General features: G+C 39.2%; 4 protein-coding genes and 1 pseudogene across 4 annotated transcripts; all 5 read left to right on the forward strand.

Moving 5' to 3' along the window:
• Positions 1-2,085: 2,085 nt before the first annotated feature.
• LOC121394484 lies at positions 2,086-5,819 on the forward strand (annotated as a pseudogene).
• A 3,381-nt stretch (positions 5,820-9,200) lies between these two features.
• On the forward strand, positions 9,201-13,310 carry LOC121394485 (histamine H3 receptor-like). The gene is made up of 3 exons (XM_041565643.1): positions 9,201-9,441; positions 9,632-9,798; positions 12,603-13,310. The coding sequence occupies exons 1-3, from the start codon at positions 9,201-9,203 to the stop codon at positions 13,308-13,310; spliced, it is 1,116 nt and encodes a 371-aa protein (XP_041421577.1).
• Positions 13,311-23,645: 10,335 nt separating this feature from the next.
• On the forward strand, positions 23,646-29,427 carry hrh4.f2.L (histamine receptor H4 gene f2 L homeolog). The gene is made up of 4 exons (XM_018266895.2): positions 23,646-23,886; positions 24,095-24,261; positions 27,618-28,139; positions 29,350-29,427. Exons 1-4 carry the CDS (start codon positions 23,646-23,648, stop codon positions 29,425-29,427), a joined length of 1,008 nt encoding a protein of 335 aa, XP_018122384.2.
• Positions 29,428-32,615: 3,188 nt separating this feature from the next.
• On the forward strand, positions 32,616-38,707 carry hrh4.f3.L (histamine receptor H4 gene f3 L homeolog). The gene is made up of 4 exons (XM_018266897.1): positions 32,616-32,856; positions 33,034-33,200; positions 34,732-35,326; positions 38,610-38,707. The coding sequence occupies exons 1-4, from the start codon at positions 32,616-32,618 to the stop codon at positions 38,705-38,707; spliced, it is 1,101 nt and encodes a 366-aa protein (XP_018122386.1).
• An 11,079-nt stretch (positions 38,708-49,786) lies between these two features.
• LOC121394486 (histamine H3 receptor-like) lies at positions 49,787-68,169 on the forward strand. The gene is made up of 4 exons (XM_041565644.1): positions 49,787-50,027; positions 50,211-50,377; positions 67,358-67,947; positions 68,139-68,169. Exons 1-4 carry the CDS (start codon positions 49,787-49,789, stop codon positions 68,167-68,169), a joined length of 1,029 nt encoding a protein of 342 aa, XP_041421578.1.
• Positions 68,170-72,089: the final 3,920 nt, after the last annotated feature.

Raw genomic sequence — 72,089 nt, forward strand, 5'->3', positions numbered from 1 at the left:
AAATCACTCTGCAAAGTGGCAGCATCCTACATGGAACCTATAGTTCTGCACAATTTTGTATCATCAGCAAAAATAGAAACCATACTTTTCTTCATTTGTGTAGACAGACTAAAAATAACAGTTCAGAATCTCAGCTTTTTTTCTGTTCTCATCAGCCAGCTGACCCCACCTCTGATATTAAGGGTCCCATCCCATTAATTTTTTTACTACTTACATATTTAAAAAATTATTTTGGATTCTTTTTACTGCTTGCTGCAATACCCTTTCCATATCAATTTTAGCTTGTCTAGCTTTTTTTTTTTGCATTCATTTGGGGCTTGTAAGGAGAGGTGCATAAACTCTTTTATGTGTAAAGTGATGGATTTGGGGACTTGAAGTGCTTCTTCTTTCCGTAGTGGGTGGTGCACAAATTCTCTTGAAAGTATTTGACATTGTGTACTGGGGGAATGATACCTTTTTGTATAGTAGCCAAGTTAACCTTTTGGCTAATGCCCCATTACAGGATGGCTCTTTGGCTTGACACTTTATTGATGACACTCCTTTTTATCTCAGGGGTCCTCTTAACTCAGTGGATGCCTGGCCCAGGATAAGGCATACAGAAATGATGCCCTACAGACAACAGTTTACAAGGACCCAGACTCTGTCATTGTGACTCTCATAGGCAAATGCTGCCTGGGTACTAATCTCTTCCTGGTTGGAGCCTCAGATGACCTAATCCTGTTTTATACCAAGTATGATTAGCTCAACATAAGATGCCCTAACACTATCTGGCCTACCTATGGTATGTTAGATAACTAGATTCTCAACTAGCAATTATCAGAGGTACTGGTCCTCTGGCCCTTGGTATCATAGGTTCTCCCTATCATGGTTTACTCATGGTAATTCAGATAATGTCCAGCTGCTTTTGGGGACCTTTAACCCTATTTTTTACTGTGTAACTCAAATCATTGTAAGACCCCTGTTCGTTATAGTGTTGCGTAACTTGCTGGTGCTATATAAATAAATGATGATGAGTTTATATTAAAAAAATAGGGGTATTTTTTCTCTTTAAGGAAGACATCAACACACTAGCATTTAGTGTATAACTAGCATTTATGCATTTTTTTTTTGCCAAGTGCATAACCTTGCATTTACCAACATCTGATTTGCCAGTCTGCTGCCCAGTTCTACAAATTTTTAAAATCTGCAGAAATGAACTGTATATAACAAATAGTTTAGCAGTACTAACAATTCTAAGCTCAAGGTTGAACTAGCCAAGGAGAAAATGGTCAATTTTCCTTTTCCAATGTTTCTATTTTTTGTCAGTAAAATTTAGTTAAATAAATGAAAGTGCTAAGGATACATCTGAATTCTCCTAATTCAATCTATAATTAATTGGAACATTACTTTTACTTATCTATCATAGAATCCAAGATCTAAAATGGGGTCAAACATACATTTGGTAGGTGAATTAATTTACACCTTCTTAGCCTTCACACCTTATCTTCCATAGGTTCTACAGTGTTTTCTGAATGGTCATAGCTTGGTTTCATTATTTTTAGATATTTGAGATGTGTCCAGAATATCATATCTATATTTTTGTCAGCTATATCCTACAGCTCTTCTTCAGGAACCAAGAATAGACAGCAGCAGCAAATGCCAAAGGATATAATAGAATCGTTGAAGGTAAAACAACCGTAGGAGAGTAAACCTTATTTAAACGGTCTGGGATCAAGAAAAAATCAAAATCAACCAACGGTGGGATCAATTATGCATGGGTCTAGAAATATTAATTGATGCACTGTACTTACAATAAAATCTGTGCCATTGCAGTCTGCCCTTTGGGAAGCCAAAGATTTATTAGAGACATTGAAATGATTGCTTTCTGAAATTATATGTCCTGGGATTTAATGATTATTCTCTTAGCTTGTATACATATATAACCAACCCTCAAGGACTAAATACTGTATACAACTAACTATATATAGGGTGAAACAGTTCAGCTTCTTATGTTTCTTGGTTTAGGTGGAAAAATAGAATAATACATGCAAAATAACTTCATTATCCGAGTTTGATGCAGTTTGACTAAATCAGTTACAGTACAAAATGAAACTGTTCAGAGAAACTAAAGCCGCTGCAGGTAATTTTTCAACAATCTTTGAGACAAGCGGCCTGCAAAATCAGTTTCCAGAAAGTATAAATATATTGCTTATAATACTGATATCATTTCTTATTTCACTAATAGTTCTAGGCAATAGTATTGTTATGTTGGCTTTCTTTATGGACAAAGGACTAAGAAATCAATCTAACTTCTTTCTTCTCAATTTGGCTATTTGCGATTTTTTTGTAGGTAAGTGAATAATATCCATAACGTCAGTACTGATGTGGGACATTTAATCTGAATTATAATTTCATGAATATTTTCCATGGACAATTCTTTATGAATAATTCTTCTGACACAAGTATGGGGAGGGGGGTTACATTTCAGGGGTACGCGTAGCTGCAGAAAGGTTTAGAGGGGATAATTTCAGCACTTGGAACTCAGTGGCAACATTTCTATATAACAAATATTTGCTCTCCCACTTAGTGAGCTACATTGTTTGTGCACGTGTTTATTCCTGTACACTGACACTAGCAACCTGTTAACAAATCTTTCCCTCTTGTAAAGTGACAGAGATTTATCTGCTCAGTGGGGAAAGTCAATAGCCACAGTTCAATATTTCAGTATTAGCTGCATGGAATTAGCAATGATACAGTAGTTATAATGTTTATATAACCGTGCCTAAAATTGTGCAAGCCCCTAATAATATAAATTAAAATTACAGATCTTCTTTTCCTTCTGCATTTACATAATTTTCCATCCATACACTGTCAGGCAGGCAGTTGCACACAAAAATACACGCAGACAATATGCAGAGTTTGGTTTTGGAATTTTGGGTCTGTAAAATCTACATGTTGTTTACTAGGTGCAATTACAATTCCTGTGTATATGCCATATATGTTCACTGGGAAATGGATGCTTGGAGGATTTCTCTGCAAAATGTGGCTCACTGTTGATTATACAACATCAACTGCATCTGCCTATAGCGTTGCACTTATCAGCTATGATAGATTTCTTTCGGTGACCAAGGCGGTAAGTACTTTTTAGTCTCAGCTTTTCATTTGTACTGTGTGTATCAGTGTGCATTAATGCTACAACTGTGGCTATTTCTGCACTGCCCTTTATTTTGATAGAGTTGCACGGGGGAATGTAATTAAAGTCGCAAAGAGCAAAACAGTTCGCACCCAATAAAAATAAAAATCTCGCAATGTAATATTGTTCCTTAAACTGTTATTGCATTGCGTATTGTAATTGCGCACTCTTAAGAAGTGCTTGAAGGTATTGTAATCTTTTGGAGCAAACATAACGACTTTTTTAGTTAGATGTTTTATTACACTGACTGTGCATTGGCGCAAACTATAAAATTCGCAAACGGCCCTCCACTGTCGGAAGTGGAAGTTGCTAAACAGTTTCCGTGTTCGCAAAAGCAATATTAATTTCACGCAAAGCAAAATTTGTTCACGCAAAGGCATAACTTTTCGCATTGCGAATAGTTTTTTCCGTTACTGACTTTCATTACATTCCCCTGATAGTTGTATAAATAATAAAGACCACTGCTAAAGAATATAGGGCATTTTTACTAACATTCAAATCTTTCTTTTTTTCACAAATCAAATTTTTTTCTCTAAAAATTCCCGTTTTTCTACTTCTAACATTTTAAAAATTCAACATCTATAAAGTGTAAAAACCGTGAAAAACTCAAAATTTTTGTCAAGAAAAAGCAGTCCTATAGAGGTCAACGGGAGCTGTGCAAATGCTATTGGACCTTTTTATTAGCCATTCAGACTTTTAAAGGTTTTTCAGATTTCTTTTCCACTAGTAATTGTCTGAAAAAAAATTAATATTTTTTAGTAGATCGTTCATAATTTTTTTGTTCAAACTTTTTATATTCATATCTATTAAAAAATTACAAGGCATTCAGGATTTTATAGAAATAGAGTTTAATCGTAGTTTTAAGAAATAACTCCACAACCACTAAAATTCAAAGATTAATAAATGGCCCCCCCCCCGTGATAGAAAAATTCCTCACGAGCCTAGCGATATGTAAATTGTAGCACAAAATAAATGACAATTGCAGTTTTTCTTGATCTTGATCCCCTAGAAATCGGGGGAATAAAAACATTACCTTTCCCCCAAAAAAACATGAACGTGGAAAAAATAATGCAATTGAGAAAATGAGTGAATCAGTTCCAAAGTTTGCTATGGGGTGCTAACCCATAGCAACCAATTATAATGTAACATTTACTACATAATAAAATTTGTTGATTTCCTGACCCATTTTTGGGAGTGTTTTTACATTATTAAAGTGATAACAACACTAAAGAACTACTCTTTAAAATATTAATGAAAAGGCAGGCTGCCAGGCCAGTTATTTTTTTTCATTTACTAATACGGAAAGAAATCTGTTATATTTAATGTAATCTCTTCTGTAAAAATGTTTTCCTTATTAGGAAATAGCTGAAATTTTGTAGTCCCTGCATAAAATAAATATCATAATAAATAAATAGTAACTGGCCATCTGCATGAGTTTACAAGCAATTCATAAGGCTCATGTGTGCCCGTAAGTGCAGTTACAGTTCCCACAATTCGCCTGCAGTCAGTTGCTTGTAAGGTACTTGCATCAAAATGCGCTCCTTGGACTTCTTTATAGTTTCTCTTGGCAACCCTCAGTCCTTCCACCTGCTAAACACTGAAAATGACCAAATCAAACCCTGGGAATAATGACAGGCAGGCTGCAGAATTATTCAGCACAACTGTGCCTAATTTGCAATTAAGTGCACGTGCAGTTGCCTTAATTTTAGCAAATTAGGCGTAATTGCGGCAAGCACAAAACTGTTGTGCAAAAGCAATGATGCATGAATTCTGGGAAACAAACGCCGCATTATGACAAGAAAAACATCCCAATTGTACAATAAATTGCACTTTGCCCACTGCATTTGTGGACATACTGTACATGTGCCCTCATATCTTTACTAGCTATTATGTCGTTTTAATATTTTATTTTTCATAGTTAAACCAAAAAGATACAGATTTATTTTCCTCTTACAGGTTTTACATCGTTCTGTACAAAAAAGACACAGTCAAACTGTTTTTAAAATGGCATTTGTTTGGATAATTTCCTTCCTTCACTTGTTCAGCTGGGTTCCTTGGCACATGGTATTTTCTTATTGGAGCTTCCTCTATGGATTTTGTTTTTCCAATGATCAGTATTTCACTCCTAAATTTGAGAATCTACTGGAACATTCAGAAACGCAACAGAAAGAAATTGAAAAGCTCCTCATTTGAAATATCAGAGGCAACAGATGGAAGTCCTTATATTATAGCCACTAACAATGTTCTATCTTTACCCCAAGCAAGTAGGATAAAGGGAAGGAAGGTGCAAGAGGAATGTAAATCTGTGATAAAGAAGAGGGGTAATGTCTCTTTCACACAAAGTTCTAACATACCTACCAAAGGCAATGTCAGTGTGATGAAACTAAACCGTGACAAGAAAGTTGCTAAATCTCTTGCCATTTTGGTTTCAATTTTTGCTTTCTGCTGGGCTCCATATTCATTCCTTGTGAGTATTCGTGCTGCCTGCCAAGGGTATTGTGTTGGTTCCCTCTGGTATGAAATATGTATTTGGTTGTTATTCAGTAATTCTGCTATTAATCCAATTCTATATCCCATGTGCCACAAGAGTTTTAGAAAGGCTTTCAAACTGCTATTTCAAAAGTGTCTTAAATGTTTCTCAATTTAAATCATCAGTCTAATAATAATTTAATAATGTATAATGGACCTCACTGACTTATTTGTTAATATGATTAAAGAATTAAAAAACAGATGTCTGTGGTTTATTTTGAGGGTCTTTGATGGGAATTAATCACAGCTTTTTATTTTCATAATAACTGATAATTATACAGTACTAGTAAGTTTGGAACAACACTGTCTTTAATAACAACCCAAGAGGCCAGTGTAAGGATGCTTACCAGCCCTGTCTTTAGGTTGTTGTGCATGTGTTATGACATCAGGCCCGTATTTGGACACCAGACACCATTGTATTCTTTGTATTGTATTCATTGTATGACTATGTATCTCCTCAATTTCCCAGCTGCCCCAAGTCATGTTACTTGTGCTCTGATAAACTTCAATCACTCTTTACTGCTGTATTGCAAGTTGGAGTGATATCACCCCCCTCCCTTTTCCCCCCCAGCAGCCTAACAACAGAACAATGGGAAGGTAACCAGATAGCAGCTCCCTAACACAAGATAACAGCTGCCTGGTAGATCTAAGAACAGCACTAAATAGTAAAAACCCATGTCCCACTGAGACACATTCAGTTACATTGAGAAGGAAAAACAGCAGCCTGCCAGAAAGGATTTCTCTCCTAAAGTTCAGGCACAAGTCACATGACCAAGGGCAGCTGGGAAATTGACAAAATGTCTAGCCCCATGTCAGATTTCAAAATATTGAATATAAAAAAAATCTGTTTGCTCTTTTGAGAAATGGATTCCAGTGCAGAATTCTGCTGGAGTAGCACTATTAACTGATGCATTTTTAAAAAAACATGTTTTCCGATGACAGGATCCCTTTAAGTACTATATGACATCTGAGTGCAAGTGAATACTCTGCATGATGTGCTTGTCATCTGTAAGCCAGAGCAGTATAGGGAGGAATAGTGAATGAAAGTTACCTTCCAGGCAGCTCTACCTTCCAGGCAGACAACTGCCACACCCTCTTCCTAAGCTAAACATCCCCCAGCTGATTGGTCAGTACACTCTAGCATTGCTTTCAGTAAAGATGCCAGATGTGTGTGATGTCATCTACTCCTCGCTTTGATGATGTGTTGTGGGATGTCACCTGCTCCTCCCTTATCATGGCTCCTTATCATTTGGTCAATTCAGTTGTGTGTAATAAACGTACTCTGGTGGAATTTTCTTTGTTTTAGCTTTTGTTTATACAGGTTTATACCAAAAGTGAATTATATATTGTTATACTCACTATACTAGGACAAGGTAGGGGGGGATTTTTAAGTCCTACTGGTTTACCTCAAGTGTCTGTGTGCCTATAAAAATAGTATGTGTTTCCTTGCCTGCAATGTAAAAATTCACAAGACAATTAGACACCTTATTTCACTCTCCATATTTAGGAAGGAAGTTCATGCTACAGGGACATTATACTTGCTTAAAGGACAAGGCATCCCCCCAAAAATAAAAAAAAAGCCCTATAAAAGAAAACATAATTCTAAGCAAGTTTCCAATATACATTTATTAAAAATGTTCAGTGCTTTTAAAGTTATTTGTAAAAACAATTGCTATTAAAAGCAGCATTTATTTATTGTTAAACAATGTTGCAGTCTTAGACAGGTCTGTTAATCTTACTTTGTATAAACATTATAAGCCACCAGGGCAGAAAATAAAAAGGGACAAACACAGCTTTCAATAGCAATACATATACAAATTTACTGAAAAACCAAATCACAATTGCAATGAATATATATTGCAAAGTAGCTTAGAAATATGTTTTCTTTTATTATGCAAGAATTAGTTTTTGGGTAGACATTCTCTTTAAATTAACTTTAAGGGGCAGATTTATCAAGCGTCGAAGTGAATTCGAGGGAATTTTCAAAGTAAAAAAATTCTAAATTCAAAGTAATTTTTTGGATACTTCGACCATCGAATAGGATACTACAACTTTGAATTTACTTCAAATTCGATCCGAAGTAAAATAGTTTGAATATTGGAATATTAGAAAAGTACGGTCTCTTTAAAAAAAAACTTCAACTTCAATACTCCGCCAAATTAAACCTGCTGAAGTGCTATGTTAGCCTATGGGGACCTTCTACAGCATTTTTCTAAGTTTTTGAAGTCGAAGTAAAAATTGTTCGATTGTACGATAAAATCGTTTGAATCGTTCAATTCAAAGTAAAAATCGTTCGTTCATTCGATGGCCAAATTCGGTGAAAAATCCTTCGACTTCGATATTCAAAATCGAAGTATTTTAATTGGATGGTCGAATTTCGAAGTATTTTTTACTTCGAAATTCGACCCTTGATAAATCTGCCCCTAAGTATGATGAAGAGAGAGATATTCCATTATTAATTATTTGTGTTTTTAGTTATTTAGCTTTTTATTCAGCAGCTCTACAGTTTTGCCGTTTCAGCTTTGTGGTTGCTTGGATCCAAATGACCCTAGCAACCATGCATTGATCTGAATAAGGGACAGGGATATTAATAAGAGTGCCTGAATAGAAAGATGAATAATAAAAAGTAGCAATAACAATAAATTTGTAGCCTTACAGAGCATTTGTTTTTAGATGGGGTCAGTGACCCCCATTGGAAAGATGGAAAAAGTCAGAAGAAATCATTCAAAAACTATAAAAAAATAAATAATAAAGGCTAACTGAAAATTTGTATAGAATTAGCCATTCTGTAACATACTTAACTTAAAGTGATACTAACACTAAAAAACTATTTTTTAAAATATGAATGTACATTAAAAGAAGAAGAAGAAGAAGAAGTAGACAAATACTTCAAAAATTAAAAATAAGTAAAAATTAGAATTAGCCATTCTATAACATACTAAAAGTTAACTTAAAGGTGAACTAAACCTTTCAGGCAGTACAGATGTGGAAAGTATCGTGTTGGAAAACTTTGTAATATTGTATTTAGGGGTTATTTTGAATGAAGTAGAAAATACAATGCTTCTCCCATCTATTCTATTGCCCCGCTATTTTAAGGCAATTTAGAAAACTTTTTATACCACTCGTTAAAAAGGAATTTTACTATGAAGCTTGATATCCTTGACAAAAATTGCTCAATTATTTTGCTGTCGACATTGGGGAAACGGAATTAGTGTAAGCACCTGCAGTAGGAAAACCAGCACAGTTACATTTGTAATTATTGCCCTGGGGTTTTTGTGTGTATTTTTGACTTATCTGTAGTGGAAATTAAGATGTTTTCCTGTGAGAGTAGCAAATGTATACATAGAGCCAACCTCCTATACAAGGGCTGACTATATATTACAAGTGACTGGTTAATATCAAGTTTTCAGTCTGCTTTCTCACAGATCAGTAGGCCACACACTTACCTACTACCCAGCAGAGTACCAGTTTAATTTTATTTAGTGTATATACTGTAAGCATGAAAGCGCTCACACTATATGACCAGGCAGGAGGTAATGCATCTGCAGCTAATGAATATGCTGTGATAAAAAAGCAGTCAGAGGGAATAAGTATCTTGCTAACCGTACTTCTGTCTTTAATCGTCCTGCTCATAGTTTTAGGGAACAGTGTTGTGATATTGGCTTTCATTGTGGACAGGAGACTCCGAACTCGCAGTAACTTCTTTCTCCTAAATCTGTCCATTTGTGATTTTTTAGTAGGTAAGTGAAAAAATGACTTCGAAAAAACGTGTTTCACTGATAATGTTCAATGTTTTACTTTTAGAGTCAATAGTACTATTTGAACTCAATTATACATCTTAGTATAGTACCAGAGTAACAAAAATGCTTAGGCAACATATGTTCTTTTCTTTATTATGGCCACTTCAATAAGAAAATTACTTTTTACTAGGAGCCGCCTCCATCTCCATGTATATACCGTATAAGGTCACGGGCAAATGGATGATTGGAATGTATTTATGCAAACTATGGATAACGATTGACTACACAATAACAACTGCTTCTGCCTACAGTGTCGTTCTCATCAGTTATGACAGATTTCTTTCTGTCAACGAGGCTGTAAGTATTCTCGTATTTCCTCTGAACTGATCAGGGCTGTCATAGACAGCATACATTATTATTTATTTTACTGTGTACTAGCTAATGATATTAACTTTGTGTCAAATGTACAACTTTCCTGCTGTCAATGTACTGCAACATCCAACACTCCTTTTGGTTGACAAATCCCCAGCAGTACCGGGTACAAAATCCTTTGTGATGATGGCTTCTTTGATTAGCTCGGTTGTACCTCTTCTGACTGCCAGCAGCCTTGAGTAACAAATATGCCACTCAGTAGCCATAGCTTAACCTCAATTTTCCTTTAATATGGTCTTACTTCTACTCCTGAAGTTAGTGCACACACTAATGGATGGAAAAAAAAAATGGTCGTACAGGTGGAATCTGGAAGGCGATTGGATTGTTCACCTTTGAGATTTGGAAGTGCCTTTCATTTCTTTATATTTGTAGCTTTGGAGTTATTTAGCTTTTTATTCAGCTGCTCTCCAGTTTGCAGTTTCGAAAATCTGGCTTCTAGGGTCCAAATTACCCTACGCATACGACTATGCATTGATTTAAATAAGAGACTTGAATAGAAAGATGAGTAATAAAAAAGTAGCAATGAACAATACATTTGTAGCCTTACAGAGCATTTGAAAACTGGAAAGAGTCCGACGAAAAAGGCACATAATTAAAAACCTATAAAAAAAATGAATAATAAAGAGGAATTAAAAAGTTGCTTAGAATTGGCCATTCTAGCTTAACGTTATATTAAAGGTGAACCACCCCTTTTAAATTAAAAAAAAAAACTAGTTAAACCCAATGTGATATAATTAAACTGATGAAAAATTATAAAAAGAGGTTTCATTTAGGGCCCTATTTTGGCAAACCCAAATTTACCTTTAAGTTAACTTTAAGTTATAGAATGGCCAATTCTAAGCAACTTTCCGTTTTTTGTTTTTTTGCATTTTTCTTCTCTTTCCAGTTTTCAAATGGGGGTCACTATCTAATAACAAATGCTCTGTGAGGCTGCAAGTATTGCTAATTTTTATTACTCATATTTCTATTCAGGCCTCTCCTATTCATATTATTGAAATGGTTATACCGCACACCTGGAATTTTACTCACTTTATCTGCTTTAGTGGTGCTGGTTATCCTTCGGCCTGACGTGGCCTTCCAATGGCAACAGTTTCAATTATGGATCCGCACACACCTATTTTCTGCAGTTTTTCCTTTTATTTATATTCACCACCAATATCAACGTTTCGGGGGGTACAACCTCCCTTCGTCAGGATAACCTGACGAAGGGAGGTTGTACCCCCGAAACGTTGATATTGGTGGTGAATATAAATAAAAGGAAAAACTGCAGAAAATAGGTGTGTGCGGATCCATAATTGAAACTGTTCTCTCCTATTCATATCCCAGTCTCTTCAAATCAATGCATGGTTGCTAGGGTATTTTGGACCCCAGCAACCGGATTGCTGAAATGTCAAACTGAAGAGCCGCTAAATAAAAAGCTAAACAACTCAAAAACCACAAATAATAATAAATGAAAACCAATTGCAAATTGTCTCAGAATATCACTCTCTACATCATACTAACAGTTAACTCAAAGGTGGGCAACCCCTTTAGCACATTGAAGCATTTTCTCATGACATTGCAGTGTTCTATCACAATCAGAGCTAGATGTTAACAAATTAAATACAAATCTAAAACTGTATGTGACATGTTCCTTAGCTGAAAGCTTGATAATAAATCTCTTCTTCATGTTGTAATTTAACATCAGTACTTTAATGCCCCCTCCCCAAAATATATACTTACACACCTGGTGTTTGTTATTTAGTTCCTAAATACATTAGACATATTTTCCCCTGTTCAGTACTAGGTGTTGTAAGAGAGATTTCTGCACCCTATCAAACAACACTACTACTGTACATGAATGCTTTAGAACTAACCAAAGAACCCTGTTCTGTGTGAAGGTAATTGTGATTGTTGGCAGTTGATGTCAGAGCTAAACAGACCTTTCCTCTGTGCTGCAAATATTTTGGGGCCGATTTGGTTTTCAATTTTTTTCACAAATTAAATTTTTTCTAAATTTGTCCTTTTTTATTACTCCAAAATGGAAAAATGCTAAATTTATTGTGTAAAAACTATGAAAAGCTCTAATACAAAACTTTGGCAAGTAAAAGCAGTCAAGGTCCCTTAGAAGTCAATGGGAGCTGTGTTGATCTTGGACCTTTTTTTTTTTTTTTAGCCATTTTTGAACTTTTGTCGCTAGTAATCAGAAAAATTCAAAATTTTTGAGGTTTTACAGGTTTTCATTCAATGTTTTTTCCTGTTCGCACTTTTTATAACCGGCATTCGTGGTTTTAGAGAAAATGAGTTTAATTGTGGTTTCAAAAATATCTAATATCACTAACATTTGAAAAAATGTTAAAAATTCACGAAAAATTCATGAAACGGCGTCTTGTTTTTGACGCCGGAGCCGTTTTTTTTCGACCCCGGCGAAAATTTTTTTTTGACTCCGCTAAATTCGCCGCAAATTTGCGCCTGGCAAATAAATTCGCCCATCGCTACTCAGCTACAGTATGTCTGCAACACACACATCACAAATAGCAATTACTCATAAAATCGAATCATCCCAGCATCCAAGTGGTCCTAAGGTACAACAATCGCTTTCAAACAAACTAAATATATTTGTTCTATTGTTTTCATTTGGAGGGACAATTATAATCCTCTCTGCTTTTTGTAGAATGTTGCTCCTAATGCTCTACATATTTCTAATTAGTTAAATTATAATAATAAGAGGACTAATTTTGCAATTGCAGGTTGTACATCGCTCTCTACAAAATAGACACAGAAGGACAGCATTTAATATGACCCTCGTTTGGATACTTTCATTCCTTGTCTATGGACCAGCCGTTCTTCTGTGGGAGATCTTTACTGGTACCAGTCACCTTCAAGGAGACAACTGCCGTGCTGGGTTTCTTGATATATGGTATTTTACTCTTGGTGCATCTACTTTAGATTTCATCGTCCCACTTCTCAGTATTTCCTTTTTTAATTTACGAATCTACCTAGAAATTATAAAACGCAGCAAAAAGAGACAACATTGTTCATTTTCTAGTTCTTCCAAGGAAAAACCAAAAGATATGCCATTTACCATAACAAACAATATTGTCCTTTCATCAGCACAGACAAATGACACAGGGGATAGTAACTCTTCTCAGTTCGGTTCTGAAGGATATAACCGACTTAATACTAGCAATAAACTTTCTCAGGACAAGAAGGCTGCAAAATCTCTTGCAATTTTGGTTTCTGTTTACTTTCTATGCTGGACTCCTTATTCATTCCTTGCTTGTATCCGTGCTGCCTGCCGAGGGTACTGTGCTGATTATTTCTCTGTTGAAATTACAGTTTGGTTTATATGGACTAATTCAGCAGTTAACCCTATCCTTTACCCTGTGTGTCACAAAAGTTTCAGAAAGGCTTTCAAGTTGCTTTTAGAACGATTTATGACATTCTTCTTAATTTAACAGTTTTTAAACATTGTACCTGGTTGATTTAATGAAAATATCTGCAAAAACCCTACTAGTCCTGCTCCACTGTTCCGCTTCCTGCTGCCTCCTTTCCCAGGCTGTGCAGGGGAGCCAGCGGCACTCTGGTCTGTAGAATAGGAATCAATCAGAAGCTAAGCTGACCTGATAAGAAATTGAAGCCTGTCTTTGCTTGTGTGACTGCAGGGCTGTGATTGGCTATCCCCATCCTGCTGTGCAGAGACCGTTGCAACATGCCCAACCCTTCATTTGAAACATGAACAGGGGTCATAGCAGATCTCTAGGGAGCCACTTTTTAAGGCCACAGTAAAACCAGCACCATACATTATTGCCTACAAGATCTGATGGTTTTTATATTTCTCCTTTAAGCAACACGCATTTGTGAAAGCAAATGTCTGCAATTTTAAAGGGGTTATTCCAATTTAAATGAACTTTAATATTATGTAAATAGTGATATTTGAAGAACAATTTGCAGTTGGTTTTCATTTGTGAGTTTTTGAGTTTTATAGCTTTTTATTCAGCAGCTCTCCAGTTTGCAATTTCAGCAATCTGGTTGCTAGGGTCCAAATTCACCTAGTAACCATGCATTGATTTGAATAAGAAACTGGAATGTGAATAGGAGAGGTCTGAATAGAAAGATAAATAATAAAAAGTAGCAATAACAATACATGTGTAGCCTTACAAAGATTTGTTTTTTAGATGGGGCCAGTGACCCCCATTTGAAAGCTGCAAAGAGTCAGAAAAAAAGGCAAATAATTCAAAAAGAAAAATTGAAAAGTTGCTTAGAATTAGCCATTTTATAAAATAATAAAAGTTGACTTAAGGGTGAACCATCCCTTTAATGCGAGGAAATGTCTGGAGCATGCATTATTCTACTTTAGTATAAATAGCCATATTTCATTATGTTTGCTTTTGAACATTACTTCTTGTATTTGACCGCTCCTTAATTATAATACAGGAGTGTTCTGGGTTATATTGTTACTCTGAGATATGAAGTGAAAGACATATATTTCTTTGGTTGTTTCTATTATATTGTGTATGTTGTTTAAATACATAACAACAATAATAAAAAAAATATGAATTATTAGGGTCCAGCTCTTACTGTTTGCTGGTATGAGGATTCAGCCAATTGGGTGCCAATTCAGCATGTAGGTGCATGGCTGCATAACGCTGCGCTGCTGATGTTATCCGCTCTGCTCAGGTTGCTACAGGCTCAGGTTAACTACCAGGGGTGCAGGGAGTGCGATTGGGGCCCCCGGGCCGCGATAGCGGTTATCGCGGGCGGCTGGGCAGGGGGAGAGTTTCCAGCATGCAGTCCAGCAGCACTTCTGAGCATGATTCATGGGGGGGAGGACCCGACAGGGAGGCCCGGGTGCTCATCCTGTACCAGGGCATGCCAGCAAATAGTTACGCCACTGGCTACAGGGCTGGGCTTTAATGGGCTTTTGCTCTGCACTAGCGATGCACCCCTCCATAAAGGTAAGTGCGGTGGGAGAAGGGGGGTGGCATTGAGAATGCCGCCTCAGCCAGCTTTATGGCTAGAATCACCCTTGCGTGTTTGGCCACCATTAAGATGACAGGGGCACAATCAGGTAGCGTTTGCCTTGTGTCACTGTCATCCACATATTCTCCTTTATGAGCTGCCATAGCTTACTATGCATGTGCTAACTTGTGACTAATGCCTCTGCATATCCCACAGGGGTTTATAGAAAACCAGCAAAACCCGACAAGGAGTTGTAGTCACACAGTTGTTTTTGTTTAGCACCTGGCTCTGGCGTGAGTGGCGTCAAGTACTACATTTGTTTATTATAATATGGAGCTGACCCGATCTATCAAACGAAAACCAATGCAAATCAAGATGTCAAGGAACATCTTTGGGACATCTGCCATTGACTTCTACATGACCTCGACAGGTTTTAGCTGGAGTATTTTCAGATTCTGAGTTTTAGCAGCTTTGGGGCATAATATGTTTCTAAAAATTCGAGTTTTTTCTCCTCAAAAAATTTGAGTTTTCCCCTTTAAAAACTCAACCAGAAAAAATAGAGGTTTAACAAATAGGCCCCTCAGTGTATTTCAATAAGAAGAAAAAGTCTTTCGGTCAACATCAGATTTTATCTAGATGAATGCAGATGCAACATGCAGAGTTTCCTTTTCCACATGGGTTTCACGTTGGATAGCAAAGTTTCCATGTAGTTTACACATCAAATGTTTCTATCATTTCCATTATATTTTGATTCATATGACTACATACAACTTTTTCTATCAATCCAAAAGCATCCTACAACATTTCCAGTGTAGCCTTTAGCTGCAAAACTAAAAACAAAACTGCAACAAAAAAATGTCCATTTACAATAATTGACTTGAGAATGAGTGAGAAAAAAAAGCTTATTGACAATGCATTTGGAGTAAGAAAAAAATTACCTGCTGACTTTAATACAATTGGAGTGAGAAATAAAGTCATCCATGGACTATATTTTGCTACAAAAAAAGTTGCAGCCAAAAAAAGACACCCAGTGGGGCAAATTCACTAAGCGCCAAAAATGCGATAGCGACGGCTTCGCCACACTTCGCAAGGCGTAGTTTCGCCAGGGCTGCTCAAATTCACTAAAATCCGAAGTTGCGCCCAGGGAGGCGAAAGGTAGCGAAGTTGCACTAGCGCTAATTTGCATACGGCGCCAAGTTAAAGTACAATGGACGTATATGTTGCAGCAAATACATTACACTACACAAGCCTGGGAAACCTTCATTAAATAAAATGGAGTTGATATTTTACCCTATACATGTGATCACTGTATAGTTTAGGTGCCATATGTTAGGAAATGTAGGGGAGAAGGAGGGTACCCCCAAAAAAATTTACAATCTTTTTCAGCCTATCACCCTTTAAAAAGAAAAAGACGCCAGTGTTTTTTGGGGAAAAAATGTTCAACTTTTTTTGACAAACTCCTATCTACTATATTGCACTTCAGCTGGTCTGAGCTGGCAAAGTAAAGACTGGCGCAAGAGGTAACATTCAGTAAAATCCGCAACTTGTGAATTAGCGTAGTTACGTCCCTTCGCCAGAGTGCAACTTCGCCTGCCGTAAGGGTGCGAAGTAGCGCTAGAGTATGTCTACTTCACTAGCGAATTTACACCAGCACCCATTAGTAAATCGGCGAAGTGGCAAAATGACGTCACCCTTTAGTAAATTTGCCCCATAGACTCTAATGTATTTTGATACAAAATGTAACCGCGACAAAAAAGACAAACGTAGACTATAATATGTTTGAAACTTTTTTTTGCTGTTTCTCATATTTTTCAGCAGTTTTGAAATTTTTTCTGCGAAGAAAAATGGACAGATTTTTTCATCATTAGTTATGTGCAATGCTGAAGGATAAATAGGACTGTACAGGCCTATTGGACACTGTCCAACTCCAAAGGGTTTTTAGCTGAAGTCAACATTCTATTAGTGATGGGCGAATTTGCGAAAAATTCGCGAAATGGCGCCGGCGTCTCGTTTTTGAAGCCGGCGTCTTTTCTTCCAAGACTCAAATTATTACTATATTTACGAAGTTTATTTGCAAATTAATTAAAAGATAGAAATTATCCAGCAACCCACAATTTTTTTTCAAAAGGATTAAGTTTCCTGTCTTGTATTAATCATAGAGGTCTCAACAAGATCATTATTTACCTCAATTTGGAGCTTTCTGATCAACTGTAGGGCTAGAGTTTTTGTTAAGTTTGACTTAACAGGGGCATGCAACCTAATTTTCATTTAAGAGGGCATGAGTGGAAGACAGCCTTTAACATAAATGGGCACTATGAGTTCCATTTGGGCTCCTTGGGCTGTTCTTGTTTTTCAGGAATTTGTCAAAGCCATCTTTAGAGATGTGTTGGGTGTCATTGTAATATTTTTTAGAAACTTGTCTATACATTGTCTTCATGTCCAAGGTACTTTCACGACTGAGAAAAAACACACTCAATGCCAAGCTTGAGATATTTAATTGAAGTACCTAATATTGGATTCTTGGGCTCTAAATTATCTGAGAGTGGCTTTGATATTGATTCCTCTAAATTTTCCTCAATCCAAGACTTACCTTTTCCTACCAGCACCAAGCTGATCCAGTAATTATTGGTTTTGCCAATTACTAATGGCAGGTTAATAAAAGGTTCTCATCACACATTACTCCAATGCTGATCATTGTTTCTTCTACGTCCCTCCATGTCAGTACACATGGACATTGCCCCTCCCAGACCTGGAGGTAGGACTTATAACATAGCCAATCAAAATTAATCATGACCTACATGACTTCCTCCTCACCACAGTTTTTTTTTGTCCTGCTGGACAGGGAGGTAGGATCTCCCTCCTCACTCTTTTTATTTTTTTTTGTTGAATTTTGAGTTTTTTTCTTTTGTATTTTTTGTTTATGTTTTACCTCTGCGTGGACACAAAGGGATGATTCCCAGGTAATGGAGAAGATTTTACCTGATGCCTCAAGACGCATAATCTGTAAATGATCGCTTATTGGGAAGAAATGCAGGTGTGGGCATACCCATGGTCCTAGCCCTGTGCTAAAATAGCCCCCTGCTATATGCCCAGTGAGGCACGAGATTCAATCTAGTGCTTTTTGGGAAGAGACACATTTCTGGGCTTCCGACATTGCTACCTGTGAGCTTTTTGTTTTTTCTTTTGTGTTTTTTGTTTGCTTTTTACCTCTGTGTGGACACAGAGGGATGATTCCTAAGTAATGGAGAAGATTTAACCTGATGCCTCAAGACGCATAATCTGTAAATTATCGCTTATTGGGAAGAAGTGCAGGTGTGGGCATATCCATGATCCTAGCCCTGTGCTAAAATAGCCCCCCTGCTATATGCCCAGTGAGGCACAAGATTCAATCTAGTGCTTTTTGGGAACAGACACAGGTGTGGGCTTCCCACATTGTTACCTGTGAGCTTTTTGGACTCCCCCTTTTCTTTTGAGTAAGGTGAGGCTTTACAGAACTTTACAGAACTTCTGCAAAAGGGCCATGGGTATGCATATGGGCTAGTTATAACAGCCTGAATCTGGTGAGTATGATTCTTCAGTATCCACTGTGTTTTAAAATGCTCAGTGCACTTGGAAGTCTGCATGCTAATTATCTTATTATGTCCCTCAGCTGAGAGCTATCAGGGCTTTGGCTGGAGTTTCCATCCAGCTAATTAGTCACTATCTGGTAAGGTGTAGGTGTTCCTTTCGGCCCCTTTGCTATTGCTGTTTAATATTTAAGTTTTGTATGGGTGAACCTGCATCCTCTGTGCTGACACAGGTTATATGGGCTCATGTTACTAAGGCACTTCCAGGAGTGCCATACTACTCAAGTGAGTCTGCTCCTAACAAGCAGTGTTCCACGAGACTGGATATTCCTGCTGACAAGTCTGAGTTATCTAGTAAGCTGCCTGTGTTCCTTTGACTTCTTATATTATATGAAAACTTATGTTGTGAGCTGGAGTCCTCTGTGCAAAATGCAGTATTGGCTCTTGTTACACAAGGTACTTCAGTACTGGTTGGTGAATCTCTCTGCTAAAGCAGGGTGGTACCTGAATCCTATGAGTATTTTTTATCAGTATCCACGGTGTGTTTGAAACATTTATTACAGTGGGAAGTCTGCATGTTAATAAGCTAATTATGTCCCTCAGCTGAAAGCTATCAGGGTTCTTGCTGAAGTTTCCATCCTGCAGACTAGTCATTGCTATCAGGTAAAGTGCAGATACTCCTCTTGGCCTCTTTGCTATTGTTTCTATTGTCCTCTGTGCAGACACAGAGGTTATATTTGCCTGTTATTACACAGGGTGCTTGCAGGGTTGGCTGGAGGCTTGCATTTCTGAACTGTATGGTAGCCCCTTCCTTCCTTACATTGAGTCTTCTCAGTGCAGTAACCTGATGTCATTGGGCCCCACAGAAAATTCATTTTAGGACCCCTAACATATCCAGAGGTTGTGCTGTTTTACCAATATATATATATATATATATATATTGAAATTGCTCTTATTTGGGCCTCATGGGGTCCCTATACCTTTTGGGCCCACCTGCAGCCACAGGGTCTGCTTCCTCTGTAGTTACGCCCCTGAGTCTGCTCCTAAGAAGCATACTGCCACCAAGGCTCAGACTGGATTATTCCTACTGTCTAGCGCATATTTTCTGGTTGTATGCCAGTGTTCCTCTGACTTCTTGTATTGCTGTCATCTGAGGTCTTAGGTTTGCGAGCCAGAGTTCTCTGTGCAGACACAGTAGGTAAGTGTGATCTTATTACACCTGATATTTCCAGGACTGGCTAGGGGTTTGTGCTGTAGCAGCATTGTACCCCATTTTTTCCTAGGTTGTTTCCACACTTAATAGGCAGTGTTCCGATTTATATGGTGTCTTTTTGTGTGATGAAGGCCTTCTCTTAGATATTCTATTCCCATCTGGTGGTTTTTGTTGGGAGTTAAGTTGTAGTTATACTACATCTACTGAGTTTTGGTGGCTGTAGGTTTCCCTTCTTTAATTGTTGGTAGATTGAAGGGCACTTACTGTTATGTCTGCTGGCACCGTAACAGGCTTGAAGCCAGCTTGTAGTCTATGGCCCTTTGTGTGGCCTCGGGCCTCTCGCCAGGGAACTGGCTTTGTGTGGCCTCTGGCTTTCATTATGGCCTTGTCTTGGGTTAGAGTCCTTGTTTTAGTCCATGGCTAATGGGTCTGCTGGCCTTTTTCCATGGCCCTCGACTCATGGGTCTGCTGGCCTTTTACCATGGCCCTCAGCTCATGGTTCTGCTAGCCCTTTACAAGGGCCCTTTGGCTCATGTGGTCTTTTACCCATGGCACATTTGTTTGGTTGGCATTTTACCAGGGTTATTGTGGCTGCGGGCCTGTTTCCATGGCCATTAACTTAGGTGCTTGCTTGCCTTTTACCAGGGTTCTTGGGCTGTTGGCCTTTTTCCGTGGCCCTTGGCTAAGGTGGTCACTATTTTTTATTATAGTCCTTGGGGGCTTGTGGCTGGCAGCGTTTGCTGTGACCTATGGTGCGGCTGACAGGCATGGCTACTGTTCTTGCTGTGGACCTTGGTGGGCATGTCTGTTTGCCTTGCGGCAATACTTGGCAGGACAACAGCCATTGGTTTTGTCTTGTCTACAATCCTTCCAGCAGTAGGCATGATTGACTATTTGGTTGGATCTAACATGGGTTGTACCATCAGCTGGTGTTTCAAAGCCCATAATTTTGTTGCTGATTGGTATTCAGCAGCTGCGGTTGGTCATATGTTGTCAGCTTACAGCTAATCTTTGCTTCTGCCTTACATGCATTGTTTTTGGTCTTGTATATCGCTGCTTATTATCAATAAGGCTGGCTTGTGGACCAGGGTTTTGCAAGTTCAACAACTGGCTTGTGCTCGGTTGTTGCATGTGTGGAAATTGACTTTTGTGTCAGGTGCTAGTGCAGTTGGTGACCTTGTCTCCAAGGGTGGCATTCACAATAGCTGGCTTATGTACTATTGCTTGTATATGAGAGTTCCACTCTGGTGTTTTGCATATACTGCCAGTGGATTGTCATCTTGGCCTGCTAGTGTGACAATGGTCTTGCACATCTATGTTGGAATACATAATAGCTGGCTGGTCCACCACTGGTTTGCATATATGGTGGCTGGCTCACTGCCAGTGGATTAAGCATCATTGCTGGTTGGTATCAGGGTTTGTAGGCTATAAGCTTCTGGCATGCCTGATTTTGGATTGTGATCCCAGCTTTTTGCTTGTTCAGTAGCCTATTGGATTCAGTAGCTTCTATGTATGGTCACATGTTTGGTTCAGTTTTTGCATAAACTGTAGCATTGTGCAGCTTGAGATGTAGTGGCCTTTCTAGAACTTTAATTGGCTTTGGTCCCATTTGCTTGCTTGTGCAGCAGTTGGCTGGGGCAACAGCATATCTTACTGGTAGATGGCCTTAAGTCACATTTGGCTGGTCCAGCAGCTTATCCTTGTGTTGTTTTATGCCCAGTTTAGATTTGGTGGTTGATGGAGCTACTGGGTTGTACCAGCATGGCTCTACAATGGTTACAATGATATGCTGATTTAGGATAACCCAGAGTTGGTGTTCATCTATTTAAGTCTTCATTAGCTATTATTAGCATGGAGTTGGGACTAGAAGAAAAGGAATTTACGTCAAGTAGGTAAGTAAATTCTCTATTTTAAGGTCTTCTCAGATGAAAGCCACCTTTCTTTTGTCTTAAAGACCAGCATCCTTTGTCCTTTCTCCAGGACATTCTCCTTTCCGATGTGCTGGATGCCACATGTCTGCTATCTGGAGTGCTGCTCAGAACAACTTCCTTCATACTTGGCACAAACATAAAAAAACACATAACTACATTCTACTATATTGTTGGTGATACATTTGTCTACAATATAATGTTTACAGAGAATATCCACCTTAGAGTTCCTTTTCCTGAATCAGGTCCCATATAAATTGCCATTTACAATTACTAAGATCCCCATCTAGCACCTTGCCCTTACCTTTGCATCAACTTGGGTATTTTTTCCCCATACAGAACCCTTTTTGGGGTTTGCCTAGCATCAGCCTGAAGTTGACCTTGGGAAATTGCTTAATGAGGACAGTGTTCTGTACCAAGCTTAAAAAAAAAAAGCATTTGAGAATCTGACTAGTGAAGACAGCTTTGGTGCAATTCTGCCAAAAAGAAAGTAGAGGTCGCTCTTGAATGCAGCATGCAGAAGATGGCACAGATGAACTTTCTTGAAAGAAAGCATTTGAGAAGCTGATAAGCGAAGGCGGTTTTGGTGCTTTAACAAATGTGAAATATTGGTTACTCATTAATGTAGCCTGAAAAAAAGGCACCTTTCCCTGAAATGCACCCATGGGACTCGTAAGCTGGGCCCTTTGGGGAAAGAAGCCAGGTGATTTGCTGCATGCGCCATAGAACAGCCATGTGGGGGTGCTGGTTTTGCCATCTCCAAAGTAGCAGTCGCTCTTGAATGCAGCCTGAAAAAATGCCACCAGCGAGCCTGCATAGAATAAAGGGTTCTGTACAGGCATAAAGGACCCTGATAGGTCACCCAACCAGGATTTGAACCCAAAACCCGACGGGGGGAAAACAGGTGCTTTAACCATTGCACCACAGGAACCTAGATGTGCTGGAATAGGTTACAGATGACTGTAATAACCCATTGTTCCCTTGTGCCTCTGCATTGACTGGCAGGGCCGGAAGTCCATCTTCTGCCTAATAAAGTCAATACCAACCTGAGGCCCTTTACTAAAAGAGCCTGCCAAAATAGCTCAGTTGGTAGAGTGCCCAGCTCTGGTTAATAACCGGGTCCAAATGGTTGTGTGTTTGATTCCCAACTCAGCTCCTGAGCAGCTATGGTCTGCTGTGCTTTAACCAACTCTCAAGAGTGATGGAAGGGCAAATGCCAGAAGTCTACCATCCGCCTTCCATTTGGCTGCCCCTTTTTCCAACTGGGGTTGTCCTTCTAAGCTACGCCAGTATGTACATCTACTTCAGGCCAGGCTTTCCCCATCTAGCACCTTGCCCTTACCTTTGCATCAACTTGGGTATATTTTCTCCATACAGAACCCTTTTTGGGGTTTGCCTAGCATCAGCCTGAAGTTGACCTTGGATCATTATTCATACTGCCATCCATCTGCAACCAAATCAAGAGATGTGCATAATGCATTACATGCATCCCTTGTTATACCTGTTATAACTAACCAGTTCTCTTTTTGGCAACAGCCACCTGCACTTGTATCAGGTCATATTCTGTTTTTTGATCCACTGCCCAACTATTGCCAACTTTTTAGATTGCTCCATGCCCTGACTTGTGCCAAATGATCCTGCTTAACCTTACTGATACCATATCATCAGACTAATATGCTCTTTTTCCAGAGACTCCTTGGCTTTACATCTTCAAACTGATAGCCTTCATAATATTCATGACAAATTTGCTATTTCATTATATTGCATTGTAAATTAAAAAAAATATTCTGCAATAGAGATTGGGGAAACAGAATTAGTGTACGACACTCGCAGTGGGAAAATCAATGTACTTTTGTTTTTAATTATTGCCCTGGGGGTTTTTGTGTGTGCGTTTTACTTAGCTGTAGAATTGAAAATGAAGATGTTTTCCTATGAGACAGAATAGCAAATAAATACGCAGAGCCAGTTCCAGACTTCAGGCTGACTATATATTACAAGTGACTGACAAATATCAAGTTTGCAGTCAGCTTCTTCAGGCTAAAGCAACAAATCCTACAGGATATATGTAAAGCTTAACTATCAGCCAGCCAAGTCTAAGTTTTATTTTATTTAATGTATATAAGTATGAAAACTCTCAAACAATATGAACAGACAGGGGGTAATGTATCTGCAGCTAATGAATATACCGTGGTAAAAAATCAGACAGAAGGATCAAGTATCTTTCTAACTGTGCTGTCATCTTTAATCGTTGTGCTCATAGTTTTAGGTAACAGTGTTGTGATATTGGCTTTCATTGTGGACAGGAGACTCAGAAATCGCAGTAACTTCTTTCTTCTTAATCTAGCCATTTGTGATTTTTTAGTAGGTAAGTCTGTTGTCTTACCTATCTCTTTATGGAGCATAATTACGGTCTACATTGAAAGTACTTTACATTTAGACTTATGTAACTTATGGAGTCAAGTACATGTTTTAGTATTGTACCACAGTAACAAAAATACCTACAGTAAATATCATACGGTTTACAGTTTGTTTTCTAATTTGGACACTTTAATCATTTGAATACTTTCCACTAGGAGCCATCTCAATCACCCTGTCTATACCATACACATTCACTGGGAAATGGATGCTGGGAAAGTTTCTCTGCAAATTGTGGATAACGTTCGACTACACAACAACAACTGCTTCTGCCTACAGTGTCGTTCTTATCAGTTATGACAGATTTCTTTCTGTCAATAAAGCTGTAAGTATTCTCTTATTTAAATTGTTATTTCCTGCAAAATGGTGATCAGGGCTGTTTTTGCCTTGGGCCTTTGGTCAGAAAATGTTCTTAAAAAAATTCTAAATGATCAGTTATTGCTCTGTATAGTAGCTGATTCATTTTAGCATATGTTAGACATGTTAAACCTGCAACTTTACAGCTGTTCTTGTCCTGAATCACTATTAGTCTCTTTGATGCTAGGTTCACACATTGGGCCAGATTTTTCTCCTTCAATTGAATCTCGTCCATGAGTTTTCACGTGATAAACCATAAGATAACTTTTTCTTACTGAATTGAATGTGGCCCATTGTATTGCATTTCAGGTGTTATTTTCAAGCTGAAGGGTGAGCCGTTTTTAGTTGTTTTGTCAATTTTCCAGCTCAATTATGGATAAAAGACTTTGGGTCTACATAATTATAGCTTTTAGATTATCTCAATATTTCATAACTTAATAGTAAAGACAACTTATTTCCATTTAAACCTATTTATAAATGAAGAAAATTACAGTGCTTCTTTTTTTTTTAATTTGATTTTGTAATTGAGTTTCTAATAAAGCAGGTAACAGATTTAATACAGAAGCCCCCGTGGGAGTGGGAGAGAGGAATATAAAGGGGGAAGGGGAGGAAAAAGAATAGAATGGTTCCATTTTGCTTTTACTCCAGTTATCAGTGTATAATGGTTTCTTACTATTTTCATTAAAAAAGTCTGACCAAACTAGAATCCATCTTTGGACCTTATCTATTATTAAAAAAAGCATGATTTCATCGAATCAGGGAGAAACACTAAAAATTTAGTTTTTTCAAGAAAGTTTTTTCCAGAATCCCCGATTTTTTTGGTCTTTTTCCCTGAAAGCACGAGTTTTTCTGATTTTTGCCCAAAAAGTCCAAAATAGTCAGATTTTCGGACTAATTCAAGTGCAGACCATAGAAATTTATAAATAGGATAGGAACCTCTACCATTGACTTTTATATAACCTCGGTAGGTCTGAGATGCCGGACTTTCATAATCAAACTTTTGCCGTCCTTGGGGTATAATATTTCTTGAAAAATTCTAGGTTTTTTTACATAAAAAATTTGGATTTTAATAAATAACCCCCCCCCCATGTACCCAGTTCTGGACGGCAGGCGTTGTTGCGGTGTTGGACCTATGGGTACCACTCCAGCCCCCCTCATAGCTTCTATCCACAAGTTTGCTATTGCCCTAATCCAGTTTATCTTGGTCGTTAATGTTGTACAGTGCTTCTGAACCAATACCACTGCTCAGAGATGGGAGTACAGGGGACTAACCAGCTATATTTAATGGAATGAGTTTAACTGTACAAAGGGTTAAAGTTGCATCCTCTCTCTCTCTCTGGTACAGTGCAGAGTGTAGTGTTAGTATAATGATGCACCACACGTATAAACACATATATTATTATAGCACCTAATGCATAAAAATACTATCCTCAGTTTAAGGAATATGTTTTTAGCAATTTGGCTTCTGTACTTGATACACACTGGGTAGCCTGTATATGTGTGAGGCACACTTCTTTCTATGATTGAAGAAGAAATATGGCCATACATCCGGGTAATCCGGGAGGCAAGCCAAACTCAATTAAAGAGGAGATATACCTCCAAACAATGTAGGTCTCTATAAAAATATATTGCATAAAAGCTCATATTTAAATCCCTGCTTCATCAAATAAACCATTTTCATAAAAAATATACTTTTTATTAGTTTGTGCCATTGGGAAATACTAAAAGAAAATTTGCCATTTTCAGTACTAAGGGCTGCCCCTGTGGGATCACATAATTCACTGTGCACACAAACAAACCAAGGGCACACACACATGAGAAAATTGACAAAGTTCTGTCCTTTGCTAAAGTAGAATTTTAGCGGTATTAGAGGTTTTTTGAAGCCACAATTAAATTCTATTTCTCTATTAAGAGTTCAGAACGATCCGAAAAAATATGAATATCTCTAAAAATTTGAGTTTTTAGGACAATTACTAGTGAAAAAATCTGAATGGTTAAAAAAAGGGACATTGACTGCTTTTGCTTAGTGAAGTTTTGCATTAGAGTTTTTTTGGTTTTTACACTTAATAAATCTTAACTTTTTAGCATTTTACAGAAATAGAAAACATAGGGGGTATTTACTAATTTATTTACTAATACTTGACATTTTTCAAATTTTTATTAATAAACAAAGTTGACCTAACTCCCATCCACAAATTTAACTTATTTATCAAATGATCAGCTTGATAAAAAATCGGTGTGGGAAAAGTCTTGACAAAATCCAACGAAAATTCAAATCGTGCAACTTTTTTTCGGATTTGATGCCGGAATCACCTGATTTTTTTGCGTTGCTGTCCAAAAATCCTGAATTTTTCAGAATATTTTATGAAACCCAACGCAGCTCACAACATCTTTAAATTGTAAAAGGGACATCTGCCATTGACTTTTACATGACTTCAGCAGGTTTTAGTTGGAGTATTTTCGGATTTGGATTTTTAGCAGCTTTGGGTTATAATAAATCTCTAAAAATTTGAGTTTTCCTCCAAAAATTAGAATCTTCCCCTTTAAAAACTCGACCAGAAAAAAAATTCAGTTTTAATAACTAGACCCATTAGAGAAAAAATACGATTTGTGAAAAAAAGAAAATCTGAATTTTAGTAAATCAGACCCTAAGTGTTCCATCACAGTTAGAGCTTGATGATAATTAAATGTGAATAAAATACAAATGTAATGTATGCCACATGCTCCTTTGCTAAAGGTTTGAAAACAGAACTCCTATCCCAAGCATTTTCATCCTGTGCTTTTTTCATATCCTACTATGAAACAGTAATAAAACATCATAGCTTATATTATTTTTTCTTTTTAAAATAGGAATTTTGAACAGATTTAACCTGTGCAATTAATATCAGACTGACCTAAAAGAATTATTTTGTTTGCAGAAGGCTTGCATACTTTTATACTTTTCTGCCACTCTCAAGTAGAACAATGTGAGTGTCCCATAGAACACAAATCCTGTGTTTATTTTGTATGAAGGACCTGAAAATACAACTGATAAGAATTGGTGAAACTGTTAAATCCTCGAGAGCTCTAGAAGCAGCATGTGCGGTCATGTGATGCTTTTGAACAAATTTAAAATTTAAAATTTTAAAAACAGATACCCTGTCATTTTGAGATTATCCCTGTTATGGAAACCTACCTATGACATTTTTAAAAAAATGTCATTAAAATGTCATTTAAAAAAAAGTTTATTATTTTAGGTGGACAATATTAAACCATTTGCTTTTTGGAGTGAATTTGATCATAATGCCTAAAATATTTATGATTGGCTACATTTTCCAATTGCAGGTCTTACATCAGTCTCTACAAAACAGACACAGACAGACAGCACTTAATATGATCCTCATCTGGATTTTTTCATTCCTTGTCTATGGACCAGCAGTTCTTCTGTGGGAGATCATTACCGGTACTAATAACTTTCCAGAGGACAGCTGCCGTGCTGGGTTTCTTGAAACATGGTATTTTATTCTTGGTGCATCAACTTTAGATTTCATGCTCCCACTTCTCAGTATTTCATTTTTTAATTTAAGAATCTACCTAGAAATTTTAAAACGCAGCGCAAAGAGACAAAATCATTCTATATCTAGATTTTCAAAAGAAAAAGCAAAAGATATAGGGCCATTTACCATAACAAACAATACTGTCCTGTCATCACCACAGACAAATGAGAAAAGGCAAAATAACTCTGTTCCATGCATGGATCTTAAGATCATTTCAGACTCTCCCCAGACCAATGAAAGATTGGACAGACTCAATAAAAGGAATAAACTTTCCAAGGACAAAAAGGCTGCAAAATCTCTTGCAATTTTGGTTTCTGTTTTCATTCTATGCTGGTCTCCTTATTCAATATTTGTGTGTGTCCGTGCTGTCTGCCAAGGGCATTGTGCTGATTTTTTTTATATAGAAGTTACAGTTTGGTTTATATGGACTAATTCAGCAATTAACCCTATCCTTTACCCTGTGTGTCACAAAAGTTTCAGGAAGGCTTTCAAATTGCTATTAGAACGGTTTATGAAATTTTTCTTAGTCCAACAGTTTTAGAAAATTGTACATCTTGGCAAGTTACTTTCAGAATTTTTCTCATAAGCAATAAAGATTCCTAAGTTTACCAAGTTTCCTAAGTCTTGATGTATTATTTTACTTTAATTTAATTGATGAAAAAAACGTAAAGCATTTATTAAACTACATTGGCATTAAAATACAAATATGCGCGAATTCGCGCCTGGCGAATAAATTCGCCCATCACTATACGTTACACTTTGTTTCCCAGAATCAAACTAAAAATCATGTATGATATTAATTACTCTAAACCCGGAGTCCCCAACAGCCGGGTCGTGACCCACTACCGGGCCGCGAACATACCTGAAATGGCCCGCCTAGCTGAGTCCGCATTTGACATTTTGTGCACCCAAATTTGCCGATGACGTGCCTGACTTCCATGCAGTGTGCGCAAAATTTATGCACTGCGCTCTGTTGACCACCCCGTCCTTGCAAAAAAATCATGCTATACAACGGTCCCTGGGGCAGAAAAGGTTGGGGACTGCTGCTCTAAACCACCAAAAATGTCAATATTTATTATGTGTTAAAACCAGATAAAACTTCTTCATCTCATCTTCATGTAGAAGTCAACAGGAGCTGTCCTTTGCAAATTGTAAAATCTTTCTTTGCTTTGAGCTTTTAGAGGTTTTCATTTATTTTTCATTAGTAATCGCACAAATTCTTACGAAAATGAGAATTTCAAGATTTTTGTATTCTTATTGGGATTTGCTCAGTATTTTTATTTGTTTGCTTTTTATACCCGGAACTTTCAATAAATAGCATAAATGTGTCAAGGCTGGAAAAAAACTCTAAAACTACACAATTTTGATAAATAGGCCTCTATGCATTTTGAGATGTGAAAATTACTTGTGAATGAATTGCATATAACTTACTCTGGCTATAATAACTGAATACCTGATAGTTGACCTGGATTTATTTTAATGATGCTACATAAAATATAATTTCAAAAAATCTTTTTTAGACCAAAATCTTATCAAATCTGACAATTAAAGATCCAACAGGTGTCAAATGCATTGGTGATCTTAATGTAGGATGCTAATGTATTCTCCCTTCATTATAGCAGTACAACAGTTACATTGCAGTGATAGATATGTACTGTTTTTGCCAGTCCCATTAAATCATGACAATGTTTGTTTTAAATCTTAAGGACATAGGATATCACCAATTGTTGTCTTGTACGATAAAATATCATCTACAGTACAATTCTGGTTTTGGGTTTTCCTTCTCTACATTATAATTACAGTTGTATGTATGCTTTAGGAAGACTCCTAGAGGATGTGGAGCTTCCGATTGTCTCTCAAATGTCAGTTGTTGGCTAAATACAGTAGAACCCTGATTTTACATCCCTGGATTTAATGGTTTCCTGGCATTGAAGCCATTTTGTTGCAATCCTTTCAGGCAATCTACATTTTTTTCTTTCCCAGATTTAACATTTAAGCTGATTTGATGTGGTCCCCTGGGAAATGTAAAATCAGGGTACTACTGTACTGATGAAAGAATGTAGGCATATAAAAGCAAACCAAGCACATCAAACATTTGCTCTAATGTCCTCTGTGTACTATTGGTTGCATTAGTTTATGGGACCAATATTTATATTAATACCCCCTTTTCTTGTAGTATAGCAGAGCTGGTGGTCATTGCCCTCCTGTTCTATTTTGAGGATGACATGCTGAGTTAAAAGAAGATGTATTTTACATCTAAAGCAATCACAGTCTTCCAAAAGGTACTTCAAATACATTGATGGGGTATTATTTTTGCCATAATATTGTCAATATGTTTTAAATTAAATTCAAACATCAGTTTACCATAAAATGAACTTTAGGGTCTATTTAAAGGAATTCTGTCATAATTTTTATGGTATAGTTTTATTACTAAATTACACTGTGTACGTTGCAAGTAATTCATTCTACCATTTAACATTTTGTAGAAGCTGGGGGGGATATATTGTAGATGACCAGTATATATCCCCATTCTTTAGGTTTTAAAACTACCTCTTTAAAAGACACCACGGGGTTAACCAGCCAGAGGTGCGCTGGACATACAAGGGGTATTTAATGGAGGTGAGCAGCAGGTGAAAGTGTGTGGAAGTTTTTCACAAGTGGTAACTCACTGCTGAGTTGAACAGAAAATGCTGTCTCTCTAAAAGACTGGAGAGTTTATCCCCTAAAAACTGGATATTATGTGTTTGGCAAGTAAGCTATTTTTATTTTGGACTTATAAACTGCTGAAATGAAGCTATTTTGTTTTCTGTAAAACTGTTTGCTGCTGAAAGCCTAACCTGAATTGAGAAAAATAAACAGACTTACCTTCAAAATGGAGTGGCCTGCATGTCTGGTGAGAAAAACCCCTCTGTGATCCCCAAACTTCACAATTTATTCTTAACAACACCTTTATTTTTTTTTAGTTGTAATGTTGGTGTTCAGGCAGCAATCTCAGGTCACTGTACCTGGTCATGTGCTTTCAGAAAAAACAGTACTTCACATTAGAACCGTTTTGAGGTAGGCTATTGTTTCTCCTACTCAATGTAACTGGAGGAGTCGCGACTTGGTTTACCTGGACTCTAATTTTTACTATTGAGTGCTGTTCTCATAACTACCACTAGGTAGATGGGAGCATTTTTAGAAATGCAGGTATCAGGGAGCTGTTTTCGTTACCTTTCCTTTGTTCTGTTGATGGGCTACTGTGGGAAAATCACTCTAAATTGCAGTGTGGCAGTAAAGAGTGACTAAATTTTATGAGAGCATAAGTCACATGATTGGGGGCACATGGTAAACTGCCATGTCAGATTTCAAATGAAATATAAAAAAAATCTGTTTGCTCTTTTGAAAAATGGATTTCAACTCAGGATTCTGCTGTAACATAAGGTATCCTAAACTCAGAACCACTCTTCTGCCTATAGCAGCCACCTTTGGCTTTGGGAGGGGCCCTCTGCTACTCAGATGCCGCCAGGACTTAATGTGAGAGGACCAAGGAGAGAGTTCTTTGCAGGCTAGGGAACTAAACTTATGTGGAAAGCATGTGGGAGCAGGCAGTGAGGCGTGAACAGGGATAATGGCAGCAAGGTCAGGGTCACAGGCCAAGGTCAACACTTAGATTGTTAGCACAGCATCAAATCAGGATCTGGAGAATAGTCAAATCCAGGCAGGGGTCAGTTTCAGGCAGCAGATAAACAAGACAGGAACAGGCAAGGATCAAAACCGGATAACACAACTAGAAATAGCACCCAGGAACTTAGGAAGTACCTTTACATTGGGCAATGGAAATATTTAAATTTTGCAACAACCGCATTATGTCAAGTGGCGTTCACAAGGAAAGCCAAGTCTACCCAAAGACCACACGAACCTGGAAGCGGTGCGTGAGAGGAGTGACGAGAGTCAGAATGTGGTGGCCCTCCCCGATGTGAGCGCGCCGGGCATCCCCGCTGCCCCACTAGACAACCAGGTATTCTTACAGATACATATTGTAAAAAAAAAACTGTTTTCCCATGACAAAATCCCTTTAAGAAGCTTGAAAGGGTAATTTTTTCCTTGTACACCTATAAAATTTCAAGTCATATTTACAGCTAAACTATTACCGGTGACTGAATATTGCTTTATTCTTTTTAGCCTGTTTTTTTGTGAAAAGATTTTGCTACCAAAATGGAGGCAAAACTAATGTTAACCTTTTAGGCATTTTGTTCCCAAAATATGGGAAAATATGTCATCATGGGATGCTGTTCATGAAATTAAGCAGCCATAGTTTTACATGCAATTGGCTCTGAGGTGTTTGTTTGATGAATTTGCAACCTCCTTTGCTAATGGATATTTTTGTATTTTACTGTTACAACTGTTTCAATTTGCCAAATTAAGATATGAGGCCAGAAAAGCTTATGTGTGGTTTCATTATATTGGAACATTGCTCTGCAAATTGCTAAATAATTCTGACATAGACATTGGGGAAAGTGAATTAGTGTAAGCCACTTGCATTGGGAAAAACAATGTAGTTAACTTTTTAATTATTGACCTGAGGGTTTGTGTGTACTTTTTAGTTATCTGTACTGAGTATTAAGATGTTTTCCTGTGAGACTAGCAAATAAATACACATACAGCTTGAGCCTCCTTATAAAGGTTGACTATATATTACAAGTTTCTAGTTAAGTTTGCAGTCAGCTTGTTCAGAGATTAGAAGATCACAATAACAAATGCTTAAAGCTTTAGATAAAGCTTAACTATTTATTTAGTGTAAAGAATGACAACTCTTAAATCATATGAACAGACAGGAGGTAATGCATCTGCAGCTAATGAATATACTGTGGTAACAAAGCAGTCAGAGGCAAAAAATGTCTTGATAACTGTTCTTCTCTCTTTAATCGTTGTCCTCATAGTTTTAGGTAACAGTGTTGTGATTTTGGCTTTCATTGTGGACAGGAGACTCAGAAATCGCAGTAACTTCTTTCTTCTAAATCTGGCCATTTGTGATTTTTTAGTAGGTATGTCTGTTGTCTTACTTGTCTGTTTATGGAGCATAATTACGGTCTACATTGATAGTACTTGAAGTTTTACATTTAACTTTGGTGTACATGTTTTAGTATTGTAACACAGTAACAAAAATACCTATATAGCATAAGGGTTTCGCTTTGTTTTCTAATTTGAATACTTTTCACTAGGAGCCATCTCAATCACCCTGTTTATACCATACACATTTACTGGGAAATGGATGCTTGGAAAGTTTCTCTGCAAATTGTGGCTTACAATCGACTACACAACAACAACTGCTTCTGCCTACAGTGTCGTTCTTATCAGTTATGACAGATTTCTTTCCGTCAACAAGGCTGTAAGTATTCTCCTATTCTCCTCCTTTGCTTCCACACTTCTTTTTATTACAGTTAGAGCTGCATTATTTATGGTCAGGTGATCTCTGAGGCAGCACACAGACCATCACAAAATGGTGGCTCAAGGGTAAAGATGTAAAAAGGCAATATTTATTGATATATCTATATTGCAGTTTGGTAAGATTCTTTACTAGGCCACGTAATATAATATAAACGGTTGTTTAATTATTTTTTTAACTAATAAAAACACTAAGTAAATGACAAAAAATAAATGACTTGCAGGTCCATTTATTAAAATCGAATTTTAGTGGTATTGGAGCTTTTTGAAACTACAATTAAACCCTATTTCTCTATTAAAAGTTCAGAACTATCTGAAAAAAATATGAATATCTCTTAAACCTCTAAAAATGTTAGTTTTTCGGAAAATCAATAGGGGAAAAAAAAAATCTTTAGATTATTTGGATTTGATGCCTGAATCACTCAAATATTTTTGCGTTGTTGCCTGAAAACCCTGAATTTTTCAGAATATTGTATGAAACCCAACACAGATCACAACATCTTTGAATTGTTAAAGGGACATCTGCCATTGATTTCAGTTTAACGGTTTAATACATAGGCCCCTTAGAGAAATAATACGGTTTGTGAAAAAAAAGGAAATCCAAATTTTAGTAAATCAGCCTCTAAGTGTTCATCACAGTTAGAGCTTAATGATAATTAAACTTGAATAAAATACAAATGTAATGTATGCCACATGCTCCTTTGCTAAAGGTTTGAAAACAGAACTCCTATCCATGCTTTCATTTTGTATCACTCAAAATTTTTAACCCTGTGCTTTTTTTCACATTCTACTATGACACAGTAATACAACACCATAGCTTATATTATTAATTTTTTTAAGTATAAATTGTGAATATATTTAACCTGTGCAATTTATACCAGACTGACCTAAAATAATGATTTTGTTTGCTGAAGGCTGATACACTTCAGTCTGTTTGCAGGCATGCATCATTTTATACTTTCTGCCACTCTCAAGTAGAACTATGTGAGTGTCCCATAGAAAACAAATCCTGTGTTTATTTTGTATGAAGGACCTGAAAATGCAACTGATTGGAATAAGTGGAACAGTGTTTAGGTTAAATCCATGAGATATCTCTAGAAGCAGCTTGTGCAGTCATGTGATGCCCTTTCTCAGTGCTAAAAAAGTTGGTTTTATCTTGTCCAACTAAAATAATAAACTTTTTTTAAATGACATTTTAATGACATTTTTAAAAAACGTTATACTGTAGGTAGGTTTCCATATCAGGGATAATCTCACAATGACAGGGTATCTGTTTTTAAAATGTAAAATATTGTGAAATTATCCCTGATATGGAAACGTACCTACAGTATAACGTTTTTTAAAAATGTCATTAAAATGTAATTCAAAAAAAAGTTTATAATTTTAGTTGGACAATATGAAACCATTTGCTTTTTTTGTAGTGAAATTTGCTCATAATGCCTGATATTTTTGCCTGCAAAATTTTCCAATTGCAGGTCTTACATCAATCTCTACAAAACAGACACAGACAGACAGCACTTAATATGATCCTCATCTGGATTTTATCATTCCTTGTCTATGGACCAGCAGTTCTTCTGTGGGAGATCATTACTGGTACTAATAACTTTCCAGAGGACAGCTGCCTTGCTGGGTTTCTTGAAACATGGTATTTTATTCTTGGTGCATCAACTTTAGATTTCATGCTCCCACTTCTCAGTATTTCATTTTTTAATTTAAGAATCTACCTAGAAATTTTAAAACGCAGCACAAAGAGACAAAATCATTATAAATCTAGATCTTCAAAAGAAAAAGCAAAAGATATAGAGCCATTTACCATAACAAACAATACTGTCCTGTCATCAGCACAGACAAATGAGAAAAGGCAAAATAACTCTGTTCCATGCATGGATCTTAAGATCACTTCAGACTCTCCCCAGACCCCTGAAACTTTGGACAGACTCAATAAAAGGAATAAACTTTCCAAGGACAAAAAGGCTGCAAAATCTCTTGCAATTTTGGTTTCTGTTTTCATTGCGTGCTGGTCTCCTTATTCAATATTTGTGTGTATTCGTGCTGCCTGCCAAGGGTATTGTACTGATTTTTTTTATATTGAAATTACAGTTTGGTTCATATGGATTAATTCAGCAATTAACCCTATACTTTACCCTGTGTGTCACAAAAGTTTCAGGAAGGCTTTCAAATTGTTACTAGAACGGTTTATGAAATTTTTCTTACTCTAACAGTTTTTGAAAATTATACATTGTAAGTTTCTTTCCGAATTTTTCTCATAAGCAATAAAGATTCCTAAATTTACCAAGTCTCCTAAGTCTTGATGTATTATTTTACTTTATTTTAATTGATGAAAAAACCTACACCATTTATTATACTATATTGGTATTAAAAAACATATAAAATACATATTTGCCTTTAAACTGTTTTAGTACTTTTTTGTATTTGACCACTGTTTAGTCTCTGAGTTGTCTAAATATGCAACAAAAATAGTAAATGAAGGCTGTTAGAACAGTTATAGTATCCATTTTCATTGTTTATATATGATACTAAGGGGCCAATTTAAAAATTTTGTATATATCTTTGTGTAATAAATATACCTGTCCCCGGTGGTCTAGTGGGGCATCAGTGAAGCTCCCCATAACAATCGAGGGGATGCCGGAAACTTTGACTGTGCGCGCTAATGTTCCATTATTCGTGTGCTATGGGGTGCTTTGCCAATGTGGCGAGTTGAGGCTGTCGCGAAGCTGGATCAAGTTCAACAACAACCCATTGCTTCTGTGTCCAGGCAAACAGACCACTAGATTCCTTTCCCAGAAACGTTTTCTGGGAACCGCAGCAGATTTTTTGCTTTTCAGGAGGCCTGTAAACTTCATTTTGGCTTTCTACCTCACTCTTTCCCTACGGAAGTATCAAGAATTAATTTTGTTATCACTCTGCTGCAGGGGGATCCGCAACTTAGGGCATTTAGTTTGTCTCCCAGTGACCCAGCCCGTCTCTCATTAGATGCCTTCTTCAAGGCAATGACCATCATATATGTTGATCCCATAATCTCAGGCAAGGCAAGCAGCGGGTCGAGGATTATTGTTCTGAGTTTTCGCCATTGGGCAGTAGAGACGGTTTGAAATGACACTGCTTTAAGGAGTCAATTCAGGATAGTCTGGTTAACTTTCTCCAACAATACTCACTTGACTCCCTCATGCATCTAGTAATTCAGATAGGTCGGAGACATAGGGAGAGAAGTCAGGAAGAGTCCCTTTCTGTTATTCCTTCAAGCTTTTCTCCCGAATCTGCTACTAAATCTCCTTTCCCCATCCATAGGCCTCATGAGTAGCCCATACAACTGGGTTCTACCCGCTTGGTCCCTGAAGAAAAGGGCCGTAGGCAGGCAAATGGCTTATGTCTCTATTGTGGGTAAAAGGGCATCTTCTGCGACACCTGTCCCAAAAGGCCAGGGAACGGCAAAGCCTAAACAGGTCTGGTAAATCCTATTTGGGTTATTCCATTTCCACTTCCCCACAACTTTCTTCTAAACTGTTAATCCTGGTCTTGTTACATTGGGACAGAGGTTGCATACAATGTCCATCTTTTCTGGATTCTGGGTTTGGAGTACGTGGACTTGGAGTACTCACTAAAACCCTTGTCTCGCCAATCAAGCTACTTGCCATTGATGGTGGCCCCCTAGGGAATGGGTAGGTGCCCTCTCAGTCTGATAAACTTGTTATGTCTGTAGAGAATCATTCTGAGGAGATTCTCTTTAATATTATTCACAGCCCTCACACTTCTATGATTCTAGGTCTGCCCTTGTTACAGAGAAGCAACCCTCAAATTCACTAGGTTTCTTGGAGGTTGCTTTGTTGGGGTAAAGCCTGTGAGGCTTCATGTTTAAAAGTTCCCCATACATTGGCCGCTACCTCCCTGGAAGGGCTACCTTCAGCATATTCCTCGTTTTTTTATGTTTTTTTCTAAAAAAAAAAGCGGCCAAAACGCTGCCTATGTAGAGACCCTATGACTGTTCTATAGATTAAGTCCCAGGTTCCTCTATTTCTAAGGGAAGACTGTATCCTCTTTCTATCTCTCAAGCTATGGGGGAATGCATGAAGCAAAAATTAGACCCTCCTCCTCTCCAGCAGGAGCAGGTTTCTTTTCTTTGGAAAAAAAGGGAGTCTCAGACCATGTATAGATTATATGGGTTTTAATAAAATCACGGTGAAGAATCGTTATCCCCTTACCTTGATCTCTGAATTGTTCGATAAATTTAAGGGTGCCACTATCTTCTAAAAAACCTTAGGTAACCTTAGGTATATAAATTAATTCGAATCAGGGAGGGGGATGAGTTGATAATACCGGGATGGGCATTATGAGTATTTAGTAATGTGCTTCGGTTTATGCAATGCCCCAGCCGTCTTCCAAGAACTTGTTAACAATGTCTTCCAAGACCTCTTGGGTTGGTATGTCATGGTATACTTGGACAACATTCTAATTTATTCTTCTAGTCTAACGGAGCATCATGTCCATGTACAAAAAGTATTACAAAGACTAAGGCAAAATCAACTATATGCCAAACTTGAAAAGTGTGTCTTTGAAGTCCTGTCTGTGCATTTTCTTGGGTATATTATTTCCGAAAGGGGCCTAGAGATGGAACCAGCTAAGGTCCAGACCATCCTAGATTGGGCCCAACCCCTATCTCTTTGTGCTATCCAAAGGTTCTTGGGGTTTGCAAATTAATATATACAGTTCATTAAGAATTTTTCTACTCTAGTAGCCCCTATCACTGCCCTTACTAAAAAAGGAATTGACATGAGTATTTGGCCTGAAGATGTAGTCTGATGTGAATCTTTAAAAGAAGCTTTCATTTCAGCGCCAGTACTCCAGCATCCTGATTCTACCCTTCCTTTCCTGGTGAAGTGGATGCTTCAGAGATTGGTGCAGGGGGGGTTTTGTCTCAACAACATCTTGTTTCTAATAATATTCACCCATGTGCCTTCTTTTATAAAAAATTCTCTCCTGTGGAGATGAACTATGACATTGGTAATAGAGAATTATTGGCCATTTAATGGGGCTTTTAATGAATGGCGACAACTTCTAGAGGGGGCGAAACATGTGGTTATGGTCTTTACAGATCATAAGAATCTGTTGTACATTGAATCCGCCAAGCGCCTAAATCCCAGACAGGCTCGGTGGGCATTGTTTTTTACTCATTTCAATTTCATAATAACATACAGGCCTGTGGAAAAGAATACTAAAGCAGACACTCTAGAAGTTTTGTCTCCCTTCCAAAGGATGAGTCTGTACCTGATTCTATTGTGTCTAAAGAATTGATTGTAGCAGTTGAGTTAAGATATGTCTTCTTCATTGTCCATAGCTCAGGCTAATTCTCCTTCCAATGTGCCTCCAGGCAAATTGTTTGTTTCAGAAAACCTTTGTGAGGCATTCTGTTTGAGTCTCATGACTCTTGAGTAGCCAAGTATCCCAGCCGCAATAAGACCTGTTCTCTTCTCTCAAGCACCCTGTGGAGGCTGACATTGAGACAGGATGTTGCAGGATATTGATTCGTGTCCAGTCTGTCAACGCTCTAAAGCTTCTAGATCCTTACCTCAGGGGTTGCTACAGTCACTTCCTATTGCCGAAAAACCATGGGCACACATCTCCATGGATTTTATTGTGGAGTTGCCTCTCTCTAAAGATGATATGGTTATTTGGGTGGTAGTTAACCAGTTTAGCAAAATGTCTCATTTTGTTCCCCTTCCCACCCTAAGGTCTTAGCTGAGCTTTTTCTATCTAATACAGGGATCCCCAACCTTTTGAACCCGTGGGCAACATTCAGAAGTGAAAGGAGTTGGGGAGCAACACTAGCATGAAAAATGTTCCTGAGTGCCAAATAAGGACTGTGATTGGTCATTTAGTAGCCCCTGTGTGGATTGTCAACCTACATTGAGGCTCTGTTTGGCAGTGCACCTGGTTTTTATACAGCCAAAACTTGCATCCAAGCCAGAAATTCAAAAATAAGCTCCTGCTTTGAGGCCACTGGGAGCAACATCAAAGGGGTTGGAGAGCAACATGTTGCTCACGAGCTACTGGTTGGGGATCACTGATCTAATATATACAAGTTTCACAGAGCCCCATTAAATATTGTTTCTGACAGGGGGTTCAATTTGTGTCAAAGTTTTGGCGGGCCTTTTGCTCTCTTATGGGTACTGACTTGTCCTTTTCTTCAGCAAATCATCCACAAACCAATGGTCAAACTGAAAGAACAAAGCAGTCTCTCAAACAATATCTTCGTTGGTATGTTTCTAGTAATCAGGCGGATTTCCTTCCATGGGCTGGTTTTCCTTCCATTTTTCACTGTTTTTGTGTATAATCCAAAAGCTTTCTCATTTTCAAGCCAGTCTTCAGATGTACCTGAAGTAAATTTCTTGGTAGATAATTTTTCTAAGATTTAGCAAAGGGTTCAAAATGCATTGTCCTCTGCAGTTACGGCTCAAAAAAGAGCCTCTGATAGAACCCGGAAGGCTCCACTTGAGCCTTATATTTGCTTGTCTTCCAAGAACATAAATTTAAAAGGCTCCTATTCCAAATTGGGACCCAAATTCATCTGTCCTTTTCCTGTTTCAGAACCTGGTCATTAATCCCACCACTATTAGGCTGGTGCTGCCTCCTGAACTTAAGTGGGGTTATGTAATAGTTATGTAATAAAAGTCGCAAAGTTTCCCCAGGAGCAGTAACCCATAGCAACCAATCAGCAGGTTTAATTTACTGGTCACCTGTTTAAAAGTAAACATCTTATTGGTTGCTATGGTTTATTGCCCTTTGGCAAACTTAGTGCCTTTAATTGCATATGGGGGGAGGTCTCTAAAACATTTCATGTTTCTTTGTAAAAGCCTGCCAGAGTGTTGCGACAGTCTTCCCCTCCTCCGATATCTGTGGATGGTCAGTCTGAATATGAAGTTCAGATACTGGTGGATTCTCGCCTTTCCAGGGGTAAAGTACAGTCCCTTGTACATTGGAAGGACTATGATCCTGAAGAGAGGTGTTGGGTCCCTGCTTCTGATATTCGGGCTGATCGGCTTGTTTGGCAATTTCATGCCAGATTTCCTGGTAAGCCTAGGGGTCCAGTGTCCCCCTCTGGGGGGGTAATGTAATAAATATACCTGTCCTTGGTGGTCTAGCGGGGTGGCGGGGATGCCCGCCGTGCCGATCACGAAGACACCCGCAACTTTGACTTCGGCGCTGATGCACGCTGTTCCTGCTCTTTGTGTTGAAATCATTGCACAACTTAAAGGTCTATTCATATAATTCCTGGGTGCGATTCTTGTATTTCTGATCTGTTCTTGACCCTGCCTGACCCTGACCAACCCTTGTTTGCTGCCTGTTCCGACTCCTGCCTGTATCCAACAGGTGTCAAATACATTGGTGATCTTAATGCCTTTTTGTACGATGCTGTCATGATTTTTATGGTACAGTTTTCTTACTAAATTACACTGTGTACATTGCATGTAATTCATTCTACCATTTAACATTTATTCTTGAAACAACACATTTATATTTTTTTTAGTTGTAATGTTGGTGTGCAGGCAGCAATCTCAGGTCATTGTGCCTGGTCATGTGTTTTCAGAAAAAAACAGCACTTCACATTAGAACTGCTTTGATGTAGGCTAATATTTTAATATTGAATGCTGTTCTCATAACTACCACTAGGTAGATGGGAGCATTTTCAGCAATGCAGGTATCAGGGAGCCGTTATTTCGTTACCTTCGCTACTGGGAGGATATCACTATGACCAAAGTTTATCAAAGCACAAGCCACATGACTGGGGGCACCTGGTAAACTGACAACATGTCTAGCCCCATGTCAGATTTCAAATGAATTATAAAAAAAATCTGTTTGCTCTTTTAAAAAAAGGATTTCATTTCAGGATTCTGCTGGAGGAGTGCTATTGGCTGATACTGTATCCTGAACTCAGAACTGACTCCAAGGACCCAGTCACGGCTCACTCTTCTGCCTATTGCAGCTACCTTTGGCTTCAGGAGGAGCCCTCCACTACTCAGGACTTAATGTGAGAGGACCAAGGAAAGAGTTCTTTGCAGGCTAGGGAACTGAACTGCAAAAAGGATGTGGGAGCAGGCAGCGAAGCTTGAACAGGCAGGGTTAATATCGATGGACAATGCAGTACCAAATTGGATAACGGCAGCAAGGTCAACGTCACAGGCCAAAGTCAAAACTCAGAGTGTTAGCACAGCATCAAATTAGGACCAGAGAATAGTCAAAACCGGGCAGAGGTCAGTTTCAGGCAGCAGATAAACAAGACAGGGACAGACAAGGGTCAAAACCGGATAACACAACTAGAGATAGCACCCAGGAACTTAGGAAAGGACTTTTTCATTGGGCAATGGGAATATTTGAATTTCGTGCCAACTGTCATGTGGCGTGTACCAAGAAAGCCGAGTCTACCTGAATGCCACACGACCCGGAAGCGGTGCTCAGGAGCAGTTAGAGGAGCGATGAGAAGTTGGTGGCTGTCCCCGCTGTGAGTGCGGCGGGCATCCCTGCTGCCCCACTAGACCACCAGATATTTTTACAGATACAGTTTGTAAAAAAACATGTTTTCCCATGGCAGAATCCCTTTAACCCTTTCCCTGCCAGCCGTTTTGTCCTAGATGCGAACATCTACTGCCAAGCAGTTTTTAGATATTTTGCACTCTTTCACTTTAAGGGCCTTTCCTGGGGTGGTCTTTTAGTTAACCCAGGAAAACAATATATTGTTTTTTTCAGGACAACCTGAACTTTCACAATATGCAAGAATTTTGGTGTAATTCTACTTCTCTAAAAAAATATTGGATTCTAAGTGTCAAATAAAATGAAAAAAATCATGTTGCACGAAGAACAATCACATATATCAGAAACATCATTCATTTTACGTACGAGAACACAGCTGATTTAGAAAGGTCTATGTCTCCTGAACGCGACAATACCAAATATATATAGTTTTATGGAGATTTCTCACTTGTATAGCTCAAAATCTACAAGCAGTACACAACCAAATTTCCAAAGCAACACTCCCCAAACGGCATACTTTTGATTTCAAGGCCAAACATTCCACTAACAGTAGGTTTACCCAAGAAAACTACCCATTACTAGAAAGAACAGATTCTGGTGAATCAAAAATGGGTAGAAATATCTTTGTACTCCAAACCACCAAGTTGCAATTGTTTCCTAAAGTTATAGTGTTTTATAGAAATTGGTGAATTTTTTTGAAAAATGACCTCAAAGCTTCCACTCTACAGCAACATATCTCCCACACATCATTAGGTATCAATGTAAAACACCCCAAATATAAAATCCTGGGTCCACTGAACAGTTTGATGCCCAATATGAATAGATGTACCCAAGCACGTGGCATAGGAGGCCCCAAAAGGAAGACCCCCCGTTTGTTCTGTAATTTCAGATACTGCAAAATCAACACATTTACATCGTTTTGGGGGGCGGCAAAGGTAGAAAACAGTACGTTCACCCCAGAAAACCATATATTTTCGGAAAGTACACATTCCCCTGAATCTAAATTGGGTATGCATGTCTTTCTACGCCAAAGTACCAAGCCGCAAATCATTCCTAAATTTGGTGATTTTGGGGACATTTCCAAAAATGACTTCAAAATTTCGACCCTGCAGCATCGTATTACCCACATACTTTTAGGTATCAAGACAAATCACCCCAAATATGAAAGCCTGGGGTCCTCTGAACAGTTTGATGCCCAATATGTATAGGTGTACCCAAGCACGTGGCGTATAGGGGCCCCAAAACGAAGACCCCCATATGGTCTGTCATTTCAGGTACTGCAAAATCAACACATTTACATTGTTTTGAGGGGGCAAATGTAGAAAAAAGTAAGTTCACCCCAGAAAACCATATATTTTCGGAAAGTACACATTCCCACGGATCTAAATTGGGTATGCATGTCTTTGTACTCCAAAGTACCAAGCCGCAAACCATTCCTAAATTTGGTGATTTTGGGGACATTTCCAAAAATGACTTCAAAATTTCGACCCTGCAGCATCGTATTACCCACATACTTTTAGGTATCAAGACAAATCACCCCAAATATGAAAGCCTGGGGTCCTCTGAACAGTTTGATGCCCAATATGTATAGGTGTACCCAAGCATGTGGCATATAGGGGCCCTAAAAGGAAGACCCCCATATAGTCTGACATTTCAGGTACTGCAAAATCAACACATTTACATTGTTTTGGGGGGGCAAAAGTAGAAAACAGTAAGTTCACCCCAGAAAACCATATATTTTCGGAAAGTACACATTCCCACGAATTCAAATTGGGTATGCATGTCTTTCTACGCCAAAGTACCAAGCCGCAAATCATTCCTAAATTTGGTGATTTTGGTGACATTTCCAAAAATCACCTCAAAATATCTACCCTGCAGCATCGTATTACCCACATACTTTTAGGTATCAAGAGAAATCACCCCAAATATGAAAGCCTAGGGTCCTCTGAACAGTTTGATGCCCAATATGTATAGGTGTACCCAAGCACGTGGCATACAGGGGCCCCAAAAGGAAGACCCCCATATAGTCTGTCATTTCAGGTACTGCAAAATCAACACATTTACATCGTTAGGGGGGGGGCAAAAGTAGAAAACAGTAAGTTCACCCCAGAAAACCATATATTTTCGGAAAGTACACATTCCAACGAATCCAAATTGGGTATGCATGTCTTTCTACGCCAAAGTACCAAGCCGCAAACCATTCCTAAATTTGGTGCTTTAGGTGACATTTCCAAAAATCACCTCAAAATATCTACCCTGCAGCATCGTATTACCCACATACTTTTAGGTATCAAGACAAATCACCCCAAATATGAAAGCCTAGGGTCCTCTGAACAGTTTGATGCCCGATATGTATAGGTGTACCCAAGCACGTGGCATACAGGGGCCCCAAAAGGAAGACCCCCATATAGTCTGTCATTTCAGGTACTGCAAAATCAACACATTTACATCGATTTGGGGGGGGCAAAAGTAGAAAACAGTAAGTTCACCCCAGAAAACCATATATTTTCGGAAAGTACACATTCCAACGAATCCAAATTGGGTATGCATGTCTTTCTACGCCAAAGTACCAAGCCGCAAATCATTCCTAAATTTGGTGATTTAGGTGACATTTCCAAAAATCACCTCAAAATATCTACCCTGCAGCATCTTATTACACACATACTTTTAGGTATCAAGACAAATCACCCCAAATATGAAAGCCTAGGGTCCTCTGAACAGTTTGATGCCCAATATGTATAGGTGCACCCAAGCATGTGGCATATAGGGGCCCTAAAATGAAGACCCCCATATAGTCTGTCATTTCAGGTACTGCAAAATCAACACATTTACATCGATTTGGGGGGGGCAAAAGTAGAAAACAGTAAGTTCACCCCAGAAAACCATATATTTTCGGAAAGTACACATTCCAACGAATCCAAATTGGGTATGCATGTCTTTCTACGCCAAAGTACCAAGCCGCAAATCATTCCTAAATTTGGTGATTTAGGTGACATTTCCAAAAATCACCTCAAAATATCTACCCTGCAGCATCGTATTACACACATACTTTTAGGTATCAAGACAAATCACCCCAAATATGAAAGCCTAGGGTCCTCTGAACAGTTTGATGCCCAATATGTATAGGTGTACCCAAGCATGTGGCATATAGGGGCCCTAAAATGAAGACCCCCATATAGTCTGTCATTTCAGGTACTGCAAAATCAACACATTTACATCGATTTGGGGGGGGCAAAAGTAGAAAACAGTAAGTTCACCCCAGAAAACCATATATTTTCGGAAAGTACACATTCCAACGAATCCAAATTGGGTATGCATGTCTTTCTACGCCAAAGTACCAAGCCGCAAATCATTCCTAAATTTGGTGATTTAGGTGACATTTCCAAAAATCACCTCAAAATATCTACTCTGCAGCATCGTATTACCCACATACTTTTAGGTATCAAGAGAAATCATCCCAAATATGAAAGCCTAGGGTCCTCTGAACAGTTTGATGCCCAATATGTATAGGTGTACCCAAGCACGTGGCATATAGGGGCCCTAAAAGGAAGACCCCCCCTTGTATGTTCTGTCATTTCAGGTACTGCAAAATCAACACATTTACATCGTTTTGGGGGGGGCAAAGGTAGCAAAAAGTAAGTTCACCCCAGAAAACCATATATTTTCGGAAAGTACACATTCCCACGAATCTAAATTGGGTATGCATGTCTTTCTACTACAAAGTACCAAGCCGCAAACCATTCCTAAATTTGGTGATTTTGGGGACATTTCCAAAAATGACTTCAAAATTTCGACCCTGCAGCATCGTATTACCCACATACTTTTAGGTATCAAGACAAATCACCCCAAATATGAAAGCCTGGGGTCCTCTGAACAGTTTGATGCCCAATATGTATAGGTGTACCCAAGCACGTGGCGTATAGGGGCCCCAAAACGAAGACCCCCATATGGTCTGTCATTTCAGGTACTGCAAAATCAACACATTTACATTGTTTTGAGGGGGGCAAATGTAGAAAAAAGTAAGTTCACCCCAGAAAACCATATATTTTCGGAAAGTACACATTCCCACGGATCTAAATTGGGTATGCATGTCTTTGTACTCCAAAGTACCAAGCCGCAAACCATTCCTAAATTTGGTGATTTTGGGGACATTTCCAAAAATGACTTCAAAATTTCGACCCTGCAGCATCGTATTACCCACATACTTTTAGGTATCAAGACAAATCACCCCAAATATGAAAGCCTGGGGTCCTCTGAACAGTTTGATGCCCAATATGTATAGGTGTACCCAAGCACGTGGCGTATAGGGGCCCCAAAACGAAGACCCCCATATGGTCTGTCATTTCAGGTACTGCAAAATCAACACATTTACATTGTTTTGAGGGGGGAAAATGTAGAAAAAAGTAAGTTCACCCCAGAAAACCATATATTTTCGGAAAGTACACATTCCCACGGATCTAAATTGGGTATGCATGTCTTTGTACTCCAAAGTACCAAGCCGCAAACCATTCCTAAATTTGGTGATTTTGGGGACATTTCCAAAAATGACTTCAAAATTTCGACCCTGCAGCATTGTATTACCCACATACTTTTAGGTATCAAGACAAATCACCCCAAATATGAAAGCCTGGGGTCCTCTGAACAGTTTGATGCCCAATATGTATAGGTGTACCCAAGCACGTGGCGTATAGGGGCCCCAAAACAAAGACCCCCATATGGTCTGTCATTTCAGGTACTGCAAAATCAACACATTTACATTGTTTTGGGGGGGCAAAGGTAGAAAAAAGTGCGTTCACCCCATAAAACCATATATTTTTGGAAAGTACACATTCCTGCGAATCCAAATTGGGTATGCATGTCTTTGTACTCCAAAGTACCAAGTCGCAAGCCTTTCCTAAATTTGGCGATAAAAGCAACTGTTTTTACATTTCTGAAAATCGCCTAAAAATATTGCAATTGGCCGCATTTATCTCACCCAATTTCTTACATACAATTGTAAAACACCATAAATATTGATGCCAAGGGTCTACTGAACAGTTTGATGCCCAATATGCATAGATATACCAAGGCAGCTGGCATGTGCGGACCCCAAATAAAAATAGTGAATATGAGTTTTCTCCGCTGCCCATTCGCCTTCTGTGAACATAGACCCTTGACTTCATATTATTTGCCTCAAGACCCTCCTAACAGCAATGACCCCCCAAAACCATACATTTTTGGAAAGTACACATTCTGCCGATTCCAACAAAGATAACGACGTCTTTCTACACGAAACTACCAAACTGCAAAGCTTTTCTAAACATATAGGTTTTTACAACATTTCTGAAAATCGCCTAAAAATGTTGCAGTTTGCCGCATTTATCGGACACAATGTTTTACGTACAAAGAAAAATCTCTCTAAATATGGACGTCAGAGGTCTAATAAATAGTTTGATGCCCAATATGTATAGATTTACCAAAGTATGTGTTGTGTATGGACCCCAAATGAAAAACGTAACTATGAATTTTCACGCTAGCCAACTAAGCTGCAGAAAAGAGAACCCTAACTGTACGTTATGTGCCGTAAGACCCCCAAACTGTAAAAAGACCCCCAGAAACCCATATATTTTTGGAAAGCACATATTTTGGCGGATCAAACTAAGTAAAATCTATCTTTCTATACCAAAGCACCAAACAGCAAAACGATACTAAAGATACATAGGGAACAATAATGCAGGGATAAAATTGCAATAAAACCACAAAAATAGCGTAAATCAATGAAATAACAAAATAATTGTTCTGACAGCGTAATTAGTGGCCGAAATCGATTATCCAATAGTCACGCTGCCAAAATAACACGTTTTTAGGCAAAAAAAACAAAAGATAACAGTATAATGAATTCGTAAAAAAAAAAAAAAACACCTGTTTGTGTATACATATTTGTGCACTAATAAAAGTTATCTGAGTGTGCAAATACATGTAAATAAGTGTAAATAAGTGTAAATAACTGTACAAAAGGGACCAAGTGTGCTAAAATTAAAAAAAAAAAATTTAAAAAAATTCCAATCTTTACTAAAATGCATAAATGTACTGTAAGTATGTGTAGGTGCAGGTAAGTGTGTAAAAAAACGTGCACTTACCGTTTTTGGAGCAGGAGAATCGCTGTCTTCTTTGGAGGAGTCCTGGCAGCGTGTCTGCAGAGTTGCTGCGCAGCAGGAAGTGCGTGGGCGGCTCTGCAGGCAGGAAGAAGGTGAGTGTAGTAGCAGACGCTCCATGCGATGCGTCTGCTACTTTGAAGTCGGATCTGCGACAATCGAGTCGCAGATCCGACTTGACAGCCCCCCAGCCTCGTTGCCTAGGGGGCTGTCTTCTCTCCCCACTCTCTGCGGAGGCGGCAAAAGCCGCCGAAGCAGAGAGAGCGCTCAGCTGCTAAAGAACGTACAATGTACGTTCTTGGCAGCCTGAGCATTTGCCTGCCAGCACGTACGCCGTACGTGCTTGGCAGGCAAAGGGTTAAGAAGTTGTGAAGGGTAATTTTTCCTTGTAAATCCCATAAAATTTCAAGTCATATTTTTAGCTAAACTATTACCAGTTGACTGAATATTGCATTTTTCATTTAGCCTGTTTTTTGTGAAAACATTTTGCTACCAAAAATGGAGGCAAAACTAATGCTAACTTTTTGTCCATTTTTGTTCCCAATATATGGGAAAATATGTCAACATGGGAAGCTGTTCATGAAATTAAGCAATAAAAACAATATATAGCTTACAGATGCAGCCAATTAAAAATGTCAGTCTCTTAGATAATTTCTTGCCGACCCCTTCACAGTCTCTCAACTTTATATAAGTCCAAAATCAAGCATATATATATTCCCAAGGGGATATGTATAAGAAGAGATCAGCGCCTGTGGCAACAGAAATTAAAAACAAGCATAGCGTAATACGTTCAAAACATGTAATGTCACCCCGTGCATACACTGAATATTAAATACGTGTTTTCTCCCCTTTTCCCTTCAGATGACTGTTAATGGGGGGGTGGTGAGGTAGCAATAAAGGTGATGGGAAGACGATGACTTTCCTGTGAATCGAAAATATATTCCAGGGGTGAAGCGCCTCCACCTTCTATATAAAATGCCTACTTACAAACCACTGCCGTGGTATTATGCATATAACGAGAAGCTCTTTCTGGTCCCTCCTTCGGGTTACGACGCTCCTTCCAGGTCTCAGGCCAGGGATAAAACCAGTGATAGTGTAATACTCCAGACTCCCTCGTGGTGCCTTACTTCTGGGCCGTGGTATCCCCCAAACTGTGCCTCACCACCCCCCCCATTAACAGTCATCTGAAGGGAAAAGGGGAGAAAACACGTATTTAATATTCAGTGTATGCACGGGGTGACATTACATATTTTGAACGTATTACGCTATGCTTGTTTTTAATTTCTGTTGCCAAAGGCACTGATCTCTTCTTATACATATCCCCTTGGGAATATATATATGCTTGATTATGAAATTAAGCAGCCATAGTTTTACATCCAATTGCCTCTTTTTGCAACTTCCTTTGCTAATGTGTTATTTTTTGACTGGATATTTTTGTATTTTACTGTTACTATTTCAATTTGTCAAATTAAGATATGAGGCCAGAAAAGCTTATGCATGGTTTCATTATATTGGAACATTGCTCTGCAAATTGTAAAATAATTCTGATATAGACATTGGGGCAAGTGAATTAGTATAAGCCACTTGCATTGGGAAAAACAATGTAGTTAACTTTTTAATTATTGACCTGAGGAGTTTGTGTGTACTTTTTAATTATCTGTACTGAGTATTAAGATGTTTTCCTGTGAGACAAAATAGCTAATAAATATACAGCTCGAGCCTCCTTATAAAGGTTGACTATATATATAAGTTACTAGTAAAGTTTGCAGTCAGCTTGTTTAGAAATTAGAAGATCACAATATCAAATGTTTAAAGCTTTAGATAACGCTTAACCATTTATTTAGTGTAAAGAATGACAACTCTCAAATCATATGAACAGACAGGAGGTAATGCATCTGCAGCTAATGAATATACTGTGGTAACAAAGCAGTCAGAGGCAAAGAATGTCTTGATAACTGTACTTCTCTCTTTAATCGTTGTCCTCATAGTTTTAGGTAACAGTGTTGTGATTTTGGCTTTTATTGTGGACAGGAGACTCAGAAATCGCAGTAACTTCTTTCTTCTAAATCTGGCCATTTGTGATTTTTTAGTAGGTATGTCTGTTGTCTTACTTGTCTGTTTATGGAGCATAATTACTGTCTACATTGATAGTACTTGAAGTTTTACATTTAACTTTTGTAGTCAAGTATATGTTTTAGTATTGTAACACAGTAACAAAAATACCTATATAGCATTAGGGGTTCACATTGTTTTCTAATTTGAATACTTTTCACTAGGAGCCATCTCAATCACCCTGTCTATACCATACACATTTACTGGGAAATGGATGCTTGGAAAGTTTCTCTGCAAATTGTGGATAACGATTGACTACACAACAACAACTGCTTCTGCCTACAGTGTCGTTCTCATCAGTTATGACAGATTTCTTTCTGTCAACAAGGCTGTAAGTATTTTCCTATTTACTTTATTTAAAATGGTGATCAGGGCTGTTTTTGCGTTGGGCCATTGGTAAGAAAATTTTCTGACAAAATTCTAAATTATTAGTTATTGTTCTGTATAATAGCTGATTCATTTTAGCATATGTTATTGATGTGAAACCTGCAATTTCACAGCTGTTTTTGTCCTAAATCCCTTTAGTAGGCTTCCTTGATGCTGAGTTCACACTTGGGACAGATTCAATTCAGTGAGAGAAAAGGTTTATCATGTGAAAAGTCATGGATGAGATTCGATTTGGGATGCAATTCAATTCAGAAAAACTTATCATACTGTTAAACAAGTGAAAACTCTAGTGAAGTTGATGGGAAAAAACTGGAACTGAATTTGGAGAAAAGTTTTTTCTCCTTGAATTGAATCTCGTCCATGAGTTTTCATGTGATAACTTTTTCTCACTGAATTGAATCTGGCCATTCTATTGCATTTAAGTTGTTATGTACAAGCTGAAGGGTGAGCCATTTTTAGTTGTTAAAGGGGAACTCTGGCTTCCAAACCAGAATTTGATAAAGAGGCCCACATATTATTATTATTTTATTATTATTAACATGTATTTATATAGCGCCAACATATTGCATAGAACTGTAAAGTAAATGTGATTATACAACTAAATTACATGAATTATATACATAGAACAGGGGTGAGGGGTGCAGCCCTTGCTTTGAATTTCAGGGTCATTAATTTGAATTTGATTCTGAAAGGTAGCGGAAACCAGTGCAGGGATTGACAGAATGGCGAGGCAGAGGAGGAGCGGTTGCTGAGGTGTATGAGCCTCGCAGCAGTGTTCATTATGGACTGGAGAGGTGACAGTCTCTGGAGGGGAAGGCCAATTAAAAGAGAGTTACAGTAGTCTATACGTGATATGACGAGAGAGTGAATAAGAATTTTGGCAGCATCTTGGGTGATAAATGATCGTATTTTGGATATGTTCCTTAGGTGGATGTGACATGATTTAATAAGTGACTGAATATGAGGAGTGAATGACATGGCAGAATCTAGGATAACCCCAAGGCACCGGGCCTGGGGAGAGAGGGTGATAGTGGAATGGTTAGCTATGATAGATACTTCCGTGATGTTACTGGTGTTAGTTGGAGGAAAGAGAACCATTTCAGTTTTAGAGAGGTTTAATTTAAGGAAGCATTGCGACATCCAGGTAGAGATAGCGGATAGGCAGGAGGAGATGCGAGTTAGGAGTTCTAGGTTGAGATCAGGAGATGAGAGATAGATCTGGGTATCATCAGCATAGAGGTGGTAGTGGAAACCATATGAGTTGATGAATTTGCAGAGGGAGGAAGTATAGAGGGAGAATAGTAATGGTCCCAGGACAGAGCCTTGAGGAACCCCAACAGAAAGAGGTAGGGGAGAAGATGCTACTCCATTGTAGGAGACACTGAAGGAACGATTGGTGATGTAAGAAGAGAACCAGGACAGGGCTGTGTCACGCAGGCCAAGCAAATGGAGGGACTGGAGGAGGAGAGGGTGATCTACAGTGTCAAATGCAGCTGAGAGATCAAGCAGTATTAGTAGTGAGAAGTGATTGTTGGCTTTAGTGGTTAAAAGGTCATTAGTTAGTCGAGTCAGGGCAGTTTCAGTGGAGTGTTGTGGCTTAAAACCAGATTGTAGGGGGTCCAGCAGGTTATTGTCAGAGAGGAATGAGGTTAGTCGGTTGTAGAATAGGCGCTCAAGTAGTTTTGAGATGAAAGGTGGCAGAGAGATAGGTCGGAGGTTGTCAAGATTGGAGGGATCAAGAGAGGTTTTTTCAGAATGGGGGTGACAAGAGCATGTTTTAGTTGAGAAGGAAACAGTCCAGTTGAGAGTGAAAGATTAAATAGGTGAGTTAAGGCTTTGATTAGACAAGGATTGGTATTGCAGATAAGTTTTGAGGGAATTGGATCAAGCGGGCAGGTGGTAAGGTGAGAAGAGGCCAAAAGCTTTGAGACTTCCTCATCAGTGACAGGGGTGAAGGAGCACAGGAGAGACTGGGGAGTGTGGAGGGAGGGTGGTAGAAGTCTAGGGGGGGTTGAGTAGTGTAATGTCCCTTCTGATAGTGTCAATTCTGTTCTTGAAGTGCTCAGCAATATCTTGAGCAGAGACAGATGTGCATGGAGGGGGAGGAGAAGGGGAAAGGAAAGTGTTAAAGGTGGAGAAAAGTTGTGCTGGTTTTTAGAAAGGGAGTTAATGAGTGAAGTAAAGTATGTTTGTTTGGCTTCGAAGAGGCTGGTGTTATAGGAGAGCAGGGCAAATTTGTAGCTCCAAAAGTCTGATTCTGAGCGGGATTTGCGCCAGCGACAATCAAGTGCACGTGAGTGTCTTTGGAGCGCTTTTGTATGAGCAGTATGCCTTGGTTGAAGTGGTTTGGGTCTAGCATGTTTAATTTTTATAGGAGCAAGCTCATTTAGGGCAGTGGTGAGAGTACTATAGTAGACAGAGGTAGCCACATTAGGACATGAGATGGCTGAGATATTAGAGTGAAGAGAGTCAAAGGAACAAGAGAGATGTGACACGTCTACAGCTTGCAAGTCACGGTAAGTACGTCTTTGGGGAGTAGCAGGGGGAGAGGAGGGAGTTAGTGAGAGTTGAAATGTGAGCATATTGTGATCAGAGAGGAGAAATGGTGAGTTAGTAAAATTGGTGGTTGAACAGAGTCTGGTAAATATGAGATCCAGAGTGAAAGCATTGGAGTGAGAGGGGGAGTCTGAGCACAAAGATAAGCTTAGGGAGGAGGTTTCTGAAAGAAGTTTAGAGGCAGAAGGGTTGTTAATGTTGTTAATGGGTATATTAAAGTCGCCTAATATGATGGATGGAATGTTAGATGAAAGAAAGTAAGGACGCCAGGCAGCAAAGTTGTCCAGAAATTGTGCAGTTGGTCCTGGTGGTCGATATATAACAGCAATGCAGAGTGAAACAGGAGAAAAGAGCCTAATGCAGTGAGCCTCAAATGAGGAGAATGATAAAGAGGGAACAGGTGGAAGAACTTTCAAAGTACAGCGGGGAGAGAGAAGCAAACCTACCCCACCCCCAGCTCTTTTACCAGGCCTGGGAGTATGAGTAAGGTGTAGGCCCCCATAGGACAGGGCAGCAGGTGAGGCAGTGTCATAAGAGAAAGCCAGGTTTCAGTAAGTGCGAGTAGGTTAAAGGAATTTGCAATGAAATGTTCGTGTATATCGGTGAGTTAGTTGCAAACAAATCTGGCATTCCAGAGAGCACAGGAAAGATTAACTTGTTTTTTGGGTATAGAAGTAAGAGTTCTGTACTGTTGGAATTTGCACCAAAGAGAAGGAGCTCTTGCCCGTGATATAACTGGGATGGGGTAAGGGCTAGGGTTTGGGGAAATGTCCCCAGCTGCCAGCAATAGAAAGGAAAGATAGACTAAGTGAGAGCGGGATTTGTAAGTTCTTAGTTTGTATGAAAAAGCGGAGTTTTGTGGAATAGCTAGACAGAGTACTTTATAAACTTCATGTGTGGAGAGGGAAGGAGAGTAGAGAGACTGAGATTTGTATAGAACTGGGATTTGATGGGTAGGTAGTGAAAAATGTTTTATGAAGCATGAGAGTGAAAGGAGGAGAAATGCAGAATAAAGCATTTTTGGAATAAGACGTTACAAACTGTCAGGTACAAACAAATCTGTGTTCTTCTTATCCCAGCTCATTCAAAGTTGATAGAAAATAGTCTGGTTCCTTTTGCCTGTCAATACCTTGTATAACTGCCATTTCTAAGCACTTGTGAAATATTAGCACTTAGGAAATGTCAGCACTAGTGCCATCACCTTTGCTGGGTCTGAATTTATATGTAGCTGATTGGGAAAACCAGAGCCTAATCAATTAATCAATTAAACAGCTAGCAAAGGGCAAAGTTTTACAGACACCAGAACAAGGTTTGGGGCTATAAAAATATCTCTTGTTCACGGAGGAGTGGACACAGATGTGTGCTTGAGATATTTATCAAAGAACTAAAGCAAAATAGGCCTAACAGACAAAAGTTATTGGGGTTAACAGATATAAGTAGGGATATAAGCAGAATTACCAGAATAAGGAGTTGAAATAGACATATAGCAGTATATGGATATAGCAGTATATGGATAAGCAGAATTACCGGAATAAGGAGTTGCAATAGATATATAGCAGTATATGGATAAGCAGAATTACCAGAATAAGAAGTTGTAATAGATATAAAGCAGTATATGGATAAGCAGAATTACCAGAATAAGGAGTTGCAATAGATATATAGCTATATATGGATAAGCACATAGCAAAGAAACCCCTAATATGCCCATCACAGTTACTTGTTTCTTCAAAAAGTATGAATAAATGCCATTTTCTATGCTGAAATTCAGCTGTTTAACACTACTTTTCTTTCTGCATCATATGAAATCCTGGCAGGGAATCAGGGACTTAAACACTGATGTTACAAATTGTAACAACTTCTCCACAGCTTACAGACAGCAGGAACTACATAACCCATAATGCATTGCACTGTGATGTTCCTTTCCTTATTGAAATCACATGTGCAGGGAATTGTGGGGTTTGGAGGATGCAGGCTGAGGACAGATGGCTTCTGATACAAAGTAACAGTAGTCAGCCAGCTCAGCAAAGTAGTTAGAAAGATCAGCAGGGGAGCAGAGGGCTAGGCTTAGGGAACTCTCAGAAACCATTACAAATCATGAAAGTCTGCATATTTTTTAATTGATGTATATTCAAAGTTGCTTGAAATGATGTTTCCTTTTCAAAAAGCTTAAGTTATGTTTTTGTGGACTTCCCCTTTAATCAAATTTCCCAGCTCAATTATGGATAAAAGACTTTGGGTCTACAGAATTATAGCTTTTAGATAATCTCAATATTTCATAACTTAATAGCAAAGACACATTATTGTCCATTTAAGCCTATTTATAAATGTAGAAATCTACAGTGCTTCATTTTTTTTAAAATTGAAATTATTATTGATTTTCTAATAAAGTAACAAAAGTCACATTGGTTAACCAGAAAAGAAACATAGTAGAAGCAGCACAACACATCAGCAGTTGGTATTTTCATATGGCAGTGCTTACAAATTAGTTAATGTTAACCAGCTGTGGCTAACAACATCACAGTTTACCATACCTCACTTTTGCTGTCTTGCAGTAACATGAGGGATAAGGTGGGAGAGATGGGGAAGAGAGGAAGAGAAAGGAGAAAGACGAGGAAAGAGAATAGAATGGTTCAGGTTCCATTTTGCTTTTACTCCAGAGTTCAGTGTATAATGTACCCTGTGTGCAATACCTTATGTGTCCTTGTCAGTTCTGGACTGCAGGCTCTCCAAGTGCTGGACCTACATGTACCACTCCAGCTCCCCCTCATATCTACAAGTGTGTCTCTAATAGATTCCATTGCACTAATCCAGTTTACCTTGGTCGTCAATGTTGTACAGTTCTTCTGAACCAAAACCCACTGCTCAGAGTACAGGGGACTAACTAGCTATATTTAATGAATATGTTTAACTGTACAAAGGGTTAAAGTTGCATCCTCTCTCTCTCACTCACTTTCTCTCTGGTATAGAACTTTAGAGTGTAGTGTTAGTACAATATTATACCACCAATATTATACCAACACAACACAAACACATAAATTATTATAGGAAAGCCATGGAGCTATAATTGCAGGGGCTGCATGACAAGGGATCCGAATGACCAGCAGCCAGATTACACTGGTTTATACTTAAAGATTGGCAGAATCAGATGTAGCTGTGAGTGGGTGAGAAGGAATGAGTTAAGGCAGGGGAAATGGACTGGGGGAGGAGAAAGACAGGGATGTGATGTCAGGGGAAGAAGCAGTTCACTTCCTTATCTTCTGAGCGGGTAGAAACATGAGGCAGAGCTCTCTCTGTAATATAATGTGATTAGCTGCAGTATATTCACATTAACTCCTCAGTAAACTGATGGCTTTGGGGGTAGAACTATTTGGGAAGCTGTTTGTTAGTTTCTTGCTGTTTCTTTGCTGTTTTACAGCAGTAAATCTCACTATAGTTACTAGAGTTACCACCTTTTCTATAAAAAAAATACCGGCCTAAGCTCCGCCCAAAGTCCCACCCCATGTTCTGCCTAAAGCCACACCCCCAAAGCTTTCTATCTTTTTATTTGCATGTGTTGCATTCTGAAGTTCAAAGATGGAACCTTGTGAGCGACTAGGGCTTCAATATTAACGATGGGCACATTTGTCCTGGTGCAGTGACCCCTAGCAACCGAGCAATTTTAGTTCCCACTGTTTTATTTGGGTAACTGCAGCTCTGTATATTTACCCTTTATGCTAAGCTACACCTTCCATTCGGCAACCGCCAGCATCAGCTTCCACTCCACACAGCTGTTTACGCAAGCAGACTCCTGCACTCCCGTCTTTAAGGGCACCAGTCATGAGGCAAATCGTCACGAGTCAAGACGTCACATAAGCGCCATAACTTGTCAAGCCTAGCTGGGAATGACGAGCTGTGAGGTAGGAGGGAGCAGTAAGCTGCTAGAAAATGGCAGTTCCTTTCCTCACAGAATTTTACCGGCAGTGTAATGGATGGTAACTTTTTAATACCGGCACCGGCCTTGAGACCCGTTTTTCTGGCTAGGCCGGTTAAATACCGGCTGGGTGGCAACCCTAATAGTTACTGTAGCACACCCTTGAGTGAGCTTTTGCTGTGTATTGAGGCTGTGTGTGACCAGGCTAAAACTGCTATTAGTGTGCCCCCGACCCCCAGTGTACCCGGGCAACTCCCGGTACCTGGTGTGGATAAATGCAGCAGTAGATTCAGCCAGACAAGTCCTTTGCAGTAAATTATAACTGGTTTATTAACAGAGCACCAGCAAGATCATAAGTTACAGTACTTTGATGTTCACTGGCAGTTATAGAGTAGCCTCCAACAACAATATTCCCTCCAGGGGGGTAGAAGATGCAACAGACGGAGTAGAAATCAATATAGATCAGTAACAATAGACTTGGGAAATAGTTACCACTCTCACTGGCACTATCCTTTATGGTTGAACACTAAGGCATGGGTTTCTCAGCCTGGGGTATTGTATCTTGGCACCGGACTTGATCCTCACCTCACCCACTGTATTCAGCCTGGGATCTTGGGTCTTGGTATCCTATCTGGTCCTCAACTCACACACTGTAGTCCCTGCACTAGTGGTTCAAATACCACAGGGTCCTAACCCCACTATTTCTCCTCGTTGGAGCCACATCTGCTCACTAGCTACCCTGTGCTGACTTTCACTCCTAGAGCGACTATTACTGTAATACTATCCCTATCTCACGCTTCACTAACTTTTCCGGCAGACCTGGACCTGTAGTACCTCACACTGAGGCAAAGTCCCAGGACAGACCCAGACCTCATGGTGCTAAACCCTTTTATATTATCAAACAGTGCCATCTAGTGGACAATCCCCAGGTACTAGTGTGGACCCAGCTAGGGACATAGCTGCCTTTAGTTAACTAAAGGACCCTTAGGTGTCCAAATACTAAAGAGGAATGCCTGAGATAAATACACCCAAATCTCAGGGTCTCTACATTCTCCCCCTACTTAGAAACGTCAACGTCCCCGTTGACAAACTAAACAGTTACTCTCAAGTGCACAATAAATCACATTTTAAATAACATTTACTATTTGTACATCACGCTTCAACAGCCTCTCCAGAGGACAGCCCATGGTACAATGGATCCTGTAAACAAAATATTGCAAACATGCATTTTTCCTGAGCACTGTATCAATACTTAAATGCAACCTCTTACTGGGTCCACGGCCGTGGCCCTAAATCCTATTACCTCGGGATTAACCCTACTATTACCAACACTGTACTTAAATCATGTATTCACATTTCTTTTATTTATGCACTTAGGAGGGAAAAAGGGAATTGGGATTTTGGGACAAGTGTCCCTTAACTATTTACAGTCTCTGGGTTGTTTGCCAAAGTCCTCCTTCCAGGTGGGTGCGATTCACCCCTAGAGTGGCTAAAAATAAAGAACCCACTACAGAGTCCAACATGGTTTCAGTCATGCTGCAGATCAAACCTGAATCTCTTGACTCCAGGGGAAACGTCCCCAACTCGAAGTGTCTCAACCCAGAGGTTAATAACAAAAATAAGGCTCCATTCCTTGAAGTCCATAAACAGTTAGCTTGAAAAACAAAGTGCAAACAAAAAACCTACTCCAGTCACTGGGAGTGGTTACTTCACCCTTCCCCCACAACAGAAAACATCACCCTCCTGGGTGTGGCATGGCAGCAAGAGAAAAAAAACAGACCTTCTTAGCACAGTAATGGTTTCTCTTCAAACCATATAGGTGAACCGCACCTTCAGATCCTCATAAGGCACATAATACTTTGGGTGCGGCTTCTCCACCATTCCACCCCCGGGTGTGGCTACATCGATGCTGAAGAATCTTGGGTTGGGGTTGTTGCGTCCGCAACTATGCACCCGATGGCGTAAAACTGTGCGGCCCCACCACCATTCCTTCTCTATGGAGCGAACAAATCGCCAGGATGCCCTTCTCTTGACTGTGTTAGGGTGGGTCAGGGAGTTGCCAATGCTTTTCTCTTTAGCACAAATGTCCTCAACCACCCAATCATCCACTAGCTGCTCCATCTTGTCATACACCCATAACGGGGCATATGGCATGTAATAACCCCACAGCCGGAACACCCGAAAATTTATCACCCGTTGAATGCGGGAGACCCGGCAGAAGATATCAGGATCTGCTTTTCCTGGCAGAACCCAAAAGTTCCTCTCCTCCTCTTCCGTAATCTTCTCGGGTGCCCAAAAGCTGTGAGGTAAATGGAAAAGTGGCGCCTGGGTGGCTCCATCTGGCTCCGCTTCCAACAAATCTCCCTCCCAGACGGAAACGGACTCCGCCCTGAGGGACTGCTGAGGTGTGCACACTCCTGGGGAATAGGCCGTCGCCATCTCTTGGATAGCATGGAGGTACGGAGGGTGTGTAGGCGACTCCTGATCCGCACCTCCCATGGAAGCTGGGTCCGGCTCCTTTTCCTGAGCCTCTGGCACCTCGTGCTCTCCCAGTGTGGCATCCCCTCCTGAGGGTAACGATAGTAGTGGGCTTTTCTTACTCGCCTCACAATCCAGGTTCACCACCTCTGCAGCGTCATTCCCTTCTAGCGGGTCATGGAGGGCGGCAAGCGTGGCCTTCAAGGTGTCACCAGGTTCCGCAAGCATAGCAGTAATCCCCCTGACAATGACCGCCCCTCTCTCTTCCACCTCCAGGTGGTAGGACAAACTGGAAATAGTAGCGGATCCAGGACGGGAACTTTTATGAATGGCCGCCATTAAAGCCACTTCTACACCTGGTGCATGATACCGAGCCTCATCCTTCAGGGGTCCCAACCAGCAAACTTGCTGGCAACCGGGGCACTGACTTTCCGCCACATTCAATGCTCTGTAGGCCTCCGATCCACATCCACCACACAAGGGTACAATGATCCGGTCTCCATGTTGGGTGATTTTCTCAGCAAATATCCCCATCCACATGTATCGATAACCGGTATCAAAAGCCATTTCGTCCTTGGGTCTAGTCGGCAAGGAGCAGGCACTGCCTCCGGAAATATCCGACATGCTGTTTTAGTCACAAAAAAGTATCTGCGGTTTGCTAGAATGCGTCCACTCACTTTTCCAGCTTTTTTCACTTTTATGCCTTGCAAAATGGCCCCCGTGACATCAGCGGTTTAGCTCCTCCCTCTCGCTTTGGCGCCACTGTCTCGTGTCCTGATTCGCCACCAGCGAATTTCTCGATCAGGGAGGAGGGATCAAACAGGGTGGATGCTGCTGACGTATGCACCTACGTCACCCACCAGAGCTTTCGCGCCTTTTCTCTGGCGCCAATTTACACGATCCTGATTGGTTCTCCCCACCAATCTGGAAAGGTGGGCACACAACTTTCCAGTCAGCCCTCTCCTTCAGGCAACAGTTAATTTAGGGCGGTCGGAATTCAGGCTGCAAGCTGCGCTAGGCCAAGATGCCTTTTTCCTCTCTGGTCCGGCACTGCAGCGCCTGTCACACTTTTCTCTCACAGCAATGAGTTCAATAAAAAAAGAATCCCGGACGAGCCCCCAAATGTAGCACACCCTTGAGTGAGCTTTTGCTGTGTATTGAGGCTGTGTGTGACCAGGCTAAAACTGCTATTAGTGTGCCCCCGACCCCCAGTGTACCCGGGCAACTCCCGGTACCTGGTGTGGATAAATGCAGCAGTAGATTCAGCCAGACAAGTCCTTTGCAGTAAATTATAACTGGTTTATTAACAGAGCACCAGCAAGATCATAAGTTACAGTACTTTGATGTTCACTGGCAGTTATAGAGTAGCCTCCAACAACAATATTCCCTCCAGGGGGGTAGAAGATGCAACAGACGGAGTAGAAATCAATATAGATCAGTAACAATAGACTTGGGAAATAGTTACCACTCTCACTGGCACTATCCTTTATGGTTGAACACTAAGGCATGGGTTTCTCAGCCTGGGGTATTGTATCTTGGCACCGGACTTGATCCTCACCTCACCCACTGTATTCAGCCTGGGATCTTGGGTCTTGGTATCCTATCTGGTCCTCAACTCACACACTGTAGTCCCTGCACTAGTGGTTCAAATACCACAGGGTCCTAACCCCACTATTTCTCCTCGTTGGAGCCACATCTGCTCACTAGCTACCCTGTGCTGACTTTCACTCCTAGAGCGACTATTACTGTAATACTATCCCTATCTCACGCTTCACTAACTTTTCCGGCAGACCTGGACCTGTAGTACCTCACACTGAGGCAAAGTCCCAGGACAGACCCAGACCTCATGGTGCTAAACCCTTTTATATTATCAAACAGTGCCATCTAGTGGACAATCCCCAGGTACTAGTGTGGACCCAGCTAGGGACATAGCTGCCTTTAGTTAACTAAAGGACCCTTAGGTGTCCAAATACTAAAGAGGAATGCCTGAGATAAATACACCCAAATCTCAGGGTCTCTACATTACTGAGGCAGCATGGAAGTCAGCCTGGGTCCTAAAGGCATCCTCTGTATTATATAGAAATCCAGCCTGTGACACTGAGCTGCTGCTACTGCAACTCATTAGAGTACACAGAAAGCTGTAGTTGGACTATACAGAGAGGGAAGTGGGGCTCATTTGGTAGTCTGAATATATTGGGCTTTGCTTTATTAAGTCTGCATATTGCACAATATTAGGGATGGGCATTTCGCCCAAAATTCACTGCCAGCGAAATGTCGCCGACGCCCATTAAAGTCTATGGGCGTCCAAAAAATTTTGTTGCGCGCCAAAATTTTTTGGACGTGCATCTTTTTTTTTTTTTTTGACGCACGACGCCATACAAGTCTATGAGAGTCATTTTGGCGTTGTTGAAACAAGGCGAAAAAATTCGCTCCTCCCTACACAGTGTTTCTAGAGTTATAGTTACTTGATTCAGCAGCCTGTCTTCAGGGTCTCACCTATAATTTCACTGGGCTTTATTGAGTTACAGATGTTATCTATCTGTATATGTATATATATATATATATATATATATATATATATATATGCGAAAAAGTAGTAGCGCACTCCAAGGTCTTCTTTTAGTTAAAATTAATTTTTATTAAATTAGTGGCATAAAAATCAACGTTTCGGCTCCTATCTAGAGCCTTTCTCAAGATCAAATAAGCCAAAAAAGTACACACAGTTAAATAACCCACATTTGCTCCTCCCCTCGTGCAACACCCCACACCCACTAATCTTCACAGTAGATTAACCCTATTTAAAAACAATGATAGTCAAAATGTAAATTAAGGCAACGAGTTGATACAAAAAATGTATTACAAGGATATAGACCAATATTAATATCTGCAACAATGTATAAAATTTTACAGAATAAGGATTGGATACTTTCTATCTAAGATTCAAAAAACAGCTCAAAGAACACTGTTCATTCAAGCCCTTAGGAACAAGCGTGTCCAACCTTTTGATCCAATATGCCTCTCTTTGGAGGAGCAATTGTGATCTGTTGCCACCTCTTCTTGGCTCCGGTACATGGTCAATACCTATAAATTTAAACAAGGGTAGTCTGTGGCCCTTCTCTAGAAAATGTTTTGCCACAGGCTTTACGGTTTTCCCGTCCCTAAATGCCGTACTTATGGCCGATCTGTGACCATCCATACGGATTCTCAAAGTTAAGTCTGTCTTACCTATATAGGATAACCCACAGGGACAGGTGACCATATACACAACATGTGTAGTGGTACAAGTAATCCGATGTTTAATCTTTATTTTTTGGCCAGTTTGTGGGTGATGAAAAAATTCACTAGGTGCCATATGTCTACAAGATATACAACTTGGGCACCTAAAGCATCCTAATTTACCTGATGGTAGCCACGTCGACTGTTGGCGTTGATAACTCTTCACTGGATCAGTAATGACTAATTTGTCCCTCAGATTTTGTCCCCTAGTGTATGCCATCATAGGGGGTTCAGGGCATAATTTAGCTAATCCTTTGTCCGCTGTGATAATAGGCCATCTCTCTCTAACTAGTCGACTAATGTGTCCAGAGGCTGTATTAAATCTCGTGACAAAAGTCATTCTCCCCTCTCTAGATTTTTTATATGGTGTTCGTACTCTCTCACGAGCCCGATCCAAAGCACTTTGTAAAACTTTCACCTCATAGCCACGAGCCCTAAACCTGTCCCACATTTCTTTAACCTGAAGTTCACACCTCTCAACATCCGAGTTATTGCGTAATACACGACAAAACTGTGAGACTGGTAATGATCGTTTCAGTGTGGGCGGGTGACAGCTTGAACTATGTAATAGAGTATTCCTGTCCGTAGTTTTCCGGAACAAGGAATATTGTAGTCTATTACCCTCACGCCAAACCTCCAAGTCCAAAAATTGGACTCTCCATTCATGACACACTGCTGTAAATCTAATCGGAGATGTCAATCCATTGAGGTAATTAATCATAGTTCCAAAAGACAAACTGTCACCGTCCCACACAATGAAAATATCGTCGATGAACCTCTTATAACAGAGCAATTGGCCCCCAAATTGTTTCATGATGTTCTCCTCCTCATAATAATGCATATAAAGGTTGGCGTATACAGGGGCCATGGAGGCCCCCATCGCCGTACCTGTCCTCTGCAAATAAAATCGTTTCTCAAATCGAAAGTAGTTCATTTTCAAGCATAATTCAAGAAGTGACACCACAAAATGAATGGGGGGACCCATATACTCACTGTTTTGCCTTAGGGCACAATCCACCGCTTCAATGCCCTCAATACCTTATGTCCAAATACAGAGAATCCTGCCATTAAACTATTTAAATCAGCAATCGAAAAGGATGTTGTTGAACTGTCTAAGTGTGCTGTAAATAAGGCATGTAATTTATCTAAGGTGGAGAAATTGGCCATACAATCACTAAGTAGTGATAATAATATCGTTATACGACCTGCCGATAAAGGCGGTGGTATAGTGCTGCTGAATTATAGTGATTATCAGAAAGAAATTTTATCACAATTACATGATGGCAAAACCTATGAATGTTTAACCTTTGATCCTGGTGTAGGCTTTAAGCGACGTGTGGATGTGGCAATAGAAGAGGCTTACACAGAGGGGTGGATTTCTAGACAGGAAAGAGCATTTTTAATACAACCTTTCCCGAAATGCCCTATATTATATACATTGCCGAAGGTCCACAAGGGACTGAATCCCCCACCTGGTCGGCCAATAGTTTCAGCATGTGACAGCTTACTGCACCCTTTAGGTATGTTCCTTGATCGAGTCTTGCAACCCACAGTTCAAATGACAGGTTCATATCTCAGAGACACGCCACACTTTATAGAATGTATCAAAGATTTGAATCTCCCTATTGATAGGAGTATTTGTCTGGCCACAGTTGATGTGGCGAGCCTCTATACCAGCATTCCCCATATGGAGGGCATTGAAGCGGTGGATTGTGCCCTAAGGCAAAACAGTGAGTATATGGGTCCCCCCATTCATTTTGTGGTGTCACTTCTTGAATTATGCTTGAAAATGAACTACTTTCGATTTGAGAAACGATTTTATTTGCAGAGGACAGGTACGGCGATGGGGGCCTCCATGGCCCCTGTATACGCCAACCTTTATATGCATTATTATGAGGAGGAGAACATCATGAAACAATTTGGGGGCCAATTGCTCTGTTATAAGAGGTTCATCGACGATATTTTCATTGTGTGGGACGGTGACAGATTGTCTTTTGGAACTATGATTAATTACCTCAATGGATTGACATCTCCGATTAGATTTACAGCAGTGTGTCATGAATGGAGAGTCCAATTTTTGGACTTGGAGGTTTGGCGTGAGGGTAATAGACTACAATATTCCTTGTTCCGGAAAACTACGGACAGGAATACTCTATTACATAGTTCAAGCTGTCACCCGCCCACACTGAAACGATCATTACCAGTCTCACAGTTTTGTCGTGTATTACGCAATAACTCGGATGTTGAGAGGTGTGAACTTCAGGTTAAAGAAATGTGGGACAGGTTTAGGGCTCGTGGCTATGAGGTGAAAGTTTTACAAAGTGCTTTGGATCGGGCTCGTGAGAGAGTACGAACACCATATAAAAAATCTAGAGAGGGGAGAATGACTTTTGTCACGAGATTTAATACAGCCTCTGGACACATTAGTCGACTAGTTAGAGAGAGATGGCCTATTATCACAGCGGACAAAGGATTAGCTAAATTATGCCCTGAACCCCCTATGATGGCATACACTAGGGGACAAAATCTGAGGGACAAATTAGTCATTACTGATCCAGTGAAGAGTTATCAACGCCAACAGTCGACGTGGCTACCATCAGGTAAATTAGGATGCTTTAGGTGCCCAAGTTGTATATCTTGTAGACATATGGCACCTAGTGAATTTTTTCATCACCCACAAACTGGCCAAAAAATAAAGATTAAACATCGGATTACTTGTACCACTACACATGTTGTGTATATGGTCACCTGTCCCTGTGGGTTATCCTATATAGGTAAGACAGACTTAACTTTGAGAATCCGTATGGATGGTCACAGATCGGCCATAAGTACGGCATTTAGGGACGGGAAAACCGTAAAGCCTGTGGCAAAACATTTTCTAGAGAAGGGCCACAGACTACCCTTGTTTAAATTTATAGGTATTGACCATGTACCGGAGCCAAGAAGAGGTGGCAACAGATCACAATTGCTCCTCCAAAGAGAGGCATATTGGATCAAAAGGTTGGACACGCTTGTTCCTAAGGGCTTGAATGAACAGTGTTCTTTGAGCTGTTTTTTGAATCTTAGATAGAAAGTATCCAATCCTTATTCTGTAAAATTTTATACATTGTTGCAGATATTAATATTGGTCTATATCCTTGTAATACATTTTTTGTATCAACTCGTTGCCTTAATTTACATTTTGACTATCATTGTTTTTAAATAGGGTTAATCTACTGTGAAGATTAGTGGGTGTGGGGTGTTGCACGAGGGGAGGAGCAAATGTGGGTTATTTAACTGTGTGTACTTTTTTGGCTTATTTGATCTTGAGAAAGGCTCTAGACAGGAGCCGAAACGTTGATTTTTATGCCACTAATTTAATAAAAATTAATTTTAACTAAAAGAAGACCTTGGAGTGCGCTACTACTTTTTCGCATGTTTTACTGAACCCCAGGAGCAGCACCCAGGCAAGGTTGGGAAAAGTTTGAAGAATTAGAGGAGTGCGGACTGTGGAGAGGTGTATATATATATATATATATACTATAACAAACAAGGGAATGTTGTGCTCACCACTATTTTTTAAAACCATTAGGCGGGGGTGCAAAGAGGCTGTGACCACAAAATACATATAGTCAAATACAAGATTCCTCTGCACTCAACCCATTATCAATATATAATACACAAAAGCCATGAATATCCTGTAAATTATAGCCTTATAAACGGTGAGTTCTGATGTCATCAGTTATAAACGGTGAGTTCTGATGTAATTTCTGTCACATGACTCACTGAAATTTGTGTATTATAATAAATAAAGTACCACCAGTTGCAAAATATGAGGATATTAGAAGTTACCTCGGAGTTCCATGACCTGTATAAAAACACTCGGCCTTCGGCCTCGTGTTTTTATATGGTCATGAAACTCCTCGGTAACTTATAATATCCTTATATTTTACAAGAGGGGGTACTTTATTCACTATATTTAAGACAGAGACATTTTGTGCATACTGCTACTGAAAAATGCCTTACCCTTTAAACAAAACAGGGATTGTTTGTCCATATATTGCAATATATTTAAGCTGGCCAACTACGTCAAAGTCATCCCATATCTGGCCAGTCCTATGCTCAATTTTATCTGATTTTATCTGAGAATACGCACAAAATGTCTCTGTCTTAAATAGTGAAATTTGTTTTTTTAAAATATAAATTGTGAACATATTTAACCTGTGCAATTTATACCAGACTGACCTAAAATAATGATTTTGTTTGCTGAAGGCTGATACACTTCGGTCTGTTTGCAGGCATGCATCATTTTATACTTTTCTGCTACTCTCAAGTAGAACTATGTGAGTATCCCATATTAAACAAATCCTGTGTTTATTTTGTATGAAGGACCTGAAAATGCAACTGATTGGAATAAGTGGAACAGTGTTTAGGTTAAATCCGTGAGATATCTCTAGAAGCAGCTTGTGCAGTCATGTGATGCCTTTTCTCAGTGCTCCTTTGGAGCAAATTAACATTTTGCATTTTAAAAACAGATACCCTGTCATTGTGAGATTATTTCTGATATGGAAACCTACCTATGACATGTTTTAAAAATGTCATCAAAATGTCATTGAAAAAAAGTTTATAATTTTAGGTGGACAATAATAAAACCATTTGCTTTTTTGAAGTGACATTTGCTCATAATGCCTGATATTTCTGATTGGATACATTTTCCAATTGCAGGTCTTACATCAGTCTCTACAAAACAGACACAGCCAGACAGCACTTAATATGATCCTCATCTGGATTTTATCATTCCTTGTCTATGGACCAGCAGTTCTTCTGTGGGAGATCATTACTGGTACTAATAACTTTCCAGAGGACAGCTGCCGTGCTGGGTTTCTTGAAACATGGTATTTTATTCTTGGTGCATCAACTTTAGATTTCATGCTCCCCCTTCTCAGTATTTCATTTTTTAATTTAAGAATCTACCTAGAAATTTTAAAACGCAGCACAAAGAGACAAAATCATTCTATATCTAGATTTTCAAAAGAAAAAGCAAAAGATATAGAGCCATTTACCATAGCAAACAATACTGTCCTGTCATCACCACAGACAAATGAGAAAAGGCAAAATAACTCAGTTCCATGCATGGATCTTAAGATCACTTTAGACTCTCCCCAGACCCCTGAAAATTTGGACAGACTCAATAAAAGGAATAAACTTTCCAAGGACAAAAAGGCTGCAAAATCTCTTGCAATTTTGGTTTCTGTTTTCATTGTGTGCTGGACTCCTTATTCAATATTTGTGTGTATTCGTGCTGCCTGCAAAGGGTATTGTACTGATTTTTTTTATATAGAAATTACAGCTTGGTTTATATGGATTAATTCAGCGATTAACCCTATCCTTTACCCTGTGTGTCACAAAAGTTTCAGGAAGGCTTTCAAATTGTTACTAGAACGGTTTATGAAATTTTTCTTACTCTAACAGTTTTTGAAAATTGTACATTGTACGTTTCTTTCAGAATTTTTCTCATAAGCAATAAAGATTCCTAAATTTACCAAGTCTCCTAAGTCTTGATGTATTATTTTACTTTATTTTAATTGATGAAAAAACATACACCATTTATTATACTACATTGGTATTAAAAGAAATGTCTAAAAAAGCAACAAAAATAGCAAAGAGAGCATTGTACAAAATATATGCTGTAAATATCTATTTTGGTGAATTTCTCAACAAGCTTCTGTGTTAATGAATATTTCAGTAATATGTAAAGTGCTCTGTTATTTGCCATGAATATTAAATTAGTGGATGTACTTCACTAAATTACTTGCTTAAAAATTCTACAGTTTATGTAACTTAGCTCCTAGACAACATGTTGGGCAAATAAGCCTGCCTCCTATGTTTATATATAATACTAAGGGGCCAATTTAAAAATGTTTGTATGTTTTTCTGTTTCCCGGAATCACATTTTTAGAGCTAAATATTGTGAAAGTAATTATTCTAAACCCCAAAAACGTAGGGGCATATTTATCAAGGGTCGAATTTTGAATTTGAAAAACTTTGAAATTCGAATACAAAAAGACCAACCGAAATTAAGTCAAAGTTTTTTTTGGCTGAATAGGTCCGGTTTCGATCGTATAGGTCCATATTCGGCTGGATTCAAATTGTACGAATCAAAGTAATAGCACATTCGATCGAATTCGAATCAAAGTTTTAGAAAAATCTTAGATTTTTCAAAGTCCACCAATTGACTCCAAATAGGTTCTAGGACAGGGGTCCCCAACCTTTTTTACTCGTGAGCCACATTTAAATGTAAAAAGAGTTGGAGAGCAACACTAGCATGAGAAAGTCCAGTGGGATGTCAAATAAGGCCTTTGATTGGCTGTTTGGTAGCCCCTATATGGACTGACAGCCTACAGGAGAGTCTGTTTGGCAGTACACGTGGTTTTTATACAACCAAAACTTGCCTTTAAGCCAGGAATTCAAAAATAAGCACCTGCTTTGAGGCCACTGGGAGCAACATCCAAGGGGTTGGAGAGCAACATGTTGCTCGCGAGCTACTGGTTGGGGACCACTGCCTTAAAATATGAGATACAAAGAGTTCCCCATATATATAACATCCTGCAACTTATGTCTTTATATGGTCAGAGAACCATATGTAGTGACATCTACTATCCTTATCATTAACAGTAGTGGGTACCATATCCCTTATACTGTATATAAGTCATATGATAAGTGATTATGGCTTAAAAGAGGGGTTATCGCCTGTACTAGAAAAGTGATACTCAAAGTCCCCTGTATAACACAGCCCGCAGCCATGCACCTTTATATGGTCACAGAACTTCTCAATTACATCTAATATCCTTATTATTTATAGTGGGGGTACATTATCCCTTATAGTACATTACCATTTGTAATAAGGGGAACAGAATTCCTTTGCAGCTGAATTGTTGCCTCAGTTTCGAGAATCAATTCGCTTGCGGCAAAACCCGGAAATACACCACAATTTGTGTCTGGCAAATTTATTCGCCCATCTCTGTCCCTGTATAACTCAGCCCACAGCCTTGTTCCTTCATATAGTCACCAAACACAACCGAATTCTAATACCCTTATTGTTTAAAATGCAGGGTAAAATAATAATTATAATACACAATTAGGGAGTACATTATTCCTTATAATACATGAGTGAGATTCGTAACAACTATGAAGCACAGATATAAAAAAAATGAAAGTACTCTAGGGTGCTAGCACTCACTACATATAATGTATTTGAGGTACCAACCACCTCTTGGTGGTTTAAATATATTTATTGGGTGCCTGGACTCTCTGCCTCCCACTGTATATAATGTACTTTGGGGTTCAATGCCCCTCCCCACTTCCCTTTACATGTTTAGGTCCAGTACCCAAATGTGAATATGCAAATTGGGCTTTCGATTAGGTTTGATATTGAGCCAAATCTGAAAACTGACTGCACTTTTTGTCTCCTACCCTTAAAAATAGTTTGAACCCAACCTCAGTTACAGATCAACCGTAGACGCACTACTTCCCTCAACTGCTCTTATCTTAACATAGTTACATAGTTACATAGTTACATAGTTAAATTGGGTTGAAAAAAGACAAAGTCCATCAAGTTCAACCCCTCTAAATGAAAACCCAGTATCCTACATACACCCCTCCCTACTTTTAATTAAAATTCTATATACCCATACCTATACTAACTATAGAGCTTAGTATCACAATAGCCTTTGATATTATGTCTGTCCAAAAAATCATCCAAGCCATTCTTAAAGGCATTAACTGAATCAGCCATCACAACATCACCCGGCAGTGCATTCCACAACCTCACTGTCCTGACTGTGAAGAACCCTCTACGTTGCTTCAAATGAAAGTTCTTTTCTTCTAGTCTGAAGGGGTGGCCTCTGGTACGGTGATCCTCTTTATGGGTAAATAGGTCCCCTGCCATTTGTCTATAATGTCCTCTAATGTACTTGTAAAGTGTAATCATGTCCCCTCGCAAGCGCCTTTTTTCCAGAGAAAACAACCCCAACCTTGACAGTCTACCCTCATAATTTAAGTCTTCCGTCCCTCTAACCAATTTCGTTGCACGTCTCTGCACTCTCTCCAGCTCATTTATATCCCTCTTAAGGACTGGAGTCCATACTAAGATACCATGCAGTTTGTGCTTCCAATATTACTCTGTAATCAGTATTGGAATATACTAAGAATAATAACAGCTTATCTGTTGCAGCTGTCTTTTCTTCCCCATTAACAAAAAAAACCCCTAAATCTGGGTCTTAACACCTTGTAAAGTGATAGACAGTCCCAATGACAGTAACACTAAACCAGTGACAATGAGGAATGAATGTATATTGGGAAATTGCTTAGCTTTGCATTGTTTCAGGAGTCAGAACCAGCAGTTCAGAGGACAGAAAGGGACAGTCAGATAGTAACAAACATTACCAACTGCAGTGACACACGTCTACAAACCCTTTATATGGTCACAGAAGCCCTCAGTGGCTTCTTCTTGTAATTGAAACAAGAATTGAAACATTACCCTTATAATACATGAGTGATAATCAGAGTTCCCTGTAAAACTCAGCCTTTTTCCCCGTGTCATCATGTGGTCACACAACCCCTCAGTTACATCTAATATCCATATCATTTACAGTAGGGGCTTAATTATGCCTTATGATAAACGAGTGATCGTGGGAGTTCCCGGTTTAACTCAAACTCCATCCTTGAGCCTTTATAAAGTCACAGAACCTCTCAATGACTTCTAATATCCTCAATTTACAGTGAGGGACATTATCCCTTACAATACACGTGTGATGCTCAGAGTTCCTGGAATAACTCAGCCTGCAGCCTTGTGCCTTTATATGATCAGAGAACCCCTCATTTACAATAGGGGTACAGTATATCTAATAATAGAGGAGTGATACTCAGAGTTCCCTGTATAACACAGCCTTGTGCCTTTTAGGGTCACAGAACCCCTCAGTGACATCGAATATCCTTATAATTGTACAGTAGGGGGTACATTATCTCTTATAATACAATAGTGGTACTCAAGAGTACGCAGTATAACCCCGCCTATAGCCTTGTGCTTTCACATAGTCAAAGACATCTAATACTCTTATCATTTACAGTAGGGAGAACCTTATCCCTTATAATCAATGAGTGATAGTCCCCTATATAACTCCTGCAGCCCTGTGCCTTTACATGGTCACAGAACCCCTTAGTGACTTCTAATATCCTTACAATTTACAGTGGGGATTAATTATACCTTATAATACATGTGTGATCATCCCCTGTATAACTCAGCCTGCAGCCTGGACATGGACCCCTGCTGCAAATCCCTCTGCTCACTATGTGCCCTCCCCCGGCAGTGCATACCTTCTTCAGTACGCGCCATTTCTTCATGCTGCGGGGAGGGGAGGCGATCAGCAAGGAGGCTCTGCCAGCAGTGAGCGGGTCT

Source organism: Xenopus laevis, chromosome 6L, assembly GCF_017654675.1.
Source record: "Xenopus laevis strain J_2021 chromosome 6L, Xenopus_laevis_v10.1, whole genome shotgun sequence".
NCBI classification, from domain to species: Eukaryota; Metazoa; Chordata; class Amphibia; order Anura; family Pipidae; genus Xenopus; species Xenopus laevis.

Coding starts and splice junctions, on each gene's coding strand:
- LOC121394486 (XM_041565644.1), top strand. CDS start 49,787: ATGACAACTCTCAAATCATATGAACAGACAGGAGGTAATGCATCTGCA. Junction 50,028..50,210: donor CATTTGTGATTTTTTAGTAG/GTATGTCTGTTG, acceptor ACTTTTCACTAG/GAGCCATCTCAATCACCCTG. Junction 50,378..67,357: donor TTCTTTCTGTCAACAAGGCT/GTAAGTATTTTC, acceptor TTCCAATTGCAG/GTCTTACATCAGTCTCTACA.
- hrh4.f3.L (XM_018266897.1), top strand. CDS start 32,616: ATGACAACTCTTAAATCATATGAACAGACAGGAGGTAATGCATCTGCA. Junction 32,857..33,033: donor CATTTGTGATTTTTTAGTAG/GTATGTCTGTTG, acceptor ACTTTTCACTAG/GAGCCATCTCAATCACCCTG. Junction 35,327..38,609: donor TGCTGCCTGCCAAGGGTATT/GTACTGATTTTT, acceptor CATTGTCCATAG/CTCAGGCTAATTCTCCTTCC.
- hrh4.f2.L (XM_018266895.2), top strand. CDS start 23,646: ATGAAAACTCTCAAACAATATGAACAGACAGGGGGTAATGTATCTGCA. Junction 23,887..24,094: donor CATTTGTGATTTTTTAGTAG/GTAAGTCTGTTG, acceptor ACTTTCCACTAG/GAGCCATCTCAATCACCCTG. Junction 24,262..27,617: donor TTCTTTCTGTCAATAAAGCT/GTAAGTATTCTC, acceptor TTCCAATTGCAG/GTCTTACATCAGTCTCTACA.
- LOC121394485 (XM_041565643.1), top strand. CDS start 9,201: ATGAAAGCGCTCACACTATATGACCAGGCAGGAGGTAATGCATCTGCA. Junction 9,442..9,631: donor CATTTGTGATTTTTTAGTAG/GTAAGTGAAAAA, acceptor ACTTTTTACTAG/GAGCCGCCTCCATCTCCATG. Junction 9,799..12,602: donor TTCTTTCTGTCAACGAGGCT/GTAAGTATTCTC, acceptor TTGCAATTGCAG/GTTGTACATCGCTCTCTACA.